Source organism: Eulemur rufifrons, chromosome 15, assembly GCF_041146395.1.
Source record: "Eulemur rufifrons isolate Redbay chromosome 15, OSU_ERuf_1, whole genome shotgun sequence".
NCBI lineage: Eukaryota > Metazoa > Chordata > Mammalia > Primates > Lemuridae > Eulemur > Eulemur rufifrons.
Window position 1 is genome coordinate 40,715,595 of NC_090997.1, and position 72,089 is coordinate 40,787,683.

Here is a 72,089-nt window from a genome sequence, read left to right on the forward strand (position 1 = left end):
GTGGGGAGTTAACCTCCATCTCCTTGAGGGGGCAGTATCTACACAGATTATTTGGAATTCTCCACAGGAAATTTGTGTCTTTGCCCCAATTTATTTATATCACTGTGATGTATGGATATTTTATACTTCGGGTTATAATCCAGTACTATTTATTTTGTTGCTCAGATTGTTCCAGCTTTGCCATTGAAGCGCTTTCAGTTGGCTCCTGTGACCCTTCGAAATGTTTCCCCATGCCCAACATTGTGGTTTTTATCTTTTTTTTTCTTATCACATCCTTGCTTTCTAAAACTGCAGATGCTTCAGGTTTCTCTTGGATTTTCTCTTGGTATTTCCTTCTCCAGCCCCAGATTCAGCCACTTCTCCAAGGAGCCCTGGTTCCTTTCATTGGAGAATGGCATTAGAAACCAAGACCTGGTCCCTACTAGGTGAAAGCCACTGTCTTTTTAAAATCATGTCTCCTTCCCCTCTTTTACCTGGATGTAGACTTAAGGATACCGTATTCATGCCATTAATCTCAAACTTGGTTCTATGGAGGAAATTATGGTTTAATTTTGGAATTGATGATTTTCACAATCTTTATTCCACTTTATAAAGACTATCATTTTAAATTTCCTTTGTTTTTCCTTTTTAGGTATTAATATTTTGTCTTTTCTTTTTCTTATTAAAAGAGTTGAATGCTTAGAGAATGAGCTTCCTAAGGAAAAGAACAACTAGGTGCAGCCTGGTAATTCGATTACAAATGGCTGGGTGTACCTAAATCTAAGAGGAGATTAATATATACCATCCTTCTTCAAACTTTGTTTAAAAATAATTATGTGATGATCACAGACATCAGAGGAACTAGTTGTAGAATGAAGAGGTTGCAACAAAGGAAGAACAGAATGACACACAAATACCATTATCAAACCAAAAACCACCTTGTACTTTTATGATGTTTTGTGTATGTGAGGAAGTTGGCTTTTAATGCCAGGAGTGGCTCGGTCATAGACTCAGTGTCAACCATGCATTCTATCCAACTTTAAATGGTTTTTAAAACCACAAGTATCTCCTATGGTAGCCTAGGCTTACCAAACTTTCATTCTACTCACACTGAGAAAGTCACCAAACTTACACAAAGAAAAATAATCAATAAATAAACATATGGCCCCTAGCAATCTGAATAAGTGAAGTTACATTAAATGCTAACCAAAAGGGCGACTTCCTTGCACCTCACAGACACATACACACGCGGAGTACAATATATAAGACCATGTGATTGCTCTTCCTCCTCTCTACACTTCCCCTTCCAACTCCTGGCTACCAATACTTATTCCCCTCACTCCAATTTAGATGCTCTAAATAACACTACAGAGCCTCAGACACAATCTATATAACCATTGATGACAGAATCACAGCCCTCAGGCTACTCAGGAAGACCAAGACCACTCAGGGCTGCTAGAGCCCTGCAGTCCAGAGCCATGAGTTTCTACTGATACTGGAAAACAGCTCTCACTTCCGGGTTACTTAACACTGCTAAGTTAATGCCTACACAAAAAATTTTGGCATCTATCAGCTAGATTCTTTTGGCGCTAATTGAGCCAGTCAGAGATAGGCTGGCTGAAAGCTGCATGTTTTCATTTGTTGTGCTCTAATCAGAAAGTTGCTGAAGGTTGGTCTTCTTCCACATACTGCCTTGTCTTTTCTAACGGCCACTGGTTGGGATTCAGAGGACATGGTCATTAGCCAGTACAGACACCCTAGACAGCAAACACAAATCAATAGAAAAAAATAACTTCTTTTTATTTACACAAAAGAAAATCCAAATATTGGATGCTGTAAACAAAATTCACAATCTGTTCCCTCTGGCACTGATTCAAACATGTCAGCTTTTAAGAGTACATTTTCCATCAACTCCTTTTCTGCCTGTGACACAGTCTGTAGTCAAAATATTTCAAGAGTGACCCAAGGTGCAGCTTGCTGCAACAGGACGCCTCAGAGCAGGCAATGGTTGTAGAGGTTGGAGGGAGAGACAGCCAGTGGGGCAGAGCCTCCTCCACTCTGCAAGGCTTTGCAGCAAGTCTCCCAAGTTAACTTGACATCTTCTGACTGTACTTTACCATTTACTTTGTTAAAAAGCCATTATTATAACAAAATACTACATATAGAGTCTTTCTTAGCACTGAAAAGGCTATGCTAAATGAAATTTTAAAGAAAGATTATATTCAAGAAGTGCTATATATGAAATTACTTTTTTTTTTTTTTGGCTTTTTGGTTTCATCTACACACTTCACCTTCAACAACAAAAAAGCTTAATTTTGAACTGCTGACAGCTTTCAACATAATACATTTCATTTACAAAATAGTTCACAATATTTATTTAACAAGCACTGCATTGAAAACAACTTTATGCACAGTAAAGCAACTGACAATAAGCAAACAGAAAAGGGTGGTAAAAATAGTATATTCACTTTTCATTTCATTTCATTCCTTGGCTTGGATTACAGATATTCTTCCATCCTCGAATTTTTGGAACATAGTCCACCCAATACCAAAGTGAGCAGATATTTGATCCCATTTCTGGAAGGGAAAAGTCCATCTTGGTATAGGAGTTCTTGAGGCAGCTGGATTTACTGGAAATGAAGTAAACTGTTCATAAGGGCATTGTCACAGGCTGTGTTTTCTGACATGCCAGACTGGACAGGTGAGAAGAGCCTCCAGAAGATAAAATTTCTTCCTTTTTAAAGTAACAGCACACTAGGCCGGATAAACACAAAAGCAAACAAATCACAGGCACTAATTGGGAGTTGAGAGCTGTTCTTTTCTCTGACCTATACACATGGCTCTCTCTCATCAGACATTCAAATTTTTAGGCCACACATCCACAAAGAGAGACATATTTCACTGTGTGTTCAACTACATACGCACAAGACTATAGTACATACAAAATAGAAATAAATTATGTAAGTCTTAAAGTAAATGCTGAAGGTTGCCTCGAGTATAGCCTGTTCTATATGAATACGTGCCAGGTGCTGGCACTTCCAACTAAGCTACCAACCCTGAAGCAAGAAAAGAATATAAATATTTGAGAAAATAAATGAAAAGTGTATTTTCAAATAAGGCCCCTCCAAACAAAAACATGTGTCATAAATTAACAGCAGGTTGTTGCTATGGCAGAGCCAGAGACCTCCAGACTCTTTAAAATAGTAGACGACTCATTTGTCAAGAGTTAGAGTGAGAAAAAAACAGATCACCAGCTGCTCCTGTGTTCCCCAGCAAGCACTCCCGGGTTTTCTGTTTTGTGTTAGAAAACTTCCGAACAGCTAAGCAGGGGGAGCCCTGGTTTCTGACAGGTGAGTGCCAGGCTTAATCTGCAAACCAAATAACATTTCCTGGGAATTTGCAATTAATTGTTCAAACCCAGGGCTGGAATGAGGGAGACTGAGCCAAGGTGGGAGTAGGAAGAGTTCCCTAGAAAACTGAGTGGCAGTGCAGGGACCATTACAGCTCTCACAGAATTCACAGGGAAACCGCTACAGCAAACCCATCAGGTTCCCATTAAGGCTTCAAAGAAAGATGCACAAAAGATAGTCCAGACAGATTAACCTGGATTAACCTAGCACAAAGCATATGAGGGATCCCCAAACAAACAAACAAACAAACAAATTACACTGCCAATAGAAGGATACTGTTTTCTTCCCCATTCCCTCTTTAACTGATGACAAAAGTCTTGATTGGGCCTTTAGAGGAATTATATTAGCAAGCAGTCAGCCACTAGGATTGGTGGGGATTATGTGGTTGTTTTACAACACAAAGTAAAGGTTTTTACATGTTAGTTTTGTTTTTAACAAATGCATTTTCAGAGATCAGTGTCTAGAGGAACTAATGGCTGGGAGAAGGGGTGCTTTTAGGATTAGCTGTCATTGAACTGAAATAGCAATGCTAGTTCATTTCACAAAAGTGTAACTAGTATCTTGTAAAAGAGAAAATAAAGTTGGATTTGATTTAATGCAAAGTGATTTAACTTAAAGTACAGTACTAAATATTTAAATGCAGTGTGACAACCAGATGAAAGATGTTTCATATCGACATGAATTTATAAAATGTTATATATAATATATATCTCATATATAAATTTTAAGCAATTGTGCAAATATTCTTTTAAAAGGGTCATTTCACATTTACTAAATTCTAGTGGTCCAGAAATGCAGAATGCATTCACTAAAAAATTCATTTAAATATTAATACGTAGTGTTCTGATCACCAGAAATTCTTTTTCGCAGTCAGGGATTTAAGTAGCCTATCACTGACCCATGATCCACTAGATTAAACATCACGGAGGCATGCAATTAATAAAAAAAAAAAATGGGTTCAAACTGTCAAAATGGCAGTTCAGTGTAAAAAAGATTGCTATGCCAAACAAATATTCTCCCATTTGTAGAATTCTATGGCTCACAAAAAAAAGGAGAAAAAAAAAAAAACTCACTAAAACTGTAGAACTTCTGCTCTTCCTATAAAATATATTACTTGTTTCCCTCCTTCAGTTGCTTTAATATTTTTAGATGTAGATTTTAATTCATCATTGCAATATGCCCACGTCTCATGTCATCCTGTCGAAAACATAAAAGCACACAGTATTTAAACATTTCTTATTTGATATATTATTCTAGATCATAGTCAATGTACTGTGTGTATACATACATATCATTATGTATACATATACACATAATACACACACACATACACATGTACCTATGATAATATAACACCAACAATGTTGACTTTATACAAGTATTTGCCAAGAAAAAAATAGGGCATTTTCTCCACCATTCACAAGCTTATGTGTAGTTTTATTTTCTTCGAGTCAGTCCCTGATAAAATAATCATTAAACCATAAAATAATTTTGCCACTTTAAATTTTCAGAAGGCAACAGGCACTTTGATGTATATTGGTGTGTAACAAATATAGTAACTCTTTGTATATTCTACTATACCTCTTCTACTTGGGTATTTTTGTCTGTTAAATCTTTGGTCCTTGAGCATACTTTCTTTGCTACAGCTGTATTTGCTTGCATTTTCACATTTTAAAAATGTGAGCTATGCACGCAGCTGGAATTAATGGATTGTGTCATCATAAGTTCTGCTGTTTGTTATGAGAACTGCACCAACCTACTACTGTTCATTCGGAGCAAGCCGTTTCTGTCAGCACAACAGGATCATTCCGCAGAAAGCACTTGCTACAAGCCTCAGATAGTAATTCCAATGTTGGAGTTCCCATACTTCCTGTATTGTTACTATCTGAACTTCTAAACTGATAAACAAATTGGGGGGAGAGCTTTCTTCCTCTATATTTTTCCCTTTTATGAATTCCATCTTAAAAGAAACTTTCCACTTTTTTTTTTCCCTATGGCAAAGCTATGGGAGCAGATACTGCAAACCCATATTGTCATCAAGCATTTTTTTCCCTTATCTTAGGAGAAACTGGTTGCTTTTAATGACAGGTCTCTTCTTTTCCAGGATAGAATCCAATTGAGTAGGAGAATAAGGGGAGGTCTAGGGAAGGGGAACCTTTCAACATCATGCTCCCATACCTATTAAAAGATCCACAAGCTTTGCCAAGCTTAAAACCAGGAGCATATCATCATTGCACAAAACACATCCCTAATCAGGGCTGGGTCACTTTCTTTTTTTTTCCTTTTTGTCTTTTTTTTTTTTTCTTTCCTATCTTGTCTGAAATGGCTTCCCCATGGGACATTTTTGAATGATTCTTAATTGCAGGGTAGCCAAGTAGAATAGGTCTGTTGCTGGCATGTGAATACTGGCTGAACCTGTGCAATGTAGTAATTGCTGAAGTTGGCATCTGCTACATAAGGGGCCGGCTGGTAATAACAAGTGACATTAGCCACATTAGGAATGACATTTTGGTCAGCTAGCACCCGGATAGCCAGCATGGTGATAAGGTTTAAAGTCTGTCTTCTTTCATGTCCCATCAGGCAAACCGTACTCTCATTCACCACTCCATGAAGGGTCATGAGATAGTCATACTTGCGGTCTTCCAATCCCACAAAGTGGTTCTGCAAATAGGACTCCAGTTTTCTCTGCTGCTCTCCAATGTCTGAGAAGTCGATGAAAAACCTGGAACACATGTACCTCTGAAGGGTCTTGATTTCATCGGAGGCAGGCCTAAAGCCCCTCACTAAGAGGTTGCAGTACTTAAGCAGGCCTCCCCCTCTGATTTCCTCTGGGTTCCTGGTGGCAATGATCTTGTTACAAAGGTGCTCAAAGGCTTCCTGGAAATCGCCATAGACGCTCTCACCGATTATTGTGGGGTGAAATGTTTCAGTCATTGGGTTCTCTGAACATTCGTAAAAGAGAAGAAGAGAGTCTAATTTGATTTGAAAAGAATCTACACTGAATTCAAACTGCCTCCGGAGGGAATCCACAAATTTCAGTTCCACATTTTTGCCACTGTTGTTTGATAGGGATATAAGACTCCATCGGTCAGAGTCATTGCACACTTTAACCATTTTCTGCACATAAGCTTCCTACGATTCAAAAGATAAAACAAGATGAGCAAAACCAGAAAACAATAATAGAGAAATAAATACATCCTCTTCACAGCTGAGAATTATTTTGCTCTTTCCCTTCTGTTTTGTCAACAGCAAAACACTACCTACAGGCTTAAACAGTCTGCTGAAAACAGAAAAAAAAAAAAAAAACACATTTAACGAGTAGTTTTACTGTCTGGGAGAGAGAGTAGAGGTAATAGTTTGAGGCTTTTGGCAGACGTAGCACAGTACTAAGAGGTTCTGTTGTCATGTCTGACTTTTTAAATGTTATTTTTTTTAAATGGTCTAATAGGCACAATATTCACACAGTCTCCACACACTATTCAAAAGACACAGAACGGCATTCAGCCATAAGTTAGTCTGCCTCTCACCCTTGTCCCCAGCCACCCAGCTCCCCTCCCCCTGAGGCAATCAATGTTATCAGTATCTTGTGTGTCTCCCCAAGGGTATTCTGCAGTTACAACCAAATATGAACTAAATTATGATATTTTGGGAAGCTTCCTCCTCAATTTTCACTAATTATATAAAACTCATCTTGAACCAAAGTGGGAGCTGGGGGCAGTACCGTTCTACCCTTAACGCGTGAACCAGCACGGAGAACCACCAGATCTTTAACACACGGAGTCAGCTGAATGCAGCTATGAAACCTATTCACATTTTCCAGTACGATAAAAAAAACCCATTGACTCAGTTCTGTCTTAGGCTGCTAAAGACTAGATCATAAAATGACTCAAAAAATTATTTACATCATTTCATTCTTCCAAGCATCAGAATCTACTCTAGACAAAACTCCTGCAAGGAAAGCCAAGAGTTAAAACATAAGAAGAAGGAAGAGAAGGGAGGGCAGAGGAGGAAGCATCAAGTACACTCCAACACTCAACATCGTCCACACACCTTAGTTTACTCTTTTAAAATTTAAAAAAATGAAAGAAATAAGCGCGCCCAAGCCCGTCATGGCCACAGATTCGTGGCATTGAACCGAAGCCGCTCTGCCCTCTCCCACCGCACCTCGGCCCAGCCGGTCAGGACCCAAGTCCGTCTCCGGTGGCTTTACCTTGAGCGTGAGTGGTGTGATCTTCTCTTTGTTCACCCCTTCGGGTAAGAAGTCCAACAGGCAGTCCAGCACGACGTCCTTCACAGTCTGAAACTCCTCTTCCCCGCGCAGGTCGGCGCAGAAGATGAGGTCCAGGTCCTTGTAGCCCAGGCCGCTGTCCTGGTGCAGGACGTGGCTGGCGGCAGAGCCATTGAGGCGCACGTCCCGGACGCCGATGCGCTTCTCGGCCAGGCGCCGCCGCACCACCTTCACGATCAGGCTCGGCTGCAGCTCGAGCGTGGGGAAGTTGCCGCGTCCGTGGATGGGAATGGTCTCGCTCAGGATGCCGTCCAGCCGCTGCACTTGCTCCCAGTTCAGCACGTTGCAGTGCGCCGTGGGGCTTTCGCAATACTCCAAGCAGTGCCCGCCGAAGCTGCCGCCGCCGCTGAAGTCGCCGCCGCTAAAGTCGCCGCCCAGGGGGATGTAAGGGCCTCCGGCCAGCTCGTCCTCGGCCATGGCAAAGTACCCTTCGCTCTCCGCCATGTAGTACCCGTCGAGCGCCACTTGGCCCTGGTCAGTCCTAAAAGATAAGAGAGGGGAAAGAGCGCGGTGAGGACGCGCGTCGGCGGAGGGCAGGGGCCCGTAAGGAGGAAGAGCGCGCCCCCCTTCCCGGGTCGCCCCCTGGCCTGGGGGTTCCTCAGAGACTCTCCCTCCCCGGCCCCCACAATCCCCAGCCGCGCGCCGCGCCCCGCAGAGCAGCCCCGCACCAAAAGTATCTCTGATGCATCTGGAAAGCGCAAGCGAGAGTCCCGTCTGTGTCACCTGGAGGCGGCCGCCCCTTCCAAGAGCGCAGCGAGCGAGAGACCGCGAGGCGGCAACACTTCCAGGAGCTGCGAGTGCGCTCCGGCAGCGGCTAGCGACTCGGTCTTTCCCAGACCCCCGCCGCCTGCGCGCACGGCTCCCGCCCCTCGCCCCCGCCCGCGCCGCTGCCGCCCCAGCTGTGGTAGTCCCGGAGGTGGCGGCTACCGCTGCCGCCGCCGCTGCCGCCGCACACGCTCGCGTCTCTGGAGCTTTAGCAGTTGTGCGGGGGAAATGTCTTCAGTACTTTTTTTATACCGGGGTTCTCCGCGCTTCCGGGGCCCGGCGCGGCGCGCTCGCCACACCCTCCTCATCTGCATAGGGCGCCGCCCCCTTCCCCCCCATCCCTGCCCGCCGGGTGCCCAGCGGACCAGCGGGCCAGCGGGGCGCTGCGGGGGTGACAGCTGCGGGGGTGGGAGGCCCTGGGCTGTGTGTATGTGCGGATACGTGCGTGCGTATTTATGCTTGTGTGTTTACACATATATTTAATTTATACACGCCCCCCCACGCCTCTTTTCTTTTTCCTCAGGGGAGCACTTAAAATGCCCCAGGAGTCATAAGTGGTCCTCAAAACCAGATCACGACTAAAATCACGCAACTGCAGAAACTTCCCAAACAAAATTCTGGCGGAGACAGCCCGTCAGTAGAGCCTAAGGTTGCGGTTCCAAAGGTCTCTCACGACCTCCTTTTTAAACAGTGTGGCGCTGTCTGGCCAGACCGTTTCCTCGGTTAATAAACCGGTCCAAGCGTGGACTAGTGAGCCCACTTGTCCACTCAAATCAATCTGCCTGCGTGAGCAGGACGGGCTTGCTGATAACTGGGTTTCGATTCTCGAAATCTCGGGAAGCGCCGGGGAGCCGGGGCGATCCGGAGGAGACGCGGGGGCGGCGCCACGGGGCCAGGGCGTGCGTCCGGCTCCTGCGCGCGAGTGGCTCCGGGAGCACGGCGGGGGCCAGCGCGCGTCACCGGGCAGGCGCGGGCGAGCGGCCAATCGCCGAGGACGGGGCGGGCCGAGCGCCGCGCGGGGTGCGCGCCCCGGGCGAGCTCGCCGCGGCTGAAAGGAAGGAGGGCGACTGCGAAGGGCTGGGCGCCCCGGTGTGTGCTCTCACAAAGTGGCGGCGGCGGCCGAGCGCGTTTCTCGCAGCCCGCTGACGGGTGTCCATTTCTAGTGAATAGAAATGTCAGTGGGATATGATTTGGTTTCCACGAGATGTAGAAGTACAAGTTGAAAGGGTAAAAAGACTTTCTCCCCTTCAGCTTTGGTGGCTTCGGCAGAGCCAAGGCTTATTCCCTGGCGCACGCGCCAGGACCCCTGCCTTTGCGAGAAAGCTCCCCGCTTTCTCTTGCCGTCTCTTCCGGACGCTGGCAGCCTCTCCACACTAACCGAGAGCAGCTTCACCTTCACGTAGAGGCTGCGGAAAGCTGAAGTGGGGTCAGAAGGGAGAAATCCAGGGAACCTGAACACCCTCCCCAGGGCCCTGCGCCACGCGGGCCGCTTAGCCAGGAAGCAGAAACAGTCCGTCTCTTCTGAACTGTCGGAGCCCCGGCCTAGTCACTGAAGCTGCGCTGCTCAGGGGTGACGGGGTGGGGTGCGGGGGTGTCACCCGGGGAGCATCCAGCTGTGTGACAACGCCGCCCCCTGCCGGTGCCCTGCGGAGCTGCGTCCCCAAAGGGGGAAACCCCACGGACCTGTGGCAGAGGCCAGGCTTTCCCATCGCTGCGCCCGAAGTACTCGGGAGGGAGGAGGAGAAAGGGACCCTACACTGTTCTCAAAAGCCCATCGCTTCCTTCAAAGCACACTCATTTATTCCCCTCTCGGAGCATCCTTGCAGGAGTCTTATCCAGGCATTGTATACATATATGTATATGCATGTGTATACTGTGTGTGTATATGTAGTGTGATCATCTATTGTGTGCCAGGCAACAGCTGAGTGCTGAGGACTTAAGAATGACTATGTTTCACACAGACTAGTGGGCATGGCAAGCAAGTACATAATTATGGTTCAATTGTATATGTGTTACGAGAAAAGTATGTTCCAGCAGAGAGAGTGGTGGGCTAACTAAGGTGGGGGACTGGGAGAGAAAGCCAGAAGAGAGGTATCATTGTACTGGATCTTGAAAGAATCGGCGTGCCTTCTGCAGTTGGGGAAAAAAGAGAAGAGCATTACCCACAAAGGCAAGAGACTAGAAGAATTAGAGAAAGTTTGAGAAAGAATGAGATTGGTAGTGCATTGGAATAAGGTTTGTGGGGATTTCAGGAACTCATTAAGCACTTCCAGGCCATAATCTGTTTGGCTCTTTAGCATAATACCTCATTTACTCTTCAGTTCAAGAAGTTATTCCATTTCATAGGGATTTGGAAACAGAGGAACTCAAGAAGTTAAGAGATTAGCCCAAGTTCCACAACTAATAAGTCGCAGGGTCAGCCCTTGAAATCAATGATTTTAGTCGTTATTGCCAGGGATGGTATGTCTGTAGCTTACCAATACCTTCTCGTTGGAAGACCAGACAGGGACAAATAACAAAAAAAATAAGGGAAAAAAGGAAACAGAAAAAGCCTGTTAGAAATGTTTCCTTCAAAGGCTGATACAAAATCTGCACCTTTTAAAAGCAAGGCCAAAGTGGTAGATTATATATTAGGTACACTGCACTTAAAAAAACAAGGGTTTAGCCCTACTGCTATTATTTTATGATTCAGTTTTACCATCCCTCAAAAAAATAAAGCAAAGAAGTCTCAGAACTCATGAGCACCTGTGCATACCCAGGATTTTGTTCTTTGAGGCTCAAGGAATCTGCATTTTTAGGAAGCTGCCAGGGTGATCCTGGCATAAGGACCCAGCCATGCTTTGCACGGCACTGACAACAGCCACCCCAGCCCAGTTCTCTATGTCTGTATGTATCCTTCCCTAAGCAGAGGCTGCTCTTCTCTGCCCAGCTGCTCCCATGGCCTCTCCTGAAAACGGAGGGCACAGCTGAGAGGTGGAAACAGAGCAGGAAGCTGGACATGGAGGGCCTGCTATGTGCCACACCCTGTGCTGGGGAAAAGAATCCCAGCAGCAGTGGGGCAAGACACCCCCTTCTCCCAAGCTGCCAGAGCTCTGTCGTGACACTTCCTTAAACCGTTAACAAAGCATTCCCCACTTCCCAACCATAATCCAGACCCTACTGCTTCCTACACTAGGACATCTGGTGTATCTTAATTTTGGCAGTGCCCTGGGGGGCAATTTAATCTTTGGATTAATATGTGCATGATACATAGTGGCCAGTCATTACATATTGCTGAATAAAAAGCATATGCTGTTCATTGTCTGTCTTTTCACTGCCTTCAAACTGAAATAATATTTACATTCTGGAAAAAAATAGTCATCTTTAGGTGAATTTGCAAATTTTGCAATTGTAGGTATTATTTCTTCTCAATAAACAAAATAATTATCAAATGAGAAATTCTGTACTTTCCAAACACATTCATAGCCAAGATATTTCTCAACATAGTTACTCTTTGATTAAATTTAGATGCAGAGTTGCTATATTTTTTTCAGGCTTTAGCATATGAACCAATTTGGTAAGTAAGTTACTTTTCCCCATTTAAAAGAGAAAAAAAGATTTTTGGCAAAACAATGCGATAAGTTGATAAAGTTAAGACTACCACAAAACTGAAATACACACAGTCTAACTCTGGACTGCTTTCTGAATGAGCAAAAGGAGCCCTTCTCTGGAATTTTTAAAGGAAAGCTTTACATACATTTTTGAGAAAAAAACATTCACACTTAGTTGATCTTAATTTAAAAATTATAGTAACAATCAATCTGGACCTAGCACAGTAAGGAAGATATTCAGTTTTGGCCTTAATAGTAGTTATCATTAATGAGTCTATTATTATATGCCAGTGTGCTCAATACTTTATCTATTAATATATTATTTCTTTCAAACTTTTTCCAAAAATCAGAGCTTTACATACTACATTCCCATTTTCCAGATAGGGAAGATTAGACACAAGAAGTCATTTAGAGAAGTACTGGAGTGTTGGTTTAGACCCACACATGTGGGTCCCTTACATTCAGGGATTCCCTTACCCTCTGTGAGTTGGCCTGCTCCCTGTCTTCTCATACTTCTTTTAGACTTGAATTTTAACTGGAACTGCATTCTATTTCTTTCTTTCTTCCTTTCTTTCCAAGTTCTGGATATTCAGGTTTGGACATAACTTTGGGGACCAAGGAGTTTTATCTTGAAACAGCTGCTGAGAGCCAGAATGCGCAACGACCTGACTGAGCTGACGGGCACTTCTTCCCCCAGCCAGGAATGACCTCCACAAACTAGCAGCCTTAGGGAGAGCTTGCAAGAAACACCACACATGCTGAAACACAGTGGGAAGTTTGAAGACTGCCCCAAGTTCACTGAGCAGTGGTGCCTCCTTTCCCTTTTTGCTCTGTCTGCTTCCTGTCTTCTCAACAATGGTTTCAGAAGACAGGAAGCCAATAAACATGAATTTATTCCCCAAAGCTCATAAACAAAAGAAAATACTAAAGCCCAAAAAACTGTAAAGCCTGCTATTTCCCTCTCTCATAGCGCTCTAGCTAATCTCCCCCGTATTCATCTCCCACTCTTGGTCTTTCCACAGCAGCCCTTTCCCCTCTCTATTGATTTTCCACCTTCTGCCACTTCTGCTCTTTGATCCTTTCCACAAAAAGTGACATGACCCTGCAAAAGCCCCATGCAGTGTGGGTAAAGCAGTGGAAATGTGAGGAATTTGAGGACACGGCCCACCTCCCACCTCCCCCACCCCCGCTCTGCACTCTGCCCCTCTGCCCCAATACAGTTGATGCCTTTGTAGGGCAAATCCCAGTAAATCCTGAAATCACTGGGGGATGGCATCCTTTTCCAAGCAGGCACACACAGATGTCCTCTTGGCAGAGTAAATTGGAGATCTCTCTGCTATCCAGTTAGTGTTTGTAGAGCAGCAACTGATCAAAGTGCTTCATATAAAATTTAAAACTCACTTGGGAAACTAAATTACCTGTTTTTGCAGGGAAATGGTGCTTGTGAAATGCTTTTTCCTGTGTGTGCCTTCAGGGAAATAAAAAATGTTTCTTCAGGACCTATGGAAGACCAGCAGTATCCTAAGTCATACAACTTCTAGGTTAGTTAGGGAATAACAGTCCAACTTATTATTGTATGGTATTAGTCATCAACAGAGTAGCTTTTATAGTTTTAAACTTTTGAACCCTTTTTCTTCTATATTATCTCATTTTATCTTCACAACTATTCTGATCAGTATGAAGTTCTAATTTTAGAGATGAAGAAAGGCTAAGCGATTTTCCCCATGTTTACACAGCTAGTTATGGAAAAGCTAAAGTTGGATTCAGTTGCCCTTATTTTGGGCCAGCACCCTTTTCTCCTGACCATACTGTTTAATCTTACATCTATGTGAGTGGATTGAAATGATCCATAACAAATAGCTAAGTTTTAAGGGATCCTCTAGCTACACAGAGGGTCTTTTGTGTAGGCTACATTCTCACCTGTGAACATCTTATAAAGCACCACTACTCTACTGTTGAGCATCTTGTAAGAATAATTTCCTAAGGTGTTATTTTTAAGTATTTATTTGAAGTGTATGACCACATAAAAATAACTCCATTCACAGTCACAGATTAATAAGTTTGGGAAATTCAATATGCAAGAAACAAATTTGATTGGAAAGACTTACATCATTGCTCTTAAACTAAATAGATTGTCCTTTAATAGAATTGTTCATCAGAAAGATCAGCCAGTATTGTCTTATGCTATTATCATGGCTGATTATGCCAGAAGTTCTTCCTGTTTTGACATCTTGCTGAAATGCTTGCCGTTTCAATCAGTGTTGCAAGTCTCATGGATCAGACTGTTTTCCTTACTCCAAACAAACAAAATATTCAAAAGATACATTCATTTGACAAAATGTAAACTAGAAATGCATGTATATTTTCCAAAACCATCAAATATGAATAAATAAACTGTAATATTGGTACTATGATAATTTCCTTCTGTAAATTTGTGCTAGAAGATATTAGCTATTCTGGAGAAAGTGTTGATGTTTACTTGTGGAACTTGTAAAGCTTTGTGAAGGGTCCAAGGGGGGGCATATAATAAATTATTCCTCTTTTCTAAAAGGAATTTGGCCAAAATGTGGGTACCTTGTAAAAACAAACAAAAAAAAAAAAATGAAGCCATCTTCTATGGATATGTCCAGCTCATCTTGATATATTTTCAACCAATTCTTACCTTGTACGTATATTGATTATTAGCCACAGATAGTTAATTTTTATATGAGCTTTTGATATTTCAAAAAGATATTTAGAAAGGGTGGATACCCATTTAGTTAGCACCATTTTTATATACTAAATTCAGAAACTGTGTAACTGCCACATGAATTTGTGGCAGCTGCAGAAGGTGTCTTTACTCATACATATAAATGAAGTGTTCATTGATTCAGCGATGCATATACCTTCCTGTTTGGAAGAAATTTTTTTCTAAATGTTATTTCTGCCATCACTTTGTTTTTCGTCTTTTCTTATTAACTTCCTTCCCTTACCTCACAATTATCTGCTGCCAAACAAAGAAATACCACATTAAATGGTAAAATTAATGTTATCTTGATGTTTGGGAGGAATTCCTGTGGAATATGGTGAGCAACCAAAACATTGTCTTAGAAAATTTGAAAAACCGAACTCAACAAATAATATTTAAACAAGTTTTTCTTGAAGCTACTCCGGTGATGAACACCTTTTAAAGACTTTTTAAAAAAAAAACTGTTCAAACCAGACTCTGGGAAGAGAGAAATCTGATCATCTTAAAAATCCTGCGATTCCTAAGTGTGAGTTGGGAAACTTGCTGCAGACTCTCTCCAGGATGTTTCACTAAAACACTGAAATTTATTCTAGCAATATGGGATAAAAGAAATTCAAGTTTAACGTTATAACAAAGGAAAAGCTTTAAGATACTAGTAAATTAGGCGTTAGTTGAGAAGATGTAGAGGAGAAAAAGAGTTATAAAAGTTACTGATATTTGAACCACGGGAACTACTGACTAGAAGAAATCAGTCTCTAACAAACCACAATTCCTGCAGGGGTACTAAGGATTAAAAGAGAGTTTGGATTTACACATAATTAAGAAGGCTGAGTACCACAATTTAGATAAACAAGATATCTCTAAACTGTAATAGAAGAACTGCCATTCAGGTTTTTAAATTTGTAATTACCTATGAAAATGAGTAATTGATTAGCATAAAAGTGACATTCTTAATTTTTCTTAGCATAAAGTCCTGTTAAAATATTAGAAAGGAAAAAAAGCAGCATAGTACCTGAGTTTCTTTGCCCAGCAGTTCTTCCTGATTTCCATTAAAATTCCAAAGAATTTTTTTTATTATTATTCACTGGTATTAATTTGGCAACCACATCTCATTCCGTCTACTTATTGTGAGATCTTCGTGAGGAGTAGTTCAACACCGTCACACTGACGAGGTATGGATGGTTTTGCTGTGTGTGCGTTAAAAAAGAAATGCTTCTTGAAAACATTTATGACTTCTATAGTGTCTTCCGTTCTTCTACTCCTGGCAAGTCTTGGAACATTATCTGTGTTCTGTGCGTCACAGGGCTTGTTTAGGAGATCAAAGTTCTCAGACGTGAAATAGGCACATTATATACTCCTGAGAGCTGGAAACAACTAGAAATTGAGTCCATTCCATGCTCCGAGTAGTGCAGAATAGTGTACATATTTTTAATTCATTATTTTAAAAATAAAATCCATAATCATTAAGAGATATTAAGAATAGTAATTATATTTCACTTTAAATTTTATTATCTCCAATACTATATCTTAATTATATTTAAGTAGTACATTGCAGTGTATTTTATTTTATATATTAGACCACTAGACCAAGTGCAGAGATGATGTAAAAATATCTCTGACATAAAAGTAATTACTCTTGGCATATTGAATAGGTCATTATTTTGAGTCACACTTTCTTCATAAATCAAAGAAATTGAGTTATCATGACTAATTCTGAATCCACTTTGTGTCTAAAGATAGACATTCAAATTAAAATATTGGAAAACAAACTAATTATTTAGATGTTTTATCTACATAATATTTAACAGCCAGATGTTTGATTAAACTTCTTGTTTTTACTAGACTAAAATGGAAATTTTAGTTGTCTTCTAAATTTAATTAAAGACCAATTTGATCAAAACATTTACTCTGGAACTTGCATTATAGATTTTGAATGCCGGTATTGATCAAATTAACCAGAGGCTTTACAAACTGCACCTTATACTGCACTAGAACGTGAATAGCCGGAGCCTCTCACCCCTCGCAATTCCTCCCTACCGGTGAGCTGCAGTGTGTGGTGTGTGGCGGGGGGGGGGGGGGGGGGGGGGGGGGGGGGGGGGGGCGGTTCTGGACAACACAGCCACACTGGGAGGTTAGAGTATGTGCTCACACATGTGCTTATATCTCCCCTCGTTTTTTCCCCTAGACTATATTGGACATCCTCTCTTTCTCATTTGCTATTCATTAATACATTTAAACAGCTGTTGAATCAATCTAGTGCCACCAGCCGCTGCAATAGACACCTTTTGTAAATCCTTTAGGTCTGGTAACTATGGTTACCTAAAAAGCACATAGCAAATAATCTAGATTAAATAGCCTAGATATGTTCTGTGTGTCTCCAATAAACAGTCTCCCTTTACTTAGAAGGATAACATTTTCAGCTGGAATATAGTCAACTTTAAAGTTTTAGTAAATATCCTCAAAATTTCCAATGATCATTTGATGACTCATTTCTGAAGCCCCAACTACATATGATTAATGGTTTTTTATGGCTGATTTAACTTTTCTCTCTCTTGTTTATCTTTCAGTGCTTCTGGGAATACTTCAGAAGCTTCCGCCACTATTCTGTTTTTTAATCAAGTGAGCTATGAAGACGAATCAATTTTAGATTTCAAATTGTGCTGTCATACATGAGATGTAAAATAAAAAACATACCATTTCCTTTTATGAGGATGTTATGTTACCACTTACTCAAATTCTGCAATAATAAGCACATATATGCACATTTCAATTAAGACTTTTGCTCTTAATATAGTTTTAGGACATTTAAATATGGTGACTATATATACCCCAAATGAAAAATCAAAGTATGTGGTTGAAAACAAATATGCTTATGAGGACAAATGGGCAATCCACTTTAAATCTCTTTAGTTTGCCAGAAATTTAAGATGCATGGTGTTCATCCATCCACTGTGTGGAATTCTGCTTCTTTATTCAGTTCAGTCCCACAAAAGTCTCCCTGACAGTGACATTTCATATCATCTATCGGCCATTGTTAAGTTATACCAGAAATGAAATATAGGGGATTCATTCAACATTCACAAACTCACAGAGATAGCACCATATTCTTCCACTTAAAATTAACAGCTTTTGCACACCTAGTTGAAAACACTGACCATAAATATTGGTTTTATAAAACTGAAATGTAAGTTATGCTCCCTAAGCCTGTGGACAAATGTGGTGTCTCACTGAAGAACACTGTGGTCTTCTCAAACACAGGAGTCTCCAGTTTTGTCTCTTGCTGTGACTTCTTATTTAACCATACAGTTCCTTTCATCTGTGGTCCCCGTCCACTTTGCTTTCATTTGGTGCTGATGCCACTTTGTGGAGGATTTAAAAATCATTTTTGGCTAATAAATACCCATAACATGTCTTAATATATTTAATTGGACTAGGAAATTAAACTTCAATTAGAATTAAGTAGAAGATATCAAATATAATATCATTAGAGCATAAGTCAGTCCAGCATCTGGGTTAGATTACATTACCCAAACACATGAAACAGTCAAATTTCTGAGTTGGTCATTCCCTGCAGGCAGTGACCTGCTGTTTCTTGCCAGTTGAAGTCTGTTTTTGTGTTACTGCTCTTATTATCAGTAGATCATCCTCCCAATTCCATAAATGCTGTTGAACTCCCTATGGTTTCCTATATTTCTTAACTGTTACGTTGTTTCAGAATAAGATATTCCTTTAAAAAAAGAGAGAGAAAGAAAAAAAGGCTGCCCTTGCAGAACCTCACAAGCCATGATCCGTCAGGATTTAGGTAATAGCTCAAATCCAATCCCGAAAATAGCCAGATCATTTTGTTTATAATAAATTGTAATTCAAAGCAACTTGGCCCTAAGAAGAAACTGGGTTTGTTCCAATGGTCCAGAGGCACTAGAGATCAGCTGTCCATGTCCCTTTCACCTATGGCAAGGCCGCCTTAGTTAATGCCACATCTGTCATATTATTCATTGCTTGGGAAAAGTCAGTGGCTGACATGGAAACAGCTGAGTGCATTATTCTAAAATGAAGTGATTAAATCATGAGGTTGAAGGTTGGTTGCAGGAACCCTGGGGATGGATATTTTTTCCTCATTCTTGGAATTGATTCTTCCTATGAGAGAGAACTTATAACAATTAGTCCCTTTAAAAGCAGCCCATATCGAATTTCAGGTGGCCATAGTACACTCTTCAAGGTTGAGACTCAGAGAGAAAAAAAACAAGTAAAATAGTTAACACAAATCTTTGTTGAAGAATTATAGGGAATCAGGAAGACGGGCACCTTTGGGAGCAACATTCCCAGCACAGGTCAATTCATGGCATAGCTTTGAGGAAACACTTCCCTAGCACTGGCCTGAGAAGGGATAAATGCAAGACTGTGGCAGAGGGCCAGGCTGGGAGAGCAGACTGGGCAGTAGTAAATGAATGTAAATGTATAAATAGGCCTTAGAGCATGCCTGGCCCTTTGTACGCTCTTGATGCCAGCTAATTCTTCTGCAGGAGCTGGAGTCAAACCTAAGGCTGAAGCACGAAGGCCATCAAAGGCAGAGGCAGGGGTCAAAAGCCAGGTGTCTCTCCTCCCAAGCACCAGGGCCCTGGGAATTCAAATGATGTTCTTAGTCTCAGGCTGTGGGCGTCCTCTCTCAGGACATCCACTTTGAGGCCGAGGCAAAATTGCTGATTCTAAGTTTCACCTGAACTCAAAAACATATATATTCTGCATCTCTATTCTCCAGCTGGCTGCTGGTGAACGGTGATACCATGTGCAAATTTCGGTTTGTACATCTGGAACTGCTGGGACAGAAAGAGGGACTTTTAATCCCTAGGACAAAGAAGCGTACAGGGCACTTCAACAGTACTGCTCATGTACAAACCAGCAAATTATCCACAGTCTCCACAGCAGGAAGGACCTCCAAAGCTGGAGAAAAGATGGGTCAAGGATGGAAACATCTTCCTTATTAAAACACCACAGAAAACCCTCTAAGTTCTGACTCAAGAATCCTGAGATCTTAAAGAGAACCCCCAGATGGTGGGAGTTGGCCTGAGCAGCAGCCTCTGAAGCTTTCCCCTGACCGCTGCCTTGCTCTAGGGTTCGGTCACTTTAATTACCAGTCACCACTAATCCGGGAACCTGGGAGTCTCTCTTTACATTCTTGGCCTACATGCACCCAAACTCTTCCTTTCCTTCATCCTTCTTAGCAAAGTAGAGACATGTAGAATTTTCAAAATGAACGTGATTCAATACCAAACAAAAATGAAACTGCAGTAATTACAGGCATGCTATGTCGCATAAGGTCACATTTCTAAAGTTTAAGTTCTTGATCCCAAGGCAAACACATCTAGCCCCGAAAGACTGCACTATTTCCTGCTGAGAGTCCTCCTCCCATTTCCATTCTGCCTGTTATTTGGTCAAAGTTTTCTAGCTGTCATATTGTTTTTTGTATCTTATGAAGGGCAGTAAGTGTTCAAACAATGGGCTAAAATAAAAAATAAGATTGATGACCTGCTGTAACTAGGGTGGTTAAGAAAGTTCTCTTTGCAGAGAAAATAAGACAAGGACTAAAGGATAAACAGCACCCAGTCATGAGAACCTGGAGAAAGAGTGTTCCTGGCCGAGGAAGCAACTTATACCCAAGCAGGCAAGAAGCTGGTGTCCTGGAGGAACTGAAACAAGTTCTGTAAAGCCAGAGCACACAGAGGAAGGGAGAGATGGCATGAGATAAGGCTGGACAGAAAGTCAAAGGTCAGATCATGTAGGACACAGTGAGGAGCCTGCAGGTGTTTACATTTTATTGTAAGTGCAAGAAGCTGTTGAAGGCTTTGAGCAGGGAACTGACTCAAATGATTGCATTTATCTTTTGAGATCCTTCTTGCTGCTATATGGAATAGGAAATTGAAGAGGGAAAAGTAGAAGGGAGACTAATTAACACATTGTTGTAGATATCTGAGCAAATGATGATGCTGGCTTAGGCCACTGTTTTCCAACCTGTTGGTCACAGCCCAACTGGGTTATACGGTCATTTTAGTAGTCTTGATCAGCAAAATCAGTGACATAGAATAACATCCAATAAAAAGCATCAGAGACCATCACATAATTTCATAACATTTCCTTTCAGGTTTTTATGCATATAGGCATGCATATGCAAGTACTGGATTGTGTTGTGAAGTGGATTTGTTACTCTGCATAGTGATCAAAAAGGCACTGGCCTGGACTACAGTGGTGATGACAGAAACAGAAAGAAGAGAACATTCATGAACATAAAGATGACTTCATATACATAGGAAGGGAAGAGAGCACTTAAGAAAGGACATTAAAAGAGAGGAGACAGAGTTCTGTGATGCATTTAATTTCATTTTAATTATTACATTCTTATATTTATGCCCCACTTATTCGTTAAAAAATATTTACAGTAACTTAACCATCGGAAAAATATAATAAGGTTGAACCAGTAATATAGGAAAATGACACATAACCGGCCACTGTTTTCTGAAGGGTACATACTAAAAACCTGGAACATAACCTGATGGTTACCAGTAAGTCATTCTCTCACCTCTCCGCTGAGCATTACTTTTCTGGGTCATTGACAGAGTTTGTAAACAAGTCTAGATTATTTCTAAAAAAGTTGTATGCAAGGGAGGAAATATTAAATCTTCTATCTATCCAAGCTTCATTCCTTCTGAAGAATGTTCCTTAGTCTTCTGAGGTTCCAATTCTAGCTTTGCTGAACTTCACAGTGCAATCTGGCCTCTGCTCAGCTTGAAGTATAAAGTCACCACATACAACATGTTCAAAAATTTACATCATTGCCACAGTGAGTAATACAAATGCCCTGTGCGCTGGGCTAAATGTCATATTTATGTTTTGTTTTGCCCAGTATAGGCTACAATGACCTTCCTTAGAAAAGATCATCCTAATGAGTCTATTTATATGTACTTGAGCACATTGGATTTAAACTGCTGTTTGGGGTAAGTTTCTAACCTGATGAGAAAATAGATTAATAATAAATCATCCTGAAAATCAGAAACTTGCCTTGGAAAGAAAGGGTACATGTCATGGGCAATTAGCAGATGCAGAAATCCTTTAATTATAAAGCATGCCCTTACCTGAAGAACTTTATACTATGCTGACGAGAGCCTACATCTAATAATAAGCCTTTTCATTTTACACACACACAAACACACACCCACAATCTATGAACATGTTAAGACCCATATGTTCAAACAACCCATCTACAAATAGATGGGGCCAGCATCAGCTTCCTACTCTCTCCACCATTTGAAGAAAGCAAGTTTGCTGTTTCACCCTGTCTTCTTCCTGGGGTCCTAATAGCAGCAGTTCTAAAAATATGCCTCTCCCCCTCAGACACCAGCTTTGCTTTGGGGTAGGTGACTATCAAAGAAAGACTGCCACTGTATTTTACTAGTAGACGCTTAAAGATTTTCCAAGTCAACAGAACGAGTTTCTCTAATGGTATAAAATTAAATTTCAGTAGGAACTATTCTACTAGAGATGCCTTCCCTATCGCTTTCCAAGCCAGACCACCCAGGCAACTGCATATGCTGAATGCCCATACATTTTGATAGGGCCATGCAGACAGCCACACCTGACCTGACTAGTTGTGCTGCTAACTCTACTGTAAAGCCATTCCTACGCCAGATGAACCACAGAATTTCAGCAAGTAAGGAGCTGAAGACAGGGCAGCATTGTAATCTTCAATCTGTTTCTTCATTCTCAAATCTCACAATGTTGGACCTCTCTGCAGAAATTCAGTTTGCTTTTTATTATTCACTGAGGAAGTCTGGTACCCAGGAAAACTTCCTCTTAGCATAGATAAGACTAACAGGCTAACAGTTTTTCGGGTAAGTAGAATTAATTATCAGGAAACTGTTGGTAGTTCATTGCTGACCTGTAAAAACCCGGTAAGAATGAGGTCAGCTAAAATAATAAAATCTATTTAAAGTTTGGGTCATATAAGACGTCATTAAGGATCACATTATTTCAGAAAAAAAAATATATATATATATATGTATTGCAGAGATCTCTCCTCTTAAAAGAAAATAGCTTTTCTGCTGGAAAGCTTCCAAACCGCACCATTGCAAAACCTAAACACTTCAAACCATTGAACGCTAATGTTTAACTGTCTGTCTCTGGTTGTCTTGCAAACCTTTTCCCCCTTGGTAATTGAATTTTGTTGAAATCCAGGTATCATTTCACTTTTAATCCCAATTTTGTTCCTTACTCTGGGGGAAATATGCTTTCGTTGCCGTGGGGTTAATTTTTTACACCCTACATAATGTGGAATGTATTCTGCCCTGCTCCTTGTGATTAGGAGAAGTAGTAATCAGCATTTTACTAGAGTTGGGGAAAACAGTAAAGGGCAGGGCTAGCCCAAGGCATAATTGTGAAATGCCTGAAATATTTAAAGCCCTTGCCTTCTAATTTGTCATTTAACTCTTTTTGTGCTCTAATCGCTTGTTCTGCCACTTAGAGCTGCAGGATGTGAGGCCTTGAAGCTGCTTCAGTTTCCTCCCCTTGCGGGATTGACTGAGAGGGTGCATATTACACTGGGTGGCACATTTTCTGATGCACAGTAAATATTCCAAAATTGGCACGTCACCCTGATCATCCTCATCAACATCTCCTAAACCTCAGGACTGAGGGATACCTAATACTGATGTACAATGAAAGTGCCTGAAAGAACATTTGCTTTTAATAATTTCATTCTCGAAGACTGAAAAACCAAACCCAAAGGAATGTGCCTCTAATTCTATTTTAGGTCACCACAGGAGGTGGAGAAGAGATGTGGTAGCCGGTTGGGGGAGGCTTTACTCCTTTGCAGTGATGACAGCTGCCTTTTCATTACACTGGCCTTGCTGGGGCAAAAAAAAAAAAAAAGATAACATGAGTCAGGCAAGGGGCCCAGGCAGCATGTGAGACCTGACCAGCTTACACCAGAGCTAGAAAGCCCATGCCCTGGTTCAGTTCCAAAACCACTCCTGGCCACCCGCAGGTCTGGATTCTTTTCTTCTACCTCCCTCCTACCATCAACCATTCACTCAAGGGTCAAATTAGTGCGTTTGTAAATGCTGTAGTGGCAGAGGCAGATACAGGATTTGTGGGATCTGATGCTTGTACAATTGTGGGGGCCCTCTTTAATGGAATACAAAATAATAAATAATAGATACCAGTATGAATGTTTGATTAGAATAACAAAGAAGTCACCACAAAGTATGCATTTAAAGAGCTGACAGATATCTATCACAAACATCACAAAATCCAGAAAAATTATTTATTTATTAATTAGCACTTCCTGATACATCTTACACTTTTTTCCTACCTTGTTTTGAGGGGGCTGCATACTCTTTGATTGCACCCCCACGTATTTCCTGATGAGAGAGAATTTCTGAGTTAACAAGGCATTGAAGAAAACCAAAACCTTTGCTTAAAATTTTTCATTTTGATGATTTGAAGAACTTTCCACAGATGAGCTTCTGGCTCTCAATATTTCAAATCTTTTTTTCTCCTCTGCTACTCACATACTTCTGGCACTATAGAGCATCTTCATATAGCATTACAACCACTGACCCTGGGTCTTCATTCTGTGACTCCAAATGAGTAAACAGAGGATTTCTGAAAGTATTCCTGCGCAAGAATAGGTAGCAATAACTATTACTATAACTGGAAGTGACTGAAAACCACATAAAAACATCCCACTAAACCCAACTTAAGGGATCCCCAATTAGATTTCCCATTAGCCAAATATTCAAAATATCCATAGCCAGTCTGAGGCTACCCAAGATGACGGGGCACAGAGATGAATGTGATATGGAAAGATACTTCAGTCCTGACTGTGGCTAAAATGTTTTACTTTTTCAAATCTTACAAAAGCATATGCCCAAACAAGTGTAGTCCCTGAAGATTTAAACTTCTTTAGCTTCACAAGAAACCGGCCTCTGCATAGAGAAGTTAGCCCCACAGAATTCTGAGGATAAAGGGAGTTCTTGCCCCTTGTACTTATGGAATGATCTGTTTTAGGCAGAAGCACTTTATACTATAAAGACATACATACATAATAAAAATAATATCAGCATTACCACTAAAATCCATTGTGCCCAAGCATGAGGCAATCTCAGAGGCAGAAATCACTATATCTGGTTGTTTGGAGAATGCAGAAAGAACCAGAGATGGTCTCCTACTAAACTGTGAAGAACCTGGTTCTCTCCTGACACCTCCCTCAGCTCTGCCCAATGTGACCTGAAGAAGCAAGTTTGCTTGTGTTACGAAATCTTCTTATCTAGTTCAATAATTTTAATTGCCTGATTCTTTGAATCCAAACTCTACTCTGGCAGTAACTAGCTGTGTGAGCTTGGATTAATTAACTAGCTTCTCTAAGCCTCCATATTCTCATCTATAAAATGCCACTAATAATACTTTCTTTGCAGAACTATGAAAAAGATTAAGTGGATAGTATATGTATACTATGTGGCACCTAGTAGACAACTAAGGTATTATAGCTGTTATTATTATTGTCCACATTTTAAGTGATAGCTATAATAAGGAAGGAACCACTAGGGGAATATTGGATAGCCAGAGGCCCAGCAATTCCAGATGTACCAAACACAGTGGGGAAGATCAAATTTCATAAATGCTAAAAGGTATTATTTCAGTTTTAGCTTTCCTACTTTGCTACCAGAGCCCAGTAGCAACACAGTGAAAGTGGCCATGGCAACGTGACAGCCACAGTACTCTATGAACAGAGTTTGTCAATAAACATGAGGCTTTTAGGAAGCAACATGAATTCCTGTCTGGCTTAGGTTTTCCTGCTGATGTAGGCTCTAACTCTGCAACTGCATGAGATTTGGGAAGTGTTCTGGCCTCAGATTTTGATAGTGTGATATTTGACCAAGACCAGCAAGTTGCCCCTGGTAATGGCTACAAGGGACAGGCACCGAGCACCCCCCAGGTAGTAGTGACTCTGTAAAGCATTTGTGAATTCAGCTAAAGTGATCTGTCCTCAGAAGTTCTGGACACTGCTGCCTGGGCATGGCCCAGGCTCTGAGTAGCCTGAGACATCAGGCAATTCAAGGCATCAGAGCATTGTCATTAGTGCTTGTCTCTGAAGCCAGATCACACCCAGCCCCAAATCTCAGCTCTAGCATCTACTATCTTTACAATCCTGGGCAAGCTAGTCAAATTCTTTGTGTCTCAGTTCCCTCATTCTAAAGCAAGGATAATAAAGTATCTACCTTATAGGGTTGTAGTGAGTATTAAATGAAATTCTTTATCTAAAGGGCTTTAGAACAGTGCCTGGCACATTGCACATGCTCAATAATGGCTAGCTCTAATGTTAAATGGGAAATCTGGTGGCGATATCCAACAGGTATTTGGTTATGTAGATCTGGCCCTGAGAAAAAAAGATAGTGATTAAAGAAATCGATTTTAGATTTTTCTAGTTACATTTGTTTCTTGTAGCTGCTATAACAAATTACCATAAACTGTGGTTGAAAACAACAGAAATTTATCTTCTCGCAGTTCTGGAGGCCAGAAGTCCAAAATCAGTACTACTGGGCCCACATCCTGGTGTTGACAGGGCCACACTCCCTCTGGAAATGCTAGGGGACAATCCATGTCTTGCTTCATCCAGTCGCTGATAGCTGATGGCATTTCCTGAATTGTGTGTGCAGCATTATTCAAATTTCTGCGTCTGTGGTCACATTGCCTTCTCCTCTTCTGCCTACATCAAACCTCCCTTGTCCTTTCTCTTCTAAAAACACTTAATGATGGCATTTAGGGCCTACCTGGATAATCCAGAATAATCCAGAATAATCTCCCTATTTCAAAACCATTAACTTAATTACAAAGACTCTGCTTTTCAAATAAGGTAGCATCTACAGTTTCCAGGGATTAGGACCTGATCTCATTGGAGGCCATTTTTCTAACCTAGCACGCTAGTTAATATATGACACTGCAAGACATGGGTGAAGAGGAGCAGACTAAATACAGAACCATGGGAACCAGAAATACCTAACAGGGAAGCAAAGAAAGAAGAGCCACCACAAGCAAATGAGAAAGAAAGGAGAGCAGTGAGAGGAGAAGATGTGGTGGTGGTGGTGGGGCGGGGGGTGTCTGAGACACCAAAGACACAATGGGTTTCACAAAGGATAGAATACAGAAAACACTTCAGAAAATTGAGCAGAAGGCTGAGAAGGAATTATTGGGCTTGACTATTAAGAAAGATATCAGTAAGTTCAGCCAAAATGGATTTATTGGCGTGGGAGAAAGAGAGACAGGTTATGGTAGATTAAGGACGGAGTCACTTACCTTTGTGACGTACTCTGTGCACAGAAATAAGTATAAGGGGAAAATGGTGCAAACACACATCTTGACATGCCACTCCTCCACCTCACTCTCAGTTGTTTTCTTTGGATTCCCAACAATAAAAGCTCATCAAAGGCCCTGAACTTGCCAAGGTGGACATGAGCCATGATTAGAAGTGAAAGGAGCTGCCTTCTTCCCATATAAATATATTTGCTCTCCAGCTCTTGACAGAGGTCAATGGAAAAGGTTTATTTATTTTTATGATTACTCAGTCCACTCTCTCTCTCAAAGGCATTCTTGACTAGGCTAGTCAAGTAGTGATATTTTTAATCAATCAACTCTTTTTCAGTATCTTCAAAAGGACCTTAGGAAGTAAATAGTATAAATTTTTTTCTAATATATAAACATCATTAGTCATTCAGCAATCATTATAGCTAAGCATTCTATTAGGGAAAATATAAGCTATATTAGGGATAATATATGATTAAAATAATATTAATAGATAACATTTAGTGCCTTGTATGGGACAGTCACATTTAAATATCAATGTATTTCAAAAATTTGGTGAGAGAGGAGGTGCTATTATGAGACTAGTATTATTGTCCCCAATTTTATAGAATACGAAACAGAGGTACAAAGTTAAGGAAAAACCATAGAGCTAGGAAGCATGAAGCAAAGATTAACCCAGCAGTTGATCTCTGGGCCTGTTCTCTGAACCACTATGACAAACATATTTTCAGCATCCACAAGAAAACGTTTCTAAAATAATTTTTTTTAAGGAAGAAGCATACAAATAAGTAGTATTTCAAAATCATGTAACAAAAACCAGATTTTGCCTTTAAGAAAACTTCATACTGCAAATCCTTATTCATTATTCAGAGCATATTTACCGAGTACCTAGTAATATACTAGGCACTATTATAGAAACTGATCTTTCAAAAATGAGCAACATGGACAAAAACTCCTGCCCTCATGTTCAAGAGAGCTAGCTCCATCTTTCAATTGCATGCAATAATCAACACTGCCCCCATAGTTCCAGAGCCACGCTGAAGCCAACTCTTCCCTCACTGTGTATAAGTGAACAGCACTGAAACATTGGAAGGAGAATTACATTGTATGGTAAAAGCTATTGCTACTAACTACAGAAATCATCCTTCCGGAGAAAATTTTGCTATACTGAACCATAGGTGAGAAATTACAGAGAAAAAATGGAAAATCCTATGTGGAGAATTTTTCTTGCTACTCACTGACCTTTCAAGCATCTAAATCAATAATCCTGGTTCAGAGAGGCACTATCTTGATGATATTGAGCAACTCGTTAGGTGTTTCTGGGTCTGTTTTCTGAGAAAGGTATTGCCTATACCTGGCATCTAAGATCATATTCAGTCTGACGTTCTGTGACCCTACGTAACAAATATCAGGGGTTAAGAGGAGGTCGTAGAGCTCCAACACGTTCTGCTTCCCACTCACTCACAGGCAGGAATCTAATCGAAATCCCCAAACCTCAAATACTCAGAATAAAATAGCACAGCTCAGGCCTCTGCAGCAGCACAAATAGAGCACCAGAGCGCGGCAACCTTCTCCCTTCCACACCCTGTGACACTCCCTTTCCCATCAGAATTTATCATTGAAATTCATTTGCTCTTTATCCCAAAAGAAAACTCGGGACTCCCTGCATGTCCCTCATTTCCAGGTCCAGTTGCCAGATAAAATAAGGGATGACTAGCCAAATTTAAATGGATATCCTGCATTGCTATTTGCTAAATCTGGCAACCCTAGCCCAGGCCTCCCAACCCTCTAGGGAAAATGCCACCATATCCAGGAATACTTCCCTGATCACCCACGCTATTTTAAATTGCAATCCCGCCTCCCTCAACATACCCTATCTCACTCCTGGGTTAATTTTTCTGGTAGCATTTACTGGCATCTGACACAAGATACAGTTTATTTGATTGTATTTTGTTTTTTTATTCTCTGCTCTCCCCTCCTCCCACTGGGATTAAAGGCCCACAGAATTATACAGGATTACCTACTTTTTTCATGCTATATCTCCAGTGCCTACAATACTGCCTGGCACAGAGTAAGTGCTGAATAAATATTTTGCAAATGAGTTTGTTAAATTATCTATTTATTTGATTTCAAAAATGATATTGGCATTATAATAAATATCATAGGTGAATCGAATAATAACTAATTATATGTAGCTGATATTTATTGAGAATATATGTACCTACTATTAGGCTAAACAGTTTACCTAGATTAATCATTTAATGCTTACAAAAAACTCAGTGAGGTAGGAATGGTTAACCCCATTTTACAGCTGAGGAAACTGATACTGAGGGAAAAAGTAACTTGCCCAAGGCCACATAGGGTAGCATCAAGATTCAAACCCAGCAGCCTGACTCTGGAGAATGAGTTCTTTATCTGAGTTTTCTTAAAAAGAATGCTTTTACCTAGGAATGCTAAAAATAAGAAAGAAACAGATTATATGCTCACACAAACTATTAAAGGCTTTGGAATGAATAAATTACTGCCTTAGGCCAAATAATTTTGTTTAGTGGATCCCCTTATGTGAACTAGAACCTGGATGTGGACAAATTAAGACATTCTGATGTAACGGATAGACTTAAGTCATGTTAACACGGCATTGGATTGGAGGGGAGTGTGAGAGGGTGGGGTCATGACTGATCATCTGGTGTTTTTGCTCACCTGGAAGCTCAGAATCTTGACTCCAGTAGGTACCAACATGTAACTGGCCAAGATACTATTACCTATACACACTTAGTTTGTTGTTTCTTGAAAGTAACAACTGAAGTTACCACAGATTCTGGAATGAAAGTAATAATTCATCTTACTGACAATTAATTTGAACACAAATATATACAATTCCGGGTAGGATCTAATCTAAATGTCTAGTTCCTCCTGGCTAAGGAACAGGGTATCCTCTCTGCCACCGACAAGAAGGGAATCCCTTTACTCTTGCCCATTCAGAAAGCCCTCCTCTTCCCACTGCTGTGCTGGCTGTTCTCATTCACACGGCTCTGTGCTGGGTTCCATTTCTTATGTCGGAGTGCTTACTATCATTTTTACATTATTCTCAATCTCTGCTAAAACAATGATTCCAAATGTATATTAAGGACTCCCTATTATTTAAAACTAGTGCACTGTACCGCTGCTAGGACCCAGGACCCTAGTAACAGCCCACAGAAAGCAGTAACCAACAGCTGTTACTGATTAACCATCACTTGCTCTTCTGTGGACACCACTTTTCCTGGTCTTCTCTCAAGCATTTAACCCAAGATAAGCAAACTGTAGCCAGCAGGCAACATCTAGCCAACAGCCTGAATTTTGTATAGCCTAGGAGCTAGGAAAGTTTCTCAGGAAAAAACATTGCAATCAGTTGGATGATAGGGAGCACTAATCTTGAACCTCAATTAAGTAAAATGTTATTTTTAAAAATCCATTCTTATTAGTAGACTTGTATTACAAAAAAAGTACTCAATTATTACTACTATTACATTTTTAATTTCATCAATTAAATTTCAGAAATGTGTTTTCTTTTTTGTTGTATAAGTATTTAAGACCTACTTATAGTCAATTTAGCCTATTGGCTCATAAAGCTTCAAACATTTATTCCTTGGTCTTTTATAGAAAAAAGTTTGCTGATCCTTGAACTAATCTTTGATGTTGAAGCAGTATGTTTCCAAGAAAGCCAATTGGTAATTATTTTTAAAAAGGGAGTGAGTACAATTTCATCAACTCTAAATGTCTTATTTAAATGTAATTTAAGTATACTATTTTGTGGCATCTTTTTTAAAATTAATATTTGTTTGCTGCTACACACAGGTTTTTTTATAACTTTTAAACATGTTATTTTCATTTTCAAAGGCTGCCACACTTTTTAGCTAAGTTCCCATTGTCACAGTTGACTAATTGTTACTAAAACATTCCATTTGGGCAGCTTGTTTTTGATGGGTACCAAATTATATGCAGTACAGTGTGAAAAGATAATTCAGACCATTTAAAAATATGCCTCAATAAACATACAATCTAGGAAGGCTTTTCATTCAGGATCATCTATTTCTTATCCACATCAGCAAACATATTAATAATTTTTTTAAAAACTTTTTTTTCCAGTTGACTGTCATCTCATTTCAGAAGGAAAAGAAAGCATATTTTTAAACATATATTTTTTTAAACAAAGAGAACCTGCTGAAGAAAATTTGCATGAATGTCCACTCATATACCAAGGGAATCCCTTTAGCTGACCCCAGGAAAAGTGTGGAGCATCCTTGATGGAACTATAAAAACATGGTTATGACTTGTTCCATATTAAACATTATTTTAAGCTGTCTCCTTTTTTCTTGGTAGCTCCTGAATCAGCAAGGGAAAGAAGAGCACACATAGGTGTGGCTGCATCGCTGAAACTCTAACAGCCATCACTGGATTTAGCCAAGCCAGGTTTATGGAACAAATAAATTCAGCCTGGACCTGGGCTTGTTTATTCATCATTCCCTAATTGACTCAACACCCCTTTACTGAGAGCTCACTGCACAGTTTCTGCTTCAAAGGAATTCAGAGGTACTTTAATCTCATTGGTCCTAGATTGGCCCTAGAAGCAACCATAGTTCAGGTAGAGTTAGAAGTTTTTGACTTTGTTTACCTATATTGTCTTCATCTTTTGAAGTTACCAATATCATTGCTCCTTAGATACCAAAGTTCTGTAGCTCAGCCCTGTCATTCCTGCCTTAACTTCTGGAAGCCAGAACTCCTGAGGCCTCCATCTGAGCCTCCCCTGTGCCTCAGATCTTCAGGCCGTCTCCACGGCACCCAAAGCCAAGATTTCCCTTCCGTCACTCTGTGTCACTTCTTTCCCATCTCATTCCTTCAGGACCAGATTGATTCTGAAAAGTCAACTAGCACTTTAGAAAGTGGATTAACTTCTTAGACTTCTAAATGAAAATAACGGCTAACACTTATCAGTTCTAGTACTTACCTGGGCCAAGCACCATTGTACATACTTTACATGAACTAACTCATTTTCTTTTTATAGTAACCTTATGAAGGAACTACTTCTATCATTCTGCATTTTGAAAATGAGGACAAACAGGCACAGAACATTTCGATAACTAGCCCCAGGCTCCTCTGCTGAGATGTGGAAGAGCCAGATACAAAGCAAGTCAGTCTGGCCTGTAACCTCTACTCTCTCTGGTGCCTCTAGCATGATTTAAAAGATTGGTGTAGATTTTAGGAGTTGATCATCCAGAGGCAGTCTTCCAAATTTGACCTAATCCAAAAAGAGATGACAATAGGTTCTGTTCTCCCTTATCTAAGGGGGATACATTCCAAGACCCCCAGTGGATGCCTGAAACCATGGCTAGTACTGAACCCTATAAACACAATGTTCTATCCCATATATACACACACACGTATGACAAAGTTTAGTTTATAAACCAAGCATAATAAGAGAGTGATGATGACAACATAATAAAATAGAATAATTATAACTATATTTATAGTTATAATTATAACTATATTTAATATACTATAATAAAAGTTATGTGAATGTGGTCTCCCTCTCTCAAAATATCTGATTGTACTATACTCACCCTTCTTCTTGTGATGATGTGAGATGATAAAGTGCCTACGTGATGAGATTAAGTGAGGTGAATGACGTAAGTGGAAAATTCCAGAAATAAACAATTCATAAGTTTTCAATTGCACATGGTCTGAGTAGCCTGATAAAATCTCCAGCCATCCCACCTGTACTGCCATTGGTCACTTAGTTGCCTTCTGGGTTATCAGGCAGACTGTCATGGTATCACAGTGTTTGTGTTCAAGTAACACAATGTTACATAATAATGGCCTCAAATGCAAGAGTAGTGATGTAATATTTTCAGACCGAGGTCAGTTGCAGGTAACTGCAAACAGGATGGGGGAACCAGAGTACTCTAAGGAGGGGAATTTGGGGCTGGCAGCAAGAGATAGGCAGCCTCCCTGGGGAGAAAGACACTTGCAGTAAAAGAACCACCCTACAATGATCAATGTTGAGCTGAGGGCTTTGATGTGAAATTTCCATTCACAAGAGAAGCTTGTTTCTTGAAAAGTTAGAAATGAGCAGCCTTTCAGGCTTCAGTGTCCTGACCTGGGTCACTGGGGTTCCTGGGGATGACCCTCCTGCTGCGGCCCACCTGGGGGGCTTTTTCACAGTAGCGACTGGATGACTCCAAGTCCGAGTTGTGGCCAGAAGGAACAGTCACCCAGGACTTGGAATGACGCGCTACCGTCAAGAGTCCAAGTCCTTCAGAGACATCTGGCTCCCTCGCCACTATCAAGAGAGAGCAGCTGGAACCAGATGGTCAATTTTCAAGGGTTTTCTGAGCTGCGAAATCCTTCAAATGTGAAACATGTCATGTCAGACTAGACCACAGAGAAAGAATACATGAATAAATTAAAACTGCCAGAGTGAGTTTTTGGTTTTGACTTGTGTGTGCACCTGTCTTCCAGAAGCTGTGCAGAATGTGTCAAACCTCACTAGTGCACGAGCTCATACTAAACAAGCCGTGGCAGGCGGGTTGTAAGGACAGCACCCCCCACGTTCCGGGTGTCCTGGCATCCCCTTCCCACTCCCTCCAGTGGGTTTTGGGGCTGATTAACTTTGATTGTGGTAGGACCAGAGATAATTTGGCACTCCTGTAAGTCAGACAAAATAGCTTCAGGTGTCTGGAATGATAAAATTTCACACACCACAGCAATGTGGCAAGGACAGACACAAGGTGAATTCGGTTACTGTTGCCGGTTGCCAAGCATCCTTACCCGCTTGCAATGGAGTTTCAACTTCAAGGGGGGATTTTCAGATTTTGCCCTTTCATGTTACACATAATTCTTTACTATCCACCTTTTTGCTTTTAACTGATATTTGATGTTTAGTTGGATTAAGCTGGGCAGCAGGATTCTCAAGTGTTCCTCAGAGATTTGTTTGTTGGTTGGTTTTGCTTTCTGTTTGCAAACACCAGGCTCTATTGCCCCAAAATAAAACAATTTAGGGGATTATTTAAAATAGATTTTCCAGGATGTCAGATGTGGCAAGAACTTTCAGAATTCCTAAGTATTCTGTGAAAGTGTGCTTTATGTCCCAACGCACAAGACAAAAAGTGCACCAGGGTGCCCAAAGCCACATCTTCTACACTCTTCTTTAGGTTGAAGCCTGATCTTCTAAGGGCTGAACTAAGAGCAGATAAGGGATCTGTAGATGGGAGTTATGAACGCTGGGTGGGGCTTATAGGAATGCAAGAGAGTGGAGGGACCATGATTCAGAGCTCCCTGGAAGTTCCTTATTCTTTCCTCCTTTTCTCCCTCTCTGTCTTACTCCATCCTTCCCTTTCTCCCTTCCTTCCTTCCTTCCTGCCCCATCCCACTCACATTATTTGTTGTTGTGGAAAGAGTAAAAGACGTGAAAGTTGAGTTTAAAATCCTGTCTTTACCATTTCCTACTTGCTAAGGTCTTTCTCATATGTAAAATGGGAGTGAGACTCACCTCACAGGTTGTAAGGATTATGTGAGTGGACATTTGCCAAATTGAGAATAATAGCCCCATGCATAGTAAACCCTTAACAGCTAGGGCCACTTCTACCCCAGTTGTGCAGATCATGCTACAAAACCCTTTTATTGTGAAGAAAACCTTTATTAGAGATTAAAAATGATTACAATTCACGTTGGTATACTAATAGAGTCTATACCAGATTTTGATGAGACTTGAAGCTAAGGTCCAATTGATCTTAGAGATTTCTAACAGGAAAGGTTTTAGGTAGTAAAACTAGGTGCCACACTTCTTGCTTTCCATTTAGCCAGTTCCTCAGGTAACTCAGATGAGGCAGTGGGAAGAAAATTCAGTCAGTTGGGTTAATTCTGCCTAAACAAATACTCAATCAAGCCAGGGTTTTCTCCATTCTTTTTGCCATGTACATTTTTAAGAGACTGTAATGAAAACATATTAATGTAGTATTTTAAAATGTAGTATTACTTTTAAAGATTTATGTTGTGTCATTATGGAAATGGAAGAAGGAATAAAAAGTTAAGGCAAATGAATCATTACTGATGTTTACCAAGCTCCTATATTTGCCAGGCACTGTTCTAAGGATTTTTCACTTGTGAATCCATTCTGTCTCACAGCACTATGATGTTAGATACTCTTACTGTGTCAATTATACAGGCAAGGAAACTAACTTGCCCAAGGTCACAAAACTATAAATAAGAGGTCTAGGCATTCCGGTTCCAGAGCACACACCCGGTCTCTACACCACCTGCCTAGTCTTTAGTTCCAAGATATTGACTAATCAACCAAATGGAATAGTTAGCCCAGGAGTCTTTTATTCAACTTAAAAATCTTCCTTTGGTAACCAATGGATCTTAGTTTAGGTCTATACAGCAATAGAAAAAGAAAAAAAAAGGGAGTTGTCAATTGTCTCGGTTATTCATAATCACATGATTTTAAAGTTGACTAGAATCCTCTAGTCAACTCCCTAATTTTACTGACAGAGAAATTAAGAGATTTGACTAAAATAATGCAGTTAATTAGTAGGAGAACAGGTACTAAACTTTGGAATATCTTCCAGTTCAGAGGTCTTCCACTCTATTTCACCATATGCTATAAAAATAGTAATAAGAACAATGAAGACTCACTATGTGTTCTGTTAAGTCATTGATTTCTTTTATCTTATTTAATCTTCCCCCAAATCCTGTTAGATATTTTCCCATTGATTTTATAGATGAGAAAACTTATACATGTGTATGACCCAAAGTCCATGCTATTAACCTTTACCTTAATACCATTACTTATACTAGATTTATTATTTAATTTAAATAAATTGACAACCAAAGGGCTTTTGTTTAGTTTTATTTTGGGTTATTTCATTTAGCCCTCTCTTCAACTCCCTGAGTAGTACCCATCTCTGTGTAAGACTAAATTGAGAACATTACTATTCTATGCTATCTATTAATGTCTTTCTTCTTTACATAAGAAAAAAGAATGAAAGAAAAAAGGTTCCACAGGCTTAAGAGCTTCTTTTCTAAGTTAAAATCCTTTGGAAAAGCATAAGAAGTTATTTTTAGTTTTATGATTTCTTTCAAGAGCCTTAGTTATTTAGAAAGCAAATGTTAGGAGCAGAGCTGAACTTCCTCTGGACGTGCCATAAAATCTAGCTCACATCTGTGTGCTGTTCAAACATATGAATCTAGCCACCATTTTGGAGAAGAGGGAAACCTTTCAATAGTTGCTGTGTGAAGACGAATAAAATGCCAGCTGGAATTAAGAAGCAGTGTAGAATTCTGTTAACATTTGCAAATAATGCTGGCTTGTTTGTTTCTATTTTTGATTGTGTGTGTTGTTGTTGTTTTGTATTCTCTCCACTTGCAGTGCTCAGTTTAATTAACCGCTCACCAAATCATCTATTGATGAAGTATGTCAGAAGGTACTGCTGCACAGTGCTGTCCACTTATAACCCAGGGGAGCGCAACGGACTCGTGTACCGACACTCGGAGAATTATTTAATATGAAATGCAAATTAGAATTGAATTATTGTTCATTATTCAATCATTGATAAATAACCAATTAAATCAATTATAAATGAAATTAATAATTATTACTAATAAATTAATGTCAAAGTGCAAATCATTTGGGAAAACAAACCCTAAAGAGGAGGTTCAAAGGTAACAATGCAAACTGAACATCTGAACTAACTTTACATTGACAATTCCCTATTAATATTTAAGGAAGAAAACACACACACAAATCAATAATCATTCATTTACAGAACTCTATCTTTCCTAGAAATGCTTTGGACCAATTACATTTGTTTGATTAAAGTCAAATGTTGATTTAACCTTCAAGATATTTCATGCCCTAGAGGCTGGTTCACACCATCCCGCCAAATTGCTCCAAAAAAGCAAATATAGGGTGATTATATTAAATAAGTGACCTCATAAAAGAATTTTGTACCTGTTACAAATAATCCATTATCCCCAAGCCAACATACATGACATATCTTCACATCCACATTGTATAAATTTTTAATTGATAATCAAAGGGCTTAACTTAAATGAAGAAAAATCGAACATTTGGTAAAAGGAAAGGTTTTTTTTGCCAGTCACTTTTAAACATGTATGTTTCAGAAATTAGGAATATGTTTCTGTTGGTTAACTATAAATAAACCGAAAAGAAAAAAAAATAACTGGAAGTATTCTGTGTTATGTGATTCAACTCTGTGACCACCAAACTGTATTTATGATTGTTTTCTGAGCAGGTAGGTAGCTTTTTAAACTCTTAGAGGACAGTTTGTACTTTCAGTTTCATCTCTGCTTAATAATGGCTACTAATGCAGTTTCTAAAATACATGCCTCCTTAATTTTAAGACTTGAGAGTTTCCTTAGAGGAATTCTAATATATCTCACAATCCAGGATTTTACTTAAACTTCAGGAATGGCTCATTAAATCTGAAGAAGGAGATTTCACAGCTCTGTTGGTCTATGCTGGTAACAGGATGTGGAGGCTTATATTTTCCAAGATGTCTGTAACACGCTCAACTACAATGTGTTCCCTACTCTTGAATCTGTGCAGGCTTATGATTTGCCAGTAACCAGTGAAATGCAGCACACTGATGTGGCATGACGTCGTGACTTCCAAGGCTAAGTCAAAAAAGCCAATGCAGCTTTCACCTTGCTCACTGGAAAGCTTGCTTTTGGAGACTTGAGTTGTCATATAAAAATTTCAACTACCCTGAGACTACCATAATGGAAGGAAGCCTTAGCCACCTGAAGAGACCACATGTCCATGTTCCAATCAAATTGCCCAGCCGAGGTGAGGAACCAGTCCACAGCCAGCATAGACTACCATATATGTGAATGAAGAATACCCTGAGATCAACCATGTCTAACAAGAATATAATACTAACCACATATGTAGTTTTAAATTTTCAATTAGCTGCATTTTAAAAATTAAAAAGAATGAAATTAATTTTTAAAATATATTTCATTTTACCTACTGTATCTAAAATAGTGCCATTTCAGTATGTAATCAATATACAAATTGTTAACAAGATAGTGTAAATTTCTTTTTTTCCCATACTAAGTCTTTGAAATAGTGTGCGGTGTATGTTTTAAACTTAAAGCACAACTTGATTCAGACTAGACACATTTCAAACATGCAATAGCCACATGTGGTTAGTGTCCACCATATGGGACAGCACAGCTCCAGAAGATTCCAGCCTCCTATCACTAAGTTCTCCCCCATCCCCAACCCAGCCATGAAGCCTTCTCAGCTGAGCACTGAATCATGTGAAGGCCTCTCCATAATCCTGACACACAAGATACAGGTTGTAAACTGCTGAGTTTTGGGGTAATGTGGTTAGCAGTGATAGTAGAACCTAGCTACTACTAGAATATAGGTTATAAGAACAGATGTGTTTTTATCCTCTATTTAAGTTTAATTATTTTAGAGAAATATTCAACTGTAGAATCTTAGAGACCCTTAGAAAAGGCCTTAAAAAACACCCATGTCAATCTCCCACCTAGTGCCAAAACCATGATTACAGCACCCACAGCAAATGGTCTACTCACCTTTGCTTGATCATTTGTAAGTTATACCTCACAAGAAAATGCATTGAATTTTTGAGCAATTTTTATTTTTTTGTTTAATTTTCCTTTATATTGAATAAAAATAACCTTTCTATAACTTGTCTTTACTAGTTCTATTCTGGCCTCTGGAGCTACAGGTCTAATCGCTTTGACAAAACAGACTTTTGGAGACAACAAATATACTTTTGTTCCCCATATCAAGCCCTCCTTTTTCCAGGCTAAATACCTGAATTCCTGCAGTTATTTCTTGTAAGATATAGTTTTCTGAACTTTGACCACTAGAATAAATTCCCTTAGGTCTTCACTTTATTACTCTTCGTAAATCCCAACTCTTACAATGTAATACTCAGCATAGACTTCAGTAGGAGTATTAGTCTTACTCTAGATGATGCATTTTCATGGATGTAAGTAAGATTGCTGCTCTTTAAAGGTACTCTAAAGAAGTCTGGACTCCCTCCATCCAAACACTAAAAGCCCCTTAGCTGCATGCAGCTACTTCATATATCTTAGGACGAGCCTGGGAGTTAAAATCGGAAGACGGACCTTGACTTCCATCAGCAATTTACTAGATGTGCGACTTCAGGCAAGTTGTTTCTACCATCTGTGTCACACTTTTCTTTAAGTATTAAAAAGTGACAATTTAAAAATGCAGCGATTTTTGGTAGGCATTAAATGGAATAAGTATGTGTAAGTGATTTGTAATTTGTGAATATTTATATAAACAGAAGATCCTTTTATTATGAATATCAATCTAAGATAGGACTTGCTACTTATTTTCGTTCAACTTTATCTTCCTGGTTTTGGCTCACCATCATAGCTTGTAGAGAACTTTATTTAAAATGTTATTCAGTCTGGGTTAGTAATCTAATAGACATTTGCTAAGCATTTATTCTGTGTAAGACATTCCATTATCAGTTCTCTCAATGCCTTAGAAAGTCTACCAAACTTTATTTATTTATTTATTTATTTATATTATTTCAGGATATTATGGGGGTACAAACATTTTGGTTACATGTTACCACTTTGCCACACCCAAACCATGATAAAGTCTCTAGGACATCTATAAACTTCTCACTAATAAGCTGGATTCTTTTAATCACAAGGAGTGATTTGACTCAAGACTTAGGATGCAGTTCTTTGTATTACTGATTGAGAACCCTGCGTCAGGCTGCCCAGGGCAGCAGCAGCAGTACCAGGTAGACCCAACTTCACTTTAGGGGCTGATACAAGGAGCCACCTGTACAGTTTCCTGCTCTATTCCAAAGCTCCAGCATGGTCAGAGTGAGCTGAACTTTACCTGTTAGAATAAAAGAGCCTTTTTAATTAGTGTAGATAGTGGATCTTGAGACTCTGGGACTCAGATGGTGCAGGGCAGTAGGCCAGTAAGGATCAGAAGCCTAATCACAGAGGAGGCTCTTTGCAAGGTTCCTAGTGGCACCAAACAAAAGAACAAGCTGCAATCTTCAGACTCATCATGTCAGTCCACAATATAACCTCACTGAAAAAGCCAGGAGGGAAGCACATTTTTCATTCTCTTTCCTTTTACTTCATATTTTTTCTGTCACATGTAATAACATCTAAGTTAGCAAATTTAACTCTACACTCACCGTAAAAGGCACGGCAAAGAATGGCAAGGTATTTTTCAGATATGACCACGCATAGATATATTACAAATTTCCCCTTGTCCATAGGTCATGCTATAGACATGCTTGGAGGGACCTTATGTATCAACTAATATGACAGACTCATTTTACAGGAGACGTTTGAGCTTCAGAAGGGTTGCTTAAGATTCATGGCAAATTAGCAGTAGCACAGACTACCGTTTCCTATGCAATGAATTTCCTCTATGCCCTAATGATTAAACAATTGAGGAGTTGAGCCGCTGAGAAGGTCACAAATACACACACATACACACACACTCAGGCATACACACATTAAGTTGGAGAAGGAAAGGAACTGGGACCAACGTCACTTCTAATCTGATTCAAGGCAGTTTCTCTTCGTAAATGGGAACTGGCTGAACCAGTTTTGTATTTCTGTTTTTTAAAAAGAAGCTGCAATGAAGTGACTGAATAGATCCACCCTATTATGCACACCTAGTCTTAGTTTCATGTAGTGTTCTAAAACTCCATCAACATCCACAGAATTATGGGTTCTTGCATAACTCTCTATTAAGTGGCAGTTGAAAGTAGAATTAACAGAGCAGAATGGGAGTCTATCGTGGAAGGTTTCCAGAGAGGCAGATCTTTAAGAGAGGAAGGAAAATACAGCAATGTAGAGAAAGCAGGCTAATGTGAAATAAACAGCATCTAAAAACACAGAAGTGGAAAATCAAGTGGTATAAGGGAGATAACGAGCAAATAGTCTTGGCTGGGGCAGGGGCAGATTACGGGAAACTGGTGGGATGTGGTGTGAAAGTGTGGCCACTGTCTTGACACCATCTAGATATGCTAATACGGTTATGCCTCTTCTACTGTTTATTGCACAGAGCAATAATTCCAGTGGTGAAAACAGTAGGGGAGCACTTAACATCTGTAGTATCTTGAACAGCAGGTTCTAAAGCCAAATGTATATCTCCCAAACATGAGTTGGTTAGAATTAATTAACAAGAGCTCCTTTGTACAATCGGAGAGAGCAGAACTGCTCACACTTCACTGACTTTTTGATCTAAGTAACTCCGTAAATTCAAAGCAAGTAACTTATTTGAATTACTCTGTCAGGAACTATACATGCCATGCATTTATTAGCATTTCACGGTTTAGCAAGCACATTCACAGATACAGGCTGTTTTATTTGACTCTCTCATCAACTCTGTGAGTTAGACTGTTATTACTCACGTCTCACAGATGAACAAAGCTCAGCCTTGAGAAATTCGGTGAGTTGCCTGAGGTCACTCGGTTTGTGGATGTCAGTGCTGGAGCTCAGACTCAGGTTCCGAATCCAAGTCAAGTTCTCTTTCCACTGAACCGTTCCAGGGAACAATGATGGACGCCTCCTCAGGCTGACTGCCTGTGAGCAGCCTTCTTGGCAGCTGCTATGAAGAGTTAAATATTAGACCGTAGCCTCCTTCTCTGTCAGATACATTTCAATCTGTCTGTCTGAATACTCACTGGGAAAATCTGTCATAAACATCAGGGCAATGGATTGTATAACAGAAAAGTTTATACATATAGAAGCTTGGAATTCTTGATTCCCTAGGTGGATTAAAAGAACAACTTGAAGCATTGGTTTAATAAGACTTACAGAGATTTTGACCTTTGCACTTTCTGGGGAAGATGAGTTGCGTAGACAACAAAATGTTTGGATTTACTTTTTAATTGGATTTTTCTAGAATAATTAATCCTATCTTGCATTTAATCTTTAGAAATTGCTCTGTTCCCTAAAGTTTTATGTTTTTACATTTTCTGAGGCTGAGGTGGCATTAAAATATTCACTGCTGCTTTATATTTTAGTGTTTTAGTTTCAGTTTCACTTTTAGTAAATTGATAATATGTTTAAGTTATATATGAGAGCCATTTTGTTTACAATTGTGTCAATGCCATTTCCTTTTTTGTTTTCACTTTATTTACTTTATGCAAAATGGTTTTTGCTCTGTTTGCTCAGACGTACATCCTAGTATGGTTTTCTCGAGTGTATGCTTTCTAATACATTTTTTCCTTGTCCAGTGGCTATTACTATTTTGCCTCTTTCAAAATTTACTAGTGTCAATTTCAAATAGATTTTTAAAAAGAAATTCAAATATTTGTTTACATTTTGCTGTATGAGGCAGGTCCTATCTCTTATCTAACTATGACCAGCATTGTTTCTTTATACAGTCTCCTCAGAGCAGGTTCTCTCCAGTTCTTCATTTTATCTCCAAGAATCTGGGATGACAAGACAAAGCCTCAGTAAGAAAAGAAAATGATCAGTCTATAGGCCTTTTGAAAACAGTAATAAATTGTATTATTGGCAGCATAAGAAAGAGTCTGTTGATGACTATGTTAATAAACTTGGCATAGTGGTACTTCAATTGACCCTATTCCTAGGCAAGAATAAGTAATCTTTATTCAGTTCCAGAAACTGTGATTCTCAGGTTGAATCTGGAAATAAAAACCCGGCAAATCTGTCACTTTTTATTTTCTTAATTCCCAGGCTGATACTTAAAAAACATCGAAAGACAAAATTGGCTATTCAACAGTAGCACTAGAGGTCTAAATCGCACAGTTCCAATCAGAGAAATATGACGCCCTCAGGACAACACTTTGACACAGAGCTCAGCTATTTAAGGTTCATCAGTAGAGCATATTTTAGTTCACAGATATTGCTTTGACACCGGCAGCAACCTTAAGCAGTTTGCAGAGAGCACACACTATTAATCCCAGTTTAGAGCTGAGAGGTGTGGAGGTCAGAGGGTCTGAACAACCGGCCAAAGGACAAACAGCTAATTAGAGGAAGACCCAGGTCTCCTAATTCCTACTGCATGTTATTTCTACTATTTGAGTTGGACCATTTTAAAATGATCCAACATGTTTAGACCAATAAAAACGGCAATTTCATATGGTCTCTCAACTGTGCTTCCTACAATGAACACTAGTTGGTGGTGGCGGTTGTGGTGGTGGTTTTTGGTTTTGGTTTTGTTTTTTTGGAGGGGGTGGAGTAGGAGGAAATAGATTTGAATTTTGTGTAGTTACTAATTAGTTTGAAAATATCTGGCAACCATGTGACTTAATTTAATATGCTTTTCCCACCCACATAGCAAGAGTTCCATTAATTGTGATAATTTTTAAAACTGAGAAGTATTTCCGTAAGTAATGTCTGGATGTTTACAGTATGTGCACTGGGTTTTAGCTACACAATGATGGCGAATAAAGTGTTTTCTGTTTTCTGTTTTAATTTCAGAATATTATAGGGTAAAGTGTTTTAATGGAGGTTCAAACCCAAGCAGATCTGACAGCTTTTTAACCCAGATTTCCTCGAACATGCTCGACCATCCATCTTTCAGAGTGTCAATAGAACTGTGCCACTCTAGAAAATATTACAGAAATAACTTAATCATCACTTCTAGATAGATTCCATCTGAAATGTGGTTATGAGAAAGCAAAAGAACCTATTTTGTGGTCAAACTTTGTTATTAAAGCAGTTCATGCTACAATAAAAAATTCTAAAACTAGCCAGGCATGGTGGTGCACACCTGTAGTCCCAGCTACTTGGGAGGCTGAGGTGGGAGGATTGCTTGAGCCCAGGAGAAGAAGAATGAGAAAAGAATTAGAAAAAATAAAATTCCAAAACTTATAAAGCTATGGGTGGAGGAGAGGGATAAAAATCTACCTACAGAGTACAACATACACTGTTCTGGTGATAGGTACACTGAAAGCCCTGACTTCAGTATGATAAAATTTATCCATGTAACAAAAAACACTTGTGCCCCTAAATTTTTGAAATAAAAAGCCAAAACCTATAGGGTTTAAAAAATGAGAATGAAGAAGAAACATCATTAACTCATGCTCCCAAGTGAAATATTTAAATAGTCACTTTGCAATCTGATCTTCCTGATGACAGGTTATTTCTTTTTTATCTGAAATTCTATATTCTATTAGAGTCCATCCCTGATTTATTTTAAAAGAAATTTTAGTAGTAATTGGAATGGAAAGTTAATAGCTCAAACTTAATGAAATTGAGAAGGGTTCTAGCTTAAGAAAGTTATCTCCATTCACTCAGGAAGCAGAAAGCACTTAATTTAAAGGGGAGCACTTGCTCCCAATCAGGAAGGAGGGATTTTGGTGTTTTCTATTGCTTGAGTCTCTCCCCAGCCCGGTGCCAATCCCCCAGCCCAACTGCCATCTCCAACTGCAGAAAGCAGCTTTAATAAAACACCCTGGCCTGCATGGAGTAGTGAAACCATTCCTCTTTAATCAATAATTTAGTGTGTCATGCTCCCAGGCCAGCAGGCCTCTGCTCTCCTAATGCCAGAAAGACTTCTTTATTGGTAACAACATGTTCCAGGAAGCTCCATATACCTGTCATCAATAAAGCACCTCTCAGTACCTTGGGAGCTGGTGACTCAATGATGTTTGTTTTGTTTCTTTCATTGTTGTTGATGAAGGAACATTGTACAAGGAAAATTAAAGCCTAAAAAAGAAAGATAGTTCTGCCAATACTGTATTGATGAAAACTGCACTATTGATTCCCATTTGCCTCAAGATTCACCTAAGAGTTTTCTCTATTTCTTTTCAATGGAAACTGTCTAATTTGGTGTTTTGAGGAACAAATTGTGCCTTGTGGCCAGGGCAGGCAGAACAATGTTAATGGTTAAAAGCAGTGGCTTTGAGGCAGACTGCCTGGGTTTGGATCCTGACTCTGCAACTTACTAGCAGTGTGACCATGTGCAAGTTCCTTAACAACTGTGCCTCAAATTCCCCATCTATAATTGGAGAAGACAACAATATCTACTCAGTATGGATTTTATGAGGATTATATGCATTAATATGTGTTAATCTCTTCAAATACTGCATAGCACATGGAAAATGCTCAACATGTACCTGTCACTATAATGAGCCCAGGTGCCCAACCATCCTAGTGATAAATATATTCATCTTCAGAAAAGCAACGCCTCTGTGTGCCCGTATTACCTGTATTATCTCTCATGTATAATGGTCACAGAAGTCATAAATCAAAGGTCATCTCAGTACTGCATTAAGAGTGTGGTCAGCACAATGTTCTAAAAGAGCTCTATTCTGGAAGTGAGAAGGCCCAGATTTTAGTCCATGTGTGTTATTAACTTGTTATGGCCTTGGGCAGTTACTCTGCTTTTCTGGCCCAGTGTTTTGATCTATAAAACTAGGGGAATATTCCAAAGGAGTGTCCAGACATACTACCCTACAATTACTTGGCCTTTGAGGGATGAATGGAAAACCTGAATGGCTGGGTAAGCTGGAAACAATTTATTCAGTGAACATTTGTGTGGCACATACAGTTGTTGGTTCTGGCTGCGGATACAGATTTGAACAAGACAGACAAGAATGCTGCCCTCCTGGAGTTTACCTTCTAGAGAAGAGAATCCAGCAATCTATAATAGAGTAACAGATACACAAGAGAATTCCAGGTAGTGATAAGTGCTATGAAGAAATTAACACAGGCTAAAGAAGTGATGTGGAAAGAGAGTTACTTTAGTTTGGGTGTCAAGAAAGTTCTCTTTGAGATGTCATTTAAATTGAGAGCTGAAGGGCAAGAAGAAGCCAGCTCTGTGAAGACTCAGGGTAAGAGCATTCCAAGCAGAGAGAACAGTGGCTCAAGCCCTGATGTAGGAGCTAGTATGAAATACTTGGGAACAAAAGGGAGACAAAGAACGCAGGAGAGAGTGGGAAAAGATGAGTTTCTGTCAGGGAGGCAGACTCCTGCAAGCCTCCCAGCGGGCAATAGTGAGGAGTTAAGGTTTTATTCTACATGTGGTGGGAGCCGTCAGACAGTTTGAAACTAGGAGAGTGAGTGACCTATTTTGATTTGTGGTTTATAGTGTATATTTTAAAATAAGAAGTGGTACCAGAAACCTCATTGGTGATGGCAGTCACAATTTTCTGAACTGAAGGCTGATTAATTTACTTTATTAATTCAGTGATTCTAAGTCTTTGTCTCAACTTAGCTCTTAACTGAGAGATCATTTGGCAAGTCGTATAAATCATGATTGACCCTTTTGTTATCAGAAAAATAAGAATTGAAGTATTTTCTCACCCTAAATTTGGAAGTATGACAAGAAGAACTGAAATTACAGCTTTGGGTTGCTTTAAGAATAATGTGTCTTACACATTTCCCATGCAATGTTTTAAAGTGTTCCATATTCCTTTGGAAATGAGAGGAAAAAAGCAAGCAGGAAACATACTGTAGACTTCTGCGGTAGTGGGTCATTAAAAATATAGACGCAGAGCCAGACTACTAAACTGGTATCTCAGCAATCCTGAGAAAGTTACTCAACCCCATCTGTAAAATGGGCATAACCATAGTAATAATAACACCTATCTTATAGAGTTATTGGGAATGTTAAGTGAAATAATGCCCTTGTAAAGTACTTGGCACAGTGATTGGCACTGGATAATGACCACGACTTCCCTGGGCTGTGGCTCTGTGTCGTCAGCCTGCCCACTCCATTTCCATTTGGGGGACTCCTACAGTGCTGTGCTTACCTATGCCCTGCCATCCACTGGAGACTGAGCTCATTGTTTTCTCTCAAGTGCGTGTGACCTAGTCTGGGCCCATCAGAGTTAATATGGTACAGAGACGATGGACTTGCTGTATTTTATTCACGGCCAGGCTGTGTCTGCTGAATGAGGGATTCTGTGCTCCCCTCCCCGCTCTACTGGCTCAAGGTGCTTTGGTACCTAACCTATGTTTTCCAAGATCAGTCCTCCAGCCTCCCACTGACACTGTGAGCCCCTAAACTCCCACCAGTTCATCCCCCTTAGCTTTAGATAGCCAAAGTGAGTTTATTTAGTTGCAAACAAACCATTCCTAGTGAGTGCGGGCTAGAACTTTCCCTCTGGCTCTCCCTCCCCTCCCCTTGATTACGTCTTCCAAGATGACCAGGTAGATGGATGACAGCTAATGATAACAGCTTGTGATTACACCAGAACTGCCCAGTCTTGCTTAGTGAGTAGCTCAGAATTCTGTACAGTAGAAAGTCTTTGTTTCACTAAGGACATTTACACTAAATCCCTCCTACACCAAGAAGCAGGAATACAGGCCACTCCCACCTCCTTCCCATGGCACATGGTTAGGACAGCAAGGATAGCACTGGCCAAGCTTGGCTTTGCATCAGAATTATTGATGTGCCTGTTTCTCCTCTGGATTGTTAGCTCCTGGAAAGCAGAAATTATGCATTACTTATTTTTAAATTAGTATTTGATATACATTTCATTCATTAATATAATCTCCTTTAAGGATTAAGACATTGCAGATAATATTAGCTAAAGCTCCCTTTGACAGCTATCTTTAATCCTGTTCCCTTTCACTTCCCAAAGTTAACCAGAATCATCAGTTTGGTGTAGGGCTATCACCTGTGGCTTCCAGACTGTCACCAAACAACTGTCTCCAGTGTGAACAGCATTTCCTGCCACTGTGCAGTGAGAGGACCTACTTGGAGGGTATTGTTTCAGGATTATTTGTTATGCATTTGGTGATTATGGAGAAAATAAATGGTAGAGAGTATGTGTGTACATGTGCACACATGTGAGTATGTATATGTGTTGTGTATTTATAAAGAGTATCAACTGGATGTGTCACTTTGTATAATTAATTTTTCTCTAACATCATGTCTTGGAGACATTTCCACATATGGATCTACCTCCCTCTTTGCAAATTATGAGTGATTTTACACTGTTTGGATATCTCAGAGTTTGCCAGTCTCTTATTAGGTCATTTCTGAATTGTCACTATTATAAACAATACATCAGTGAACATTTGGGTACATGCCCCTTTAGGTTCAAGTATACTTCCTAATATGGATAAATAAGAATCACTGGGTTTCTCATTCATTTTTTGTCTCCCCCACAATATCTGGCTTGCAGTCAGCCTTCAGTAGATATTTGTTAGTTGAATTTGAAGGATTACAACTCACCCTATCCCTTCTAGCTCTTGTTTCCCAAATGGAAATCAAGTCCAGAGGCAAAGTGAGCTGAGATTAATACTACCTGTGCTGAGAACAGAGGCACCTCCTCAGTCCAAGAGAAGACTGGGATGTGTTTCCACAGACATGATCAGGAGACACAATCAGGTCCAATACTAGTCATAATTTTAAAAGACCCTATTGAAATAGGCAGAAAACAAAATCTGAATTATCCCCAAAGAGGTATAACTTCCACAGAAGCAATTAGAGCTATTTCTTTTACAGCATCCAAACTTATCAGCTTCTCCTTTTCTGCAGCCCAAATGCCTTCCATTTAGAGATGAGAAAATTGTTGTTTCCATCATGAATATTAAATGATATTTATGCAATGTTCATCCTCTCTACAGTTTCCATACACTTCATATGGCCTCATTCACTGGCAACAGAAGCACATTAATAGCAAACGCTGAATGATGAATTATTTCTCACGGGAAAGATCGTTAATTTCACTGACCCCCCGTGTCACAATTCAATGCATCACCCCATATGAGGAAGCAGACCTGTGGCGAGGAAACCACAAAAAAGACAAATCAATGCAAAGCTCTGTGATCCAAGACTAAGGTCATTTTTAATGGAATAAAAAGGCACTCCGGGGCTTTAGTTATTATACCACAATCACATGCCACTGTGCCCTCAACTGTAATTAGAGCACCATATACACATCCTAGGATGTTTTCTTCACTGAAAGCTGGAGGAGGCATAAAAAAGGACTATTTATCGAGTCAGTACTAAGACTTAAAACAATAAGTTAAGTGCATAATTAATGAAAGAAAAGTATCCATTTTTTTACCATTATAATTTCTAATTTTCCTTTGCTTGTCTCTACCTCAGCCAGTCACCAGATATAAAGCATCCTGCCCCTAAATAGTGTCAGAATTAATGAGCTCTTTACTGTGGGGTTTCAAACAGTTGGCAACCATGAGGTTGCCTGTTTCGAAGTTACATAGTTTGACTGAGAGCTCCTTGTTGTCAAGGATCAATCGCATCATGCATTGCTTGGGAGGGAGAGCAAAGGTGGTGTTGAAAACAACTGGGTGTCTTACTCATGGTGTGCCCTTTCTGGGAGCACATGAGAGCAACATGTGGAAAAAGTTCCCTGAATAATTCAGGCCCTCGTTGTTTTCTAGTTTTGCTACGAGGTGCCTCCATCAATAAATATTTTCTCTTGAAGAGACTGAAGTTAACTTGTTTTCCTTGTATACCCAAAGTCCTCAACTTGAAAAGTAGTCAAGTGTCAAGATTTATGACTTATAATAATAACCGAGTATGTTCTTGGACTGTGAGGTCTTCTTCATGAGTGCAGCTTCCGTACATTAGCATGGGGCCGTTTCCATCTTTCAAGTTATTTGTTTCTGTCCATATTTTTTAAGCTAATGTAATTTAGTCTACAAGGCAGAATAGGATCCACAGAAAGATACTTCTCAGAAGTAATCTTACCCATCTTGGCCTCCATCTAGTAAGCAATGCTACTCTTGACGTAATGTGGCTGCCTGAAAAGATCCTATTGAGCCAGACTGTAGAGTTCTCAGAAATCACATACTCTGTTTCTTCGTGTGAATTATGATCCCACTCAGGCTGGGATAGATTAACTAAAGCATTTTGGGAATATATTCTTCTAAATTCTTTCCAAGTCATAATTGTTTGTGGAGGAGGAACAAAAGGGAAAAAAAGCTGGACATAATTTAGGATAAAGGGGAGTAGAGAAAAAAGGAAGTGAAAGAGATCATAATCAAGAGAGAGAAAAAAGTGTGTGGAAATCGATGTGAGTTAAATGTTCCCTCTTTGGAGGAAAATATGGAAATGGGATAAAAAAGAGGAAAATTTTCACTAAGCTTAAGGAAAGACTATTTTTATTTGTATTTGCTTAACACGCTAATCAGAAAGAATTCTATTAGTGGCTCTAATTGTTATCATTAATAATGTAAATAGCTAAATCATAAATAGTGCTTTGTACAGTTCCATGGCAATAAATTTGACAATCTTAAGGAAAATGAACTATTTTCTAAGGATAAATGTATAACCAAGATAGTAAAAGGAGCTAAAGGGATTGGAAGTTCCAAGAAACAAATAATCATACAGGAAATGAAGAGAAATGCCAAAGAAATATTCTCTCGTTGCCCTAGGTACCTTACCCAGATAGATTTGTGAGTAGATTTTTTTCCCCCTAAATATTTCCTAAATAAATAATTTTCATGCTATTTAAATGATTCCAGGGACTAGAGAATGAAGAAATGCTTTATAGCTTATTTATGTATAGTTAGCAAAACTCCACCATAGCACAATTTCACTTATAAATTAATACAAAAATAATAAAAGATATTAACATGGCATGGCAAAATACAATATTTCTCTAAATGCAAGAATGGTTTAATAATAGGACATTTGTTAATATAAATATGATTAATACATAATATAATTATAGTACTTCTCTTACTTAATATTATTCTAGATGTGATTGCCAATACATTCAGAGGTAAACACGAAACAGGAGGTATAAATATTGGAAAGGTGAACATAAAATTATTTGTACATGGAATGATTATTTCATCTTCCTGAACAATTTAAACAAAATGGCTTTAAAAAAACATGTTAGAACTAATAAAATTCAGCAAGGTGACTTGTTACAAGTTTAATAAATTTTCCATACTCTAATAATAACTAGATAGAAAGCATAATGTGAAAAATGATCAGTTAATATAGTAAGACCGCAAAGTAAAATAATCTGAATGTGAATTTAGCAAGTAATATGCAATACTTCTTTACCAAGAGACTAAATATAAGTTTTCCACATTGAAAAGAGGTCAATCATTTCCAAATAAGTATAAACATTTTGTTAATTTCAGTAAAAGTCCCAATTTCCCAATGTGACTTTTGATACTTGATCAAGTGATGATGGGGGACTTGTAGTTTATAAAATGCATCACAAAGCCAGCATTTAATAAAATATGATACAGGAATAGAAAAAGAGACCAATGAAAGAGAAGAATGCATTTAGAAACATTCCTAAATAAACATAAGAATTTGTCATATGATAAAGGTAGCACCTTAAGCCAGTGCGGAAAGACAAAATATTCCATTAATGGTGTTAGAACCACTCTAACCTTGGAAAACAGTAAGGTTAGTTCTTTACCTCACCCATTTTCTTACTTTGAAATAAATTCCATATGGTATAATAATATATGCTTTAAAAAAAAACCCATAAAGTTACTACACAAAAACACTAGTAAATTATTACATAATTTTCAGGTAGGGCAAGTCTTTCTAAGCATAACATTCAATGCAAAAACCATAAAGAGAAAAAGCATGTTAAAATTGCCTATATGGCAACTTGAAATATATATGGTAAAAAAGCATTTTTTAAAAAGGTTAAAACACAAACTGCAAACTTTGAAAATATTTGCACCATATATGATAATGTATTACTTTCCTTTATATATGCACATGTACATACAAATGAAGCAGTAATCAAAATTTTTAAAAATCCCCGAACAAAAGTGGGCAAAAGACATACATAGGAAATTCACGGAGAAATGCAAATATTCAATAGAAATGCTCTACTTATAAGTAATTAAAATGCAAGTTAAAACAAAATATCAATTTTGGAATTATAGGTTAGCAACAATTAAAAAGAATAATATATTATTGAAAGATTGGAGAATGGACCTGCTGGTTTAATTCTGGTGGGAAAGACTAGAAATTAGTATGACTGTTCTTGAGAACAAAATATGTATTAAAGCACTTAAAATCTGCATATCCTCTTGGCATAGCAATTCTAATTTTTCTCAAATAAACAATTTGTAAAATTATAAATAATGATTATACAAGGATATTTATTGGTTAAAAATTACAAATTTATTAAAATTTCACCTCTAAACACATACTTCCTGTATGATCCAGGAATTATATTCTTGGGTGTATTTATCCCAAAGAAATAAAAATTTACAGTTACATACAAAACCTATATATATTCATAGTAGCTTTATTTGTAATAATCAAGTACAGGAAGCACCCCAGATTCCTTTCAACTGGTAAATAGATACACAAACTGTGACACATCCATTCAATGGAATATTATTCAGTGATTAAAAAGAATGAACTATTGATCAACATAACAACTTAGATGAATCCTAAGGGTATTATACTGAATGAAAAAGCCCATCACAAAAGGTTGCATTTGATTCTACTTATATAACATTTTTGAAATGACAAAAGTATAGAGATGGTGAAGAGATCGGGGATTTCCAGAGGATTAGAATTGAAGAGAAGAGTGTGACTGTTAAGGGATAACACAAAGAAGTTTCTTTGTGGTGATGGAACAGTTCTATGTGCTGATTCTGGTAATGGTTACATGAATCTCAGTACATGTGATAAAAATTTCATAGAACTATGTACACACACACGGACACAATCACACACATGCATGCACATAAAAACTGGTAAAATCCTAAAAGGTCTGCAGTGCAGTCAACAGTGTTGTACCAATGTCTATTTCCTGGGTTTGATAAAAATGTACTATAATTATGTAAGGTGTTATCATTGGGGAAAGGTGGATAGAGGGTACACGAGCACTCTGTAATACTTTGGCAAGTTCTTATGAGTCTAAAATTACTTTAAAATAAAGAATTAAAACGTACTACTATACGTTCAAGACCCTTATCAAATGGTTTCACTTACTTGAAGCTCTTCCTGTCACTTGATCCATTTTCCCATTCTGATTTGATTTGATATTTCTCTCTCTTTCTCTCTCTTTCAAAGAGCATCATTCCTCTTGCAAGACACTTAAAATGCTCAGCTTTTTAGTTAGTTTGCTTTTGTCTTACTATTCTGCTAGATTTTAAGGTTTTTGAAAACAAGGACAATGTCATTTGAATCTTAGTATCTCTTCATCTTTGTCATTTACACTGAATGTGAAAAACACTATCTCTAGCATAGTTTATCGTCAATAATATTTGTTACTTAATTTCATTTAATTCAAATTCATAAAGTTCCTCCTAGTTGTGGAAAAGTAAAAGGGGTTAAAATACTTGTTTCACCACTTCCACTTTGGTGAATGTGGTCCTTAACTGTCATGAACATACAAAATGAAGACAAAAGTATGAAAAATACCTAAAACATTTAACACACTGTAAAGTTTCAATAATAATATTTAATGGATTAGGTAAAATTAAGATTCACTTTTCGTATGAAAGAAAAAAAGTGATATTTTTAATGTATAGTCCATCTCTCTGGGTTCTTTAACTGTTGATATTATGAAAGGATTTGTTATGAAATTGAATTTTGGTGATGCATGTTGTTGTGTGTTTTTTTTCTGCTACAGTAGCTCCTAAAATCAAAAGAAGAGAAGCAAATTATCAAGTTTCTAAATGATGTGCTATAATTGTATTGATTTTCTTGAGGCACAAGATAAAAATCAATCCTCTTTGCAACATTCCAATGAATATGGCCTATTTTTAAAAATCATGTTATTGAGTATGATTTACATACAAAAAGCTGAACATATTTAAGGTATATAATGTTACAACTTGATTAATTTGAAGATAAGCATATACCAGTGAAACTATCACCACAATCAATGCCATAAACATATCCATCATCTCCAAAAGCTCTCGTATTATTATTTTTGTGTGTAATAAGAACACTTACAATAAGATTAACCATCCTAGCATATTATCAAATATTTAAAATAATATTGTTAATTATAGGCATTATGCTGTACAGTAGATCTGTAGGACCTATTTTACATAACTTAACCTTTATACCTTTTGACCAAAATCTTTTCATTTTCCCCTCTCTCCAGCCTCTGGCAACCACCATTCTACTCTCTTTTATGAGTTTGACTATTTTAGATTGCTCATTTAAGGGGGATCAAGGGAGTATTTGTTCTTCTGTGTCTGATTTCACTTAGCATAATGTTTTCCAGGTTAATTCATGTTGTCACAAATGGCAGGATTTCTTTTTTTAAAAGGCTGAATAATATTGCATTGCATGTATATATCACATGTACTTTATCCATTGATGGACACTTTGGTTGATTCCATATCTTGGCTACTGTGAATACTACTACAATGAACATGGGAGTTCAGATATCATCTTCAACATATTGATTTCATATACTTTGGATATATACTCAGAAGTTGGATTGATTGATCATATGGTAGTTTTATTTTTAATTTTTTGAGGAATTCCTTATTGTTTTCCATAGTGTCTGCACCAATGTACATTCTCACCAACTGTGTACAAGGTTCCCTTTTCTCTACATCCTCTCTAACGCTTGTAATATCTTGCTTTTTTGGATCATAGCAATCCTAACAGGTGTGAAATGATGTCTTATTGTGGTTTTGATTTGCATTTCCCTGATGATTAATGATGCTGAGCATCTTTTCATATAATTGTTGGCCATTGTATGTCTTCTCTGGAGAAATGTCTATTCAGGGTTATTTTTTTTTTTTTTTTTTACTACTGAGTTGTAGAGTTAATATTGTTTAAATGTCCATCCTAGCTAAAGTGATCTACAAATTCAATGTAATCCCTATCAAACTCCCAATGGCATTTTTTACAGAAACAGAAAAAAAAAGTCCTAAAATGCATATGGAACTACAAAAGAGCCCCAAATAGCCAAATCAATTTTGAGCAAGAAGAACAAAGTTGGAGGCAACACACTTTCTGATTGCAAAATATATTATGAAGCTATAGTAATCAAAAAGTATGGTACTACCGTAAAGACAGACATAAAAACCAATGAAACACACAGAATAGAGAGCCAAGAAATAATCCACACATATACGGTCAACTGATCTTTAAAAGGGTGACACGTGTACACAATGGGAAAAAGTCTCTTCAATACATGATGCTGGGAAAACTGGAAATCCACAGGCAAAAGAATGGAATTGGACCCTTATTTTACAGCTAATAGAAAAATAAATTCAAAATGAATTAAAGGCTTGAATATAAAACCTGAAACCATAAAACTCCTACAAGAAAATAGGAAAAATCTTCTTGACGTAGGCTTTGGCAATGATTTGTTGTATATAACAGCCAAAAAAGGCAAAAATAGACAAGTGGAACTACATCAAACTAAAAATCTTCTGCACAGAAAAGGAAACAATCAAAAAAATAAAAAGGCAAGCTATAGAATGGGAGAAAATATTTGCAAACCATATATCTGAAAAAATGTCTAATATTCAAAATAAGGAACTCCTACAACTCTCTCTCTCTCTCTCTCTATATATATATATATACACAAACACATATACACACACACATATATATGGCCCATTTTGGAGTTTCTTTGGAGGAAGTCAAGAAAGTAAAAGTCTCCTAGTGCTTCCCAAACCTAGTAGTGTGTTAGAATAGATGTAAATGTTTCATGTTGCCGTATTCTCATATTCTCACATCCCTAGTCAAGAAATTATCCTGTATACCCTGCTCTTTTGATGGATTAAAAGGAGAGACAAGAACATTCTCTTATTTACACTTAAAATAATTGTTTTTTTCTCATAAAGAAAAAGAGGCAATTTTATATAATATTTTGCTGTCAGCCGGCTTTTCGGCAGAGATCATGTAAATTTATGTAAGTAGAATCTCATACAACAGCACAGGATTTGCTGAATAGTCACCATTCTATGATGAAAATGAATGACAAAGTTATAATTTTATTTTGTTCCTTTCCTAGAGTGTGTGTGGATAAAACTGAGTTACCGTTTTTAAGTTATTGGCAGAACCAAATCCAACCATGCTTTAAAGAGCTGTGCTGTAAAGATTAAACAGTTCTCCTACAACCTAGCTTCCTTTCATGCTGCATGCTGAGTTCCTTTTAAGAAAAATAACTGAATGAAGGATAAACATAAAAATCTGGGTTCTTTCATTTGTCCTCCTGGAGGTCTTGTTTTTTTTTTTTTTTTTAACTCTGATTTCCTTTGGATAGCAGACAGGGCTTGATGTCAGAGGTCTATGACTTTGCCTTGTTTTGCTAACTGATACAAAATGCCACTTGGGTGTGGCTAGATAGGAAATCAAAAATCCTACCCTGTGGGTCTTATTAATGTCAGCTATGGAGCAAAACAAGGACTATTGATCCTTAATTAGATGACATGATTTTAATCATTCATGGGATGCTCAAAGCAGATTTACTTTTCCATTAAATTACATTATATGCACCTAACGGGTAAAATCACACCTAATGGGTACAATGCACATTATCTGGGTGTTGGACACATTTATAACTTTGACTCAAACTGTACCAAAGCAATTCATGTAGCCAAAACATTTGTACCTTCATAATATTCTGAAATAAACAATAATAAAAGTATAAAACAAAACAGTTGACTAAGTAAAAGTTTTCCCCAATACAAATCTCATTCCTTTATTCCTCTGGTATAATCACTATTAAGAAATAATTTAATGTGTATCCTCCCACATGTTTTCATGTTTCTATATGGACATCTGTGGGGAGGGGGGTATGTTGTATGGGTGGATATTCCTTTTAATACAAATCGATCTGTACTATTTATCTTGTTCTGCAATCCAGGTTTGAAAAAATAAACAATGGACATATTTTCTTATCAGAACATATTAATGTACTTAATTTTCCCTTCTCTACCAAATTTATTTATCTATCATTTTAGATTTCATAAATATACATAAACACATTCTTGTTAAAAAATATGTTTCAGTTTTCACTGCCATTTATCTAGAACATACGTGAGGGAAGATCATAGCACGTCTTCAGAGAGTATACCTTGTGCTGCGATCTTTCCCTCTTTCCTCTACTTCCCCACCTGTGCTTTCTGCCTTCATTATATGTCACTCTCCAGCACAACCGGCAAGTACACACGCAAGACATGACCAACCCTGTGCAGTGCAGGGTGGATTTCAAGACATAAACAATGCACTGTTCAGGCTAAATCTCTGCCAGAGTCCCACATTATTTCTGTTTGATTGGCACAGACGTAAAGCATTTTATGAAGCATTCTGGGAACTGCTCCACTTTCTGCCATTCTCTCCTCATTCATTTTTCTCTTCACAAATGGCTCTCAAAAAAATCATAGCCAGGACTAGAGCAAGCTCTTTAGTTAAGAAATTCTGACTCTTAAAAGGGTCTGAGACTCTGCACCTCTCCCCCATTATGCATCTTAAAGCAAAAATCAACCACTAAATACATATTATATTTTTTCTGGATTTTGTGAAGTTTTCAGTAAATTTTTGCTTACTGAAAGTTTGTGATTTATTTTTCACTTCTAAAGAAATGCCTGCTTTTATGATTAATTTTGTATTTGTGATTTTGTCTTCTTTTTTTTTAAAGAAGGTCACATTAATTTTGTAATCTTTAAACTCCATTACACCTGAATAGTTTTCTTACAGCTGGTATTGTTCTTATACTTTATGCATATTTTACAAATATTTTAAGATATATTGAACATTTAGTTAAAATAGTAAAATTTTTTTTAAAAAAAGGGAAGCCTTTTGCCTTAGAACTGCCAATCCTGCCCTGCTGTTCTATGCTGGTTCCAGTTCTAGGTTCACACTTTTCTCCTTATGACTCAGTCCCTATTTTAATACTTAATTCCAGTGTGTTATTTCTCCTTCTCACTCCTCACTCATCATTCCACCACACCTTTCAATGCACAACCTTCCTTTATCGTATCCCCTTGAGATCCAATCTTCTAGTTCCTCTGGAAAAGCATCTTCCGTTAACACTTTGCTCTTACCTGTCCCTGAAACTTTGGCTGTTGCTAGAGTTCCCTGACACTTTGTGTGCAGCCTGGATCCTTCTGTTGCCTTCTTGCCAAGACCATGCCCTTCACCTTCCATGCATATGGTAGCATCTCCCTGACCCCAATTCTCAGTCCTTTTGCCCACTGCTGAGTTCTCCCCTTACCACCAGCCTCATCCCAGTCCAGTCTCTAAGATTTTTATGTGACCTTACTTGTGTTTGACCTGATTTGGGGGAGAATACACGCCCCTTCCCAGTGACAGCGAATACACTGGAAAGATCACTTGCCTCTCTCCTGCCTGGCTTGTTTTCCATGAACCTTCGTGGTGTTATATGTTTTCTCAGGCTGTAAACCCAGAGTTCACTTTGATATTGCCTCCTCTTTGGCTTCCTACATACTCATCCTGCCAATTCTTTGTTTTTCCTTTCATTCAATTTAATCTCCACTCCCATCGCTTGGTTCAAGCCTTTACTGCCAACAATATAATGATGATCATTATTTTTCTTATAACTTTCTCTGGCCCAGGCACTGTGCTAAGTGTTTTGCCTTTATATTTCACTTAATTGTCATAAAAATATGATGATAAACATGCTATTATTATGTATTTTTGTTGTGGTGAAAAACTGAGATTTAGAAATATGAATAACTTGACAAAGGTCATTTGACTAATAGATGGCAGAGTCAAACATCAAATTCAGGATATTCTGCAAGAGTATCCTTACTGCAACACTGTTGCTTTACTATTGGCCTTACCTGCACCAACTGTCACTTCCATAATTTTATATATAGCTCTTTAATGGCTTTCCATTGCCTAAAGGATAAAGTCCAAACTTTTTTACATTAACCCTGGAACCAAATTTTCTTTGTGAACTTTATAAATATAACCCATTGCCCCCTCCTTTCTCTAATCTTATAAAATCCCATTCGTTCTTCAAAGTACTTTTCAGTTCTCACCTTCTCAATAACATCATTCTCAAGCTCCCAACTCATAACCAACTCTGCAATTCTTGAAAGATAATTGTCCTATGCTACTGTATTTATTTATTTACTTACTTATTTTCTTTTTCATGTGATCATTTCTTTTCTCTCCAGTTAGTTTGAAGCATTTCTAAAAGCAGATATAACGGTCTTATATACCTTTTTATTCATCACAACACTTACCAAAATGTCTTTCATAAGGTAGTTCAACAATTATATGTTGATTAATTTCCTAAATTTTCTACATCCAACTGTTGAGTCTTATTTTGTAATGCACAATAGCAATAGAGAAATTAATTTGAAGAGTTTTTAAGTGTAATTTTCTGGCAGATTTTCCTACACTAGAAAACCCTCAGTGGTATCTCTCATTTGTGGCTGACCATTCCCCATGAGGCCACTCAAACAACAACAACAACAACAACAACAAAACCAGTTTAACATTAGGGACTGAATCATAGCATCAGGTGTTCTAGTTTCCAGAACATCTTTTCTATCATTTTTTTCCCCAAAACAAATTGAATCTATTGGTTAGAAAGAACATGAGACTAAAAGAAGATGAGAAGTGCAATGAACCTGACAACAACCCAAAGGGCCAATTTTAGAGATGCTAAAGCACACCCATTTCACTGCCTTGAGTAACTTTTGGTTTCACAGAAAGACTTTGGGAAGATTCAGTCACAGGAAACCAAGACAATGCAAAGGGAAAGGAGACAACTAAAGTGGCCAGCAGGTTGTATCATCAACTTCATTCCACCTCCCTACCACACACTTATAATCTTAGTAAGGTAGTCATACTCTTGTTCCAGTGACAGTAAGGGTTGATGAGGATAGTGGTTTCCCCCAGAATTTCTGTGAGTAATCCTATAGCTACACCAATGTAGTAATAGAATGATCTCTAGAAAGTTGATGCTTTTTCAAATTTAAGCAGTGTAGATATAAAATCCCTTAAAAACTGTTATTTTTATTGACCTGAAACATATATATGAAGTAAAAACATTGCTTGCTATGCAAATTCAGCTTCTAGATGAGTCCACAATTTACCTTCCAGCCATGTTGCTGCCATTGAACCCACTCTGTGTAGAATTCTGAAGCTGCCTCTGATGAATGGGCAAATTTGTTGTCATTTCCTTGGAAGCTTTCTTGAGGAGATTACATATTTTGTTTCACATTTAGTTTCTAAAAATCAGAATCTTCTTGGAATCATCAAAGTGCTTCCAGACTACTGTTCCACCATCACCATTGCATATCACTTGTGTCAACTCCCTGACGTTATCTCCCTAAAGTACTTAGAACAGTATCTGGGATATAGTGAGCATTAAATGCATGGGTGCCATTATTATTATAACCCTCAGGTGTTTCCAACATCCTTCAGCAGGGGTATGCTGGAGCCAGCTCATCTGATTTATTTCTAGGAATTTAACAAGCCAATTGTTAAACATGCCCATTATTAACAATTAAATTATATTAACTTATAATTCAATAAATTACACTAAAAATGAAAGTCATAAACACTCAGAACTTATCAATTCCCAATTATTTTCCTACGTTTTAATATTACACATACCCTTGAGGTTATTTAACTCCGTTATATCAGCAGGGTAGAAATACCATATGATGGTGTGCTACGACATATCTCTTTCTCACTCCATGTATGTTGTCCCATTGGTAGCTTGAAAATGGTCATGATGGCAACATGTCACAACAGAAAGTAGCCAGCACTACAAATCAGCACTTGATTTATCGTTCTGTTGATTGTTTAGGCAAAAGGAAATGATGGAGAAAATGTTAATAATGCAAATTAAACTTAACAGTGTGTTGTGTCTAATATTGAAACTGAAAGAGGTTTCAATGTTATGAATATAACATTATACAAGAGTCAGAAATAGTTCAACAATAAATTATGTATAAGATTTAATGACAAAAAAATTATTGGGAAAAGAAGTAGTAGATTGGGATGTAACTTCATTTATCAAATCATAGTTGCATTGCAATCATACACTGGCTATGTATACAAGAATTTTGCAAAAATTAACAAAAGCATATTCTGGGAATCAATTGGATATGTGTAATTTACAAAAGGATATTGAATATTTTATCATTTATAAATTGTGTGCTATACATTCTTTATATATGTAAAACTTATAATAAACACATGTGTGTATATATACATATACATACATACACACATGCATTTTTCCCTAAAAGCTTTATTATGAAACATTCACCAGTACACCACTGCCTTTAGATTTTCTTATCACTCAAAAGATAGAATAAGGGAAGAATTGTTTTACTAAGGATGGAATGCATACAGAAAGGAGATGGTGAAAAGGAAAAACGGGCATCGCCTTAGAAAACCATGTAATCATTCAAATAGTAAATATTTATAATCAATTAGATATTGCTGCATAGCAAACTACCTCCAACTCAGAAACTTAAAGAGAAGGTTTTACATTGCTCTGAGTCTATGGCTCGGCTGTATAGGTCTCTCATCTGACCCAGGTTTAACTGCACATGTACCCACTATCAGTTGGGGTGCCACTGGAATCTAGCCGGTCTAGGATGGCTTCATGCTTATATCAGGCAATGGCTGGGTGATGGAGGTAACTGGGCCGCATGTATCCATCTGCCAGTGGGATACCCTACCTTATTTTTGTAGCATCTGGGCAGGATTAACACAAGGCGTCTTGAAGCCTAAGCTCAGAAATGGCATAAAACTCATTTTTTCTTCATTCTGCTGGCTAAAAGAAGTCGCAAATCCAGCTCAAATTCAGGAGGTGGGAAAATAAATTCCACTTCTTTTCTTCTTATTATTTTAATTTAATTTAATTTAATTAATTTATTTTTGAGACAGGGTCTTGCTCTGTCACCCAGGGTGGACTACAGTGGTGTGATCATAACCCACTGCAGCCTGGAACTCCTGAGCCCAAGCAATTCTCCCACTTCAGCCTCCCAAGTAGCTGGGACTACAGACATGAGCTACTTCACCTGCCATAAATAAACACCACATCTTGCTGGGAGTCTGTGAAATCATATTGCAAAGGGTATGAATGTCGAGAGGCATGAACAGTTGAGGCCATCACCTACCAGGATGTTTTCTGCCATCTACATGTACTCAACCCGGCAGAAAGCTGAAATCTTATTTACCTTGGTTAAGCAAATGGCCTGTAAATGGGGCCAGCTCAGCTGCAAACAGACAAACAAAATCCTATTTGTCCCTCAATGATGGTCCTGTTCTCTTCCTCCATTTTCTGAATATTAGCAATTCAGTAGATCTATTGTAGATAAAGATAAAGTAGCTAGAAATTAGTCTTGGTTCCTTCCTTCACCTTATGACTACGCTATTTCATCTCCTCTGTCTTCCTCAATCAAGATGGGTCTATATTCTTTATTTTAATTTTAACTGGGAAGAAGCTTTGTAATGTATTAATGGAAATGTAGTAGAAAAGAAAAAAAAAATGTTCTAAGCATCTTCCTCCATTGATGATTCTTCTGGAAAGCACTATCAGACAAGAGCATGCCATGTTTCAGCCATTGAAGGAAATTAAAACAAACATTCTCATCAGCTGTGGTTCATGCTGCAGCAGACTTCAGTGTTACCCATGACTAAAATATGCCCCTCCTTTTGATAATGAAGATCTTGGGTCTTGCTTTACCCCTGGTATCATTCATCCCATTCTGGTTGGCACTGGTCTGTGGCTGCACTCCCAGAATCGGTACATTCCCAAGCCAAGCCATTCTTCTCTTTTATGTTATGTCTCCTTCATTGGCAGAAGGAGTCTCAGTGAAAAGGAAACAGATATGGGCTGTGTAAATACGGCGTATTACTGGGTTGAGAGTGAAGTAATGTTAGAGGAAGTTTGAAATTTTGCAAAGTAATAACAATTAAAAAGTTCAAGCATAATCACATGTAACCATCATACATGACATGAAAGATAAAGAGACTACAAGCAAATGGTAAGGGAAGACAAAGATGGGTATCGGTGTGTACACAGAGGTAAGAAAAGGGCCCTCAGGAGAGTAATATAACTTCTCCTTTTGGAGGCAAGCACAAGGCAGTTTAATTCCACTTAGTCCTCTATTTGTCAAAATTGTTTTTATGATCTCTTCTATGCCTAGCCAAGTTTTCTCTAATCCAGTGCTCCTCAGACTTGACTGTGCATGAAAATCACTGGGAGAGCTTCTTGAGAGGCAGATTCTGATCCAGTAGCTCTGCAGTGAGGTCTGAGATTTAACGTTTCCAACAAGCTCACAGGTGATGTCCACGCTGCTGATTTGGAGCCCCACTCTGAGTAGCGAGGCTCTTCTCTATAAGACACTATACTGGGGAGTAGGAGGGGGACAAGGAGTAAGAAGATCTAGTACCTTAGAAAATGAGGTCAAAACAATTCTCCAACTTTGAGCTATGAACTTTGACATTCCATATCAAACTGATTTCAGAAACCTATTATGATTGCTTTTATAAAATAAACAATATATATTTTTTTAGTTTTGCTGATTTCTGGGATTTGAGGCCAGTTGGTTCCTCAAATGTTAAGTCTATGTTTATGTAATGGAAAAAGAATCTAGACTTATATCAAGGATGCGATAAGATTCTTTTTCTTATATGGATGAATTTGTGAAGCCACAAAAATAAACATCAATTTCATTCCGTTTGTAAAGGCATACATATGTCATCTAAGTCAAAATTGTGGATTTTAAGGTAAAGGACGTACAACATAATTTTGGAGTTTCTTTTTAACAAGGAGCAATAACTTTCAGTCTAGCCAGAGGTAACCTAGTCTAAGAAAATGCTCTGTAAATATACGAGGGATACGGATTTCCTCCCTCTCTTTCAGAAGCTTCTGGCTAGAAAAAATATCTCGAAATAAGATTTCCACTTGCAAAATAAAGCAATATCTTTGCTGGTGATGTAGTAAGAGAAAAGTCTGATTCTTTTCATTTCCTGGTTTGGAAAAGCAAGGCACAGAGGAGTTGGTCCAAACTGATGCAGTCATTAGCTCCAGGGGAGGCATGGCAATGGAAAGGCAGCCCACCGGCACTGAGGGCATTGTGCCTCCCTCTCCCCATGCTGCCTGCCTGCTTAAAGTCCGTCCAACTTGGTTTCCTGTCTCCTCGACTTCTTACCCTCACACATTATCATTGTCCCCTTGGCGACGATGGCTTTCATCATTGATATGCTAGAACTTTCTCCCAGACAGTTTCTAATGCAGTTTGCCAGTGAGATGCTAAGATCTGGGTTTCAGGAAGAGCGACTGTTCTATTTTTCATCAATATTTTTGCCCAGCTCTACTAGTATTGATACAAAATTTCATTTGCTGCTTCTACAGCTCCCATCATCTATAATAAGGGTTTGAGAAATCCTATCTTGGGACTCTGACCTTTCCCTCCCATCCTGGCTTCCTTTCCCATGGCCCTTCCCAATCCCATCACTGAGGCACATCATCCCACCACTCATGGCTCAGTTACTCAGAGTCGGGAAGGAAAGAAAAAGTGAACTGTCTTATTTTGGAGACGCTTGTCTCATCCAGAACGTAAGCATTTGTTCTATCCTTCACAACTAGGATGATCAAGTAATTCATAGTCTAAATCGGGACACTTTTGAAAACAAAAGAGGTGAGAATAAAATTAGGCCGAGATTGCAGGCATAAATTAGGACTGTCCTGGGCATATTGTAACACACGGCCACCCTATTGATGTCTTGTACAGGTCTCTCTGTGGGCTCCTCCAAGATTCCACTGAAAAAGGTCTTGAATGCTAGGAACTTTAGTGGACCCTGACCAGTAATTTATGAGTAAAATGTAAGGTGGAGCCTCTAGAAGTTCCACTACATTGTAACTTTCAGGTGTCGATTGATTTAATAATTTTAGTTAATAAAAACTTAAGTTATAATGACTACATACAGAGATAAGCACAAAGCAATGGATTAAAGGAAGAGCTAGGACTTATTTTAATCTTATTTATTTGTTCTTGCTCACAGCTGACTTAAAACCTTTACTGTTTGTTGGATGTAAAACATTTTGTGTTTGCTTAACACTTACATCAGAAACCAATGTTGGTTAGAAGGAGAAACCTAGAAGTTCACGTTTAATTACCTTTGGCTCTCCACTCCCATTCTTTGTTTAAGAGCCAAGCTTATGTTTAATTTAAAAAGGAAAGCAAGGTTGAGAAGTGATTCAACTGTACTATCTATCTACATTTTATAGTATAGAGGTTCTTTTGCACAGTGACATCTAAACCCCTCGTGGGCAAACGCAACAACACAAAGAATAGGATATTACTGTATGATCTTAAGCTGCTTTATAGATACTACACCTAAAATATTTTCCCACTTGTTTCTTGGCAACCCTAATCCTTGTCTCCAATAGTCTCCTAACTTTAGTCCCCTTGAATTCAATAGCGGCTTCTGTTATCTTTTGCAAATTCTATTCTGAACCTGTAATTTCCCAGTATAAAACCTTTCAAGGGAACCCCATAAAGACATTTCCAAGATCTTTAACCCAATTTACAAATCCCTCCATCATCTATGCCCCTAGCCTCATCACTGAACAAGTAACTTGCTAACATTTGTTTAATGGTTGTAACCAAAGATAAAAAAGACATGTGCCAAGGCCTTTCCCTCAAGGGATTTATTCTCTTTGAACAGGTAGTTACAACACTGGTTTGGGATGAACTGAGATTGCCCAAGTGCTGGTTTGAGAATAGTTTGTATTTATTTGTTTATTTAGCTATGCTTGGTGGTAATGGGGAAACAAGTAGAGGGAACTGAGATGGGACTGAAATTGCTTTAGCCTAGCAAGCAGGTAGAGGAATTAGATCCTAAGATGTGGACAAGAGCTAAAAACTAGAGGAGTAAAAACATGGTAAGGGAAGGGAGAAGAGAGACTAAGAATGGAGGAGAACTTTCCAAACTATTTTTAAATATCTTTCAAGTTGTATGAACTCATTCAGTCAAAAGAGGCTTACGTTTTATGCCATAGATGTCGACCTTTTGACTCAGTGAGTCTCAATGGTGACTGCACATTAAAGTCAAAAAGGTACTTGCAGAACGACACTTCCCAGGACTCACCTCCAGATGTTCTGCTTTGACTGGTCTCAGGTGGGCCTGAAAAGCGTTGTGTTCAAAAGCCTCCCCCTCCAGGTGACTCTTGTGAAGATTAAATGAGATTACCCATGTGGATGCACTTTGCACAGGGTTCTCTAAAGGTTGGCTCTTATTGATAAGATTACTAAATCAATAGCCATTAAATTTCAAAGCAAAGGGGGAAAAGAGCTCAGTTTTGGACTTTGCTAGGGCCTAAGCTTACTTCAGAATGAATCTTTGAACTGAATCTTAAAGTCCTAGTTAGGTGAAGAACGGAACCATGCAGCCCAGGAGAAGGAAGAGCATATACAAAAACACATAGGTGAGAAATAATCTCTGCAGAAAACACTTCATTTTCTGCTTCATTCAACAACCATTTATTGCATCTTTAGTCCATGCTTCACATTGTCCTATTCACTGGGGACACAAGGGTGACTGGCAAGAAAGTCACAAACTAAGGTAAATTGGACAAAGCAAGGCTGTCTTCCCCTCTAGGGTGCTTAAAATGGTGGGTTGGTCAAGTTGAAATTTAAAGGCACCTTTAGGAGCAAACAAGGGCCAGCAACTCCCTACAGGGAAGTTCTCATGCATCAGCTAATGCAGAGTCAAAGAAATGGATGTCAGGAAGGATGGACATGAAAGTTCCAGTGTGATTAGCCACACAAGAGTACAGTGCATGAGTAGGGGTATCACATACATCCTCTTCTTGGCACACTGCAAAGTACTCTGCAAATTTGAAACAGCATTAGCATTATTATTGTTATTAACTCTTTAAAGCAAATGTTAATGAATTGAGAGAAAAAATTATTTTTAATGCCTAGTAAATATTAATCCCCAGAAACCTATAGAGTGTGTTTAATATTTAATGTATTAAAATTGAAACATTTATTCAGATTTTCATATATGAAGTGACCCAGTTCTCCCAAGTTTTGGTAGTAGTCTCAAACCCTTTATGGAAAGGTACATAAATTCACAAACTTATATACATAATTATTGAGACTGTAACTCTTGCCAGATATCCACCCCCACAATTTCCATCTTCCTAAGGAAATACATGTATAAATCGAGGGCAACTTGCCTGGTTAGCCCAGGGAAAACCAGGACCAAGGACAAGGGATCCCACCCCTCCCTGCTGCCCGCTGGGCACTGAGGCTGTTCCATAAAGGGGTTGAGAGTTGTGAGGGGAAGCTGGATCGAAGAAGACCAGCTGCAACAAATAACAAGTCTGTGCAATGGTTTGCAAATATGATCCTGGTACCAGCTGCTTTGTTACTACCTAAGAACTTGATAGAAATGCAGATTCTCAGTTCCCACCCAGGAAAGACCAAGCCAGAAACTTTGAGGGTAGGATCCAATAACCTGTGCTTTAACACACTCTCCAAGTAATTTGATGAATGCTGAAATTTGGGAAACATTAGATTAGTGGTCCCCACTCTTGGCTACTGACTGAATTTACTTAAGGACTGTGTTTGTTTGCTAGGGCTGCCATGACAAATATCACAGACTGGGAAGCTTAAACAAAAATCATTTTTTTCACAGTTCTGGAGAATAGAAGTTTGAGATCCAAGTGTTGGCAGGGTTGGTGTCTTCTGAGGCTTCCCTCCTTGGCATATAGATAGTCATTTTCTCCCTGTGTCTTCACATGATCTTTCTTCTGTCTCTTGTCTTGATTTCCTCTTCTTAATAAAGACACCAGTCGTATTGGGTTAGGGCCCACCCTGATGACCTCATTTCAACTTAATTTCCTTTTTAAAGATACTATCTCCAAATATAGTCACAATTTGAGGTATTGAGGGTTAGGACTTCAATGTATGAACTTTAGGTGGACACAGATCAGCCCATAACAAGGATCTTTAATTAAACAAATAGCAATATCACATGAGACCAACTAAATCTGAATTCAGGGGGCCTAGGCATAAGTATTTCTTAAAAGCTCTCTTGTGATTCATATGTGTGGCTAGGGATAAGAACCAGTCTGTAATGGGTAAAAAGCTAAACAGTTGGCACACATCAGGGCATTTGGCCATCCGTGGCCAAGTGCTGCATAGTCAGGCAGGCAGACCCTAGCGAGAGCAAAGGGTGTTATAGGCAGCAGGAACTCAACCATGGGAAGTCTGGCTTAGGACAGCATATTTTGCCAAGCCCCGAGCCAAAAGTGGATAGATTGAGAATTCAGTTAATATAGTAGCAATGTGGATAGGAGGCAGTTCATAAGAAACCAACATCAGAATAAGTGTAAAAGGTTATAACTCAGCCACAGTTCACACAGCAGGGAGCACAAGTTTGTGACCAGGGCTCCTGGCCAGGAAGTTGTCCACAAGGCCAGAGGATGTAGCTGCAGAAATGCAAGAGACAGCAGTGAAGAAAGTAGATGGCATCTTAGCCTTTTACAAGACAGCCTACCTTTTGATACCTTGAATACATGTATCTTTCTACAGTGTTTTATACAAAAGGAAGAGAAAACAAGACAGAAAGTAACAACAACAAAACCACTGCCCTGAAGATAGAATGTATACATGGATTGATGATGCTTTGTGAAGGGCTATCCAACTCCTAGTGAGTTCCTCGACTTTATTTCCTGTGGGTGATGGGGAATCTCACAGAGTGGCTGATTAAACTTCTAACCTTTGTCAAAGCAATAATCTCTGCTTTGTTCTCCCTCACAGAGAAGCAGCCAATTTTGTTCAAATTGTCGTTATTAGTTCCATTTCCAACACCACAAAAATTAAAGGACTGTTGCAAAGAAACAAATGGAATCCAGGAAGAACACACAATCTCTTTGAAAACTCCTCACCTCTATCCACCCACCCACCTGGCCTAGAGACGGAAGAATTACAGGGAACCCAGCTGAGTAATAATGTTATTGATCCCCTGCTAATCGGATTTTTCTTGAGTCCAGCAACAGTCAAGTGTTTACAAGACTTCTCTTTTCAAAACAATTCAAAAGTCATTCCCAGCAGAGAAGCTAGAAACCAGAAAATCAATAATGCAGGAACTGCTACCAAGGATTTTCATCTACCCAGCGAGGAGAATATTTATTTATAGAAAAACTGGCCACTCCAGTTTAGTGTGGTAATAACATGGTACAGCTAGTTCAAAGAGTGGCATGGTTGAACACAGCCTTGTATTATGCCCACTGTAAATGGTCTCTATGAGGAAAAGCCTATAATTTAGAGAGATTTGCCATGAATGGTAAAGCCTGGGTCATTGTAACAGATACTTTTTACCAATTCTATTTATGGAAGGGGATGTAAAAAGGAAGGAAAAATGTTAGCTTCAGGAAAACTGGAAGAGGAAAGTGAGCTTCCTTGGGTTTTACCTACGTGAGAGCTATCTTACACCCAACTTGAAGCCTTCCTTGATGGCTGAAGACTTAATTATTACAAAGACATTTTTTTTAATGGAATATACATAATTTGCTCCCTAAAAAAATCACTTCCCAACTGTCCTGCTTATAGATTATCTCCCTTTACATTTTCCTTGAACTCCGGGGAAAACTATGTACTCTTTTCAATTGCATTTTTATATTTGAGTTTATTATTCGATAGAAGTCAGAAAATACTGACTCAAAATATCCAGCTATTTTCCAGGGAACTCTTTGGGGCATGGTTCTGTTGACCTTCTGTGGTGTATCCCCTCAATCTTTGTCATTGCTACTGGAAAAGCAGGAAGTACAGATTGTAAGTGTGGCTGCTTCAAGCCAGGCTCTGAAGATGTAGGCAGCAAGTTCTTAGACTTACTTGAAAAAAAAAAAACCAAGTAACTATTCTATGGGGAATTAAGGAATAGTGGGTCTGAACTTAATCCCTCTGTGCCTGTCTACCATCGCCATTTTCAGTTTCTGTCAGCCAGCTGTGATGCATTTCCAAAGATGACACTTGCACAGTGATATTCTGGTAAATATTTACACTGGCTTTCCAAGGACAATAAGGCCTGATTTGTCTTGTCCGACAATTTCCATGGTGTAAATACTCCCGCATGGCTCATTTCAAGCTATCAACATGAAGTCCCTGAAAGCAGAGTTGGAAAGAGATAGACCGTTATGTAACATTTCCAGAATGCAGATACAGTTGAAGTAAAAAAAAACCTCAGGAGTATACATAATAATAAAATGTCGTAAAATAATTAGTAAGTGATGAGTTTTGAATATTTATGATCTTGTTTTTAATATAATTTATGTAGTTGTAAATTTACATAATTTAATTTTTAAAATGGTTGTATTTAGCATCCAGCTTAAAAAGTTCCTGAAAATCTGAAGTTGGCTCACATAAGCCAGTAGCAGCCAGTTCCAGCATACCGCTGGTCCTCTGGAATGTGAAGCCCAGATTCATGAATGAAAGGAGAGCCCAGGCCCACAAACAACATCAATCATAGGCACTTTTACTCCTCTTTCTCCCCAACCCACAGCCTATCCATTGGCAAATCTTGGAACCTCTACCTTCCAAATGCATCCAAAAGCTGACATTCTCACCATACCTGACACAGCTTCCATGATATCTATCTGCCCTACATTACTGCAGTAGCATCCTGACTGTTCTCACCCTCCAGCTGCCCTTTCTCACAGCTGCCAACATGAGACGAGCCTCTTACAACTCAATTTCAGCCATGTGTGTTCTCTGGGGTGAAACCTCAATGTCTCCCCATTTCACTTAGAGTGAAAGCCGGAGTCGTCAGGCTTCTGCTGTTCTCTAAGAGATATTCTTTCCCCTAGATATTCCCATGGCCCTTTCTCCATCCACTAGGTCTTTCCCAAATGTCAACTCTTGACCTATTTAAAATTGCAACCTCTGTCATAATCCTCTCCCCTCCTTTTTTTTTTCTTTTTTGTTTTTTTCTCCATAACACTTATTAGCAGCTGAAAGACTATAAATTGTACTTAGTGTTTTCTTCCTGCTAGAATTTAAGCTTCCTGAGGCTACCTGAGAGATTTGTCTGTTTTGTTTACTGCTATGTATCCCCAGCACCTAGAAACAGTACCTAGCACAGTAGGAATTCAATAAACACTAGCTGAAAGAATGGTTCCATCTGCAGGAACTGAAGATATTTCAAACACAATTAGGGAAGGGTGGTAGGATGGAGGAAGAGAGGATAGGGAGGAGGGAGTTAGGGAAGTCATAGGAAAACAGAACATTTCACTGGGCAACTCAGAACCGAGCCTCTTCAGTGTCCCTGCTGAGTCAGTGAAGGGTGTGGACTTCTAGAAGACTAGCTCTCCTGATGTGGAATAGGGGTGTATATAAAGAAAGGTTGTGTGCTTTCCTAAAAAGAGCATTACTTTTGAATTCAGATAAATGCTGTTGCGACTCCTGTCATTATTTTGGGGGATGTATAATTTAATCCCTTCAAGCTTCTTCCACTTCTCCTCTCTGTGAATTCTCCTCTCCCTTTTATGCCAGAAAAGCCTATGCAGTTGGCTTTTCTGGCATCTTTTACTCCCTTGATCTCTTAAAGGCTGTGTCCAGCAGCCCCTCCACCACTCTCTTCTCCTCTGACTCTAGGCAGATGGGACACACTTTCCACCTCCCTTGACTTTGCTCACGCTGCTCCCTCAGCCTGAAGAAAATACACAACGCAACTCCAATACTACCCTCTTTTCAGGTCTAACTGCTTTTGTGTTCCCATGGTCCTATTTCACTCACCCCCCTCATAACTGCAAGATGTTGTGGGAAAAGTGCAAGACTTAGAGAAAAAACTGAGTTCATCATAGGAGCATCATGTTACAACCATGTTGACTTAAATCAATCCCTTAAATTTCTAAGCTTTTCAGTTTCTTTGGGTGAAAAATGGGCAGGCAGCGAGACATCATGGGTCTAGCAATAGCCTCCTTGGGTCATATTGCAGCTCTGCTACTTTTAGCTAGGTGAAAGAGCAAATTAATGTCTCCAAGCCTTGGTGTCTTCCTTGATAAAAGCATAGGCAATAGTGCCTACCTCATACAGTTGCTGTGAAG

The 72,089-nt window shown here is 38.9% G+C and overlaps 1 protein-coding gene across 5 annotated transcripts; it reads right to left on the minus strand.

Annotated features, from left to right (window-relative positions):
* Positions 1–4,698: 4,698 nt before the first annotated feature.
* TENT5A (terminal nucleotidyltransferase 5A) lies at positions 4,699–41,682 on the minus strand. Of its 5 annotated transcripts, none has more exons than XM_069487594.1 (3): positions 41,571–41,682; positions 7,600–8,158; positions 4,699–6,521 (listed from the first exon to the last, which is right to left on the minus strand). In XM_069487594.1, exons 2-3 carry the CDS (start codon positions 8,119–8,121, stop codon positions 5,745–5,747), a joined length of 1,299 nt encoding a protein of 432 aa, XP_069343695.1. In that variant the 5' UTR covers positions 8,122–8,158; positions 41,571–41,682; the 3' UTR covers positions 4,699–5,744. The 5 variants fall into 5 exon arrangements, with proteins under 5 accessions (XP_069343695.1, XP_069343692.1, XP_069343694.1 ...); XM_069487591.1 differs by lacking the exon at positions 41,571–41,682 and adding an exon at positions 15,773–15,972; XM_069487593.1 differs by lacking the exon at positions 41,571–41,682 and adding an exon at positions 8,401–8,619.
* Between the last annotated feature and the right edge of the window lie 30,407 nt (positions 41,683–72,089).

Bases quoted from the DNA above. Each gene is read 5' to 3' on its own strand.
- TENT5A (XM_069487591.1), bottom strand. From the start codon at position 15,810: ATGGAAATCAGGAAGAACTGCTGGGCAAAGAAACTCAG. The intron at 8,159-15,772 runs GTACTATGCTGC...CTTATCTTTTAG, and splicing joins TGCTGGGCAAAGAAACTCAG to GACTGACCAGGGCCAAGTGG. The intron at 6,522-7,599 runs GTAAAGCCACCG...TTTGAATCGTAG, and splicing joins TCACACCACTCACGCTCAAG to GAAGCTTATGTGCAGAAAAT.